The sequence below is a fragment of the Coregonus clupeaformis genome, chromosome 11, assembly GCF_020615455.1.
Source record: "Coregonus clupeaformis isolate EN_2021a chromosome 11, ASM2061545v1, whole genome shotgun sequence".
NCBI lineage: Eukaryota > Metazoa > Chordata > Actinopteri > Salmoniformes > Salmonidae > Coregonus > Coregonus clupeaformis.
In genome coordinates, this window is record NC_059202.1 from 146,950 (window position 1) to 219,038 (window position 72,089).

The following is a 72,089-nucleotide window of genomic DNA, read 5'->3' on the forward strand; positions in this document are numbered from 1 at the left end:
TACTCTTTGAAAAGCTACCATTAAAAGAACACTTTTTGCCTTCTCCTGGATAGATAGCTTTCCATCCAGGATAGAGCTGCAGACAATTTTCCTGACGTTTGCAGTGATCGCATTCGAGGTAAATGCTGCAGATGCTTGCTTAAGTGTTATTATCTTTAAAATTAAAGGGCAGTATGCTTGTCGATAATGCAACTTTGATTGAATCCAATATGGCACCCTATTCCCTACATAGGGCACTAGAGGGAACAAGGTACCATTTGGGACATTTATACATCTGATGAAATGTCTAATTGTTCTATCAGTGGTAGTATCACAGATAGAACAATGAGACAGATATGGTAGTGAGAGGAAGCCCAGTGACAGGCAGAGCGAGAAGATGGAACGAGATGGATTTTGGCTGACATTCTGCTAATTTTCTCATCGATGAAACATACAGTTTTCTGTTCCTAAAACTAGAATATGTTACGAACAGAGTGGACTACGTTTTGTAGACTTTACCCTTTGCCAAAGTTTTAAAAAATGGCGTTGTTTAGGAGTGCAAAGGCAAATAGAGATATTTCACACACCCACAGTAGGCGTTCCCTAACGGACATACGCAAATGCATGTTAGAACGCGCAAATAGTTCTAGGCCCTCTCCTCTTCTCTCTCTACACCAAGTCACTCGGCTCTGTCATTTCCTCACAGTCTCTATCATTGTTATGCAGATGACACTTAGCTACTTTTCTCCTTCCCCACCTTCTGACACCCAGGTGGCATCACGTGCCTAGCAGATATCTCAGCTTGGATGTCAGCCCACCACCTCAAGGTCAACCTGGACAAGAAAGAGCTGCTCTTCCTCCCAGGGAAGGCCTGCCCGCTCAAAGACATCTCCATCACGTTTGACAACTCCACAGTGTTGCCCTCACAGAGTGCAAAGAACCTTGGCGTGACCCTAGACAACACCCTGTCATTCTCTACTAACATCAAAGCTGTGACTCACTCCTGCAGGTTCATGCTCTACAACATCCGTAGAGTATGATCTTACTTCACACAGGAAGCGGCGCAGATCCTAACCCAGGCGTTTCTCATCTCCTGTCTGGACTACTGCAACTCGGTATCATGTTATTAACATTAAAAAATATATATTAAATGCTCTTATTACATGCTAAAACAAATAGTGTTGCGTTTTTGCTCTCCTCTGATTGGCAGGTAAGCCATCAATCAACTACAAAGTAGCAGTAGGAGTAGCAGTAGGTGGGATCTCCACTCATAACAATAGTAACAATGCAAAACAAAACGTTTTACAATAAGATTCACATGGATACATTAATTCTGCGTAACAAATCACCAAAAAAAAAGTAGAATGGTAAGGTATAAGATATTATCAAGTGTATTTCCAGAGTGAATAGAGAGAAGTTTGGTAGGAGACCTTACTGGCCGTGAGAAAACAGAAGAGTGTGAGGTCTGTGGTTGACATGACCTATAAGTACTGATGGGCAGAGCTGGCTTCCTGTCCCCAAGACACCTCTTCCTAACAACCAACACATCATTCGCTTCACAATAAAAACGTGTGAACATCTTTCTGGAGAACACTTAATATACAATAAGGAAATAGAAAAATATCACAATTAAAATCCTTTAAAATAAATGCAACAACATAATTTGACCACACTAATAGGCCTATGGCTTCTGTTCTTCCGTATGTCCCATCAGCTACACTAAAACCTGGTTGAAGGGATTGTCTAATCAAGGAGAGACTTTTAGATTTCTTCAAAACAATTAAACTTTATTATTTAATTACTGCAGTAATAGAGTTGGTCAGGAACCACCCGGGAGGTAGTCTCTGAGAACTCAAAGAGCAGAACTGGGTTACAGCTCTTTATTGAAAAGACACATCCTTCTGAATACATGACAAACAGATGTGTGGAATGGGTCAAAAGGTTAGGATTTGTATGAAAGAAATGAATAACTCACAGCAGACAGTACCTGCTGTGAAGACTGTTCTCATTGTATGGAAACTAGGGTTTAGCCCCCAAGACGAGGTTCTTCTTATCAGCTATTCATAACAGATCTCATCCTTGGTACCTTACACACACAGACACCAATTCAGTCTATGAAATGCAGGCTCAGTCAGACCGGAGACATCTCCCTGTCATACACCACTAATAATAGAATGGAATGTGGATGTTGGTTTTATCACCTAGTCATCATTTAATCAGTTGCCAGCCCAAGCTTCAGAGGCTCAACTGAGTTCACACACAGATGAAAGAGTTCCAAGAACCCTATTATATTGCATAAAACAACCATTCGATGCATAAACAGTATGACAACAATTTTGTAATTATTCTACCATAAAGGCTTCTCTCCTGTGTGTATACGTTGGTGTGTGATCAGGGATCCTGAATGATTGAAGCTCTTCCCACACTGATCACAGCTATAAGGCTTCTCTCCTGTGTGTATGCGTTGGTGTGAAATCAGGGATCCTGAATGATTGAAGCTCTTCCCACATTGATCACAGCTATAAGGCTTCTCTCCTGTGTGTATAAGTTGGTGTCTAGTCAGGTGCCCTGATTGATTGAAGCTCTTCGCACACTGATCACAGCTATAAGGCTTCTCTCCTGTGTGTATGCGTTGGTGTGTAGTCAGGTCTCCTGATTGACTGAAGCTCTTCCCACACTGATCACAGCTATAAGGTTTCTCTCCTGTGTGTATGCGCTGGTGTGTAGTCAGGTCTCCTGAATGATTGAAGCTCTTCCCACACTGATCACAGCTATACGGCTTCTCTCCTGTGTGTATGCGCTGGTGTGTAGTCAGGTTTCCGGATAGAGCAAAGCACTTCCCACACTGATCACAGCTATAAGACTTCTCTCCTGTGTGTATGCGCTGGTGTCTAGTCAGGTCTCCTGAATGATTGAAGCTCTTCCCACACTGATCACAGCTATAAGGCTTCTCTCCTGTGTGTATGCGTTGGTGTGAAATCAGGGATCCTGAATGATTGAAGCTCTTCCCACACTCATCACAGCTATAAGGCTTCTCTCCTGTGTGTATCGTTGGTGTATAATCAGGATCCTGATTGATTGAAGCTCTTCCCACACTGATCACAGCTATAAGGCTTCTCTCCTGTGTGTATGCGTTGGTGTGTACACAGGTTTCCTGATTTAATAAAGCTCTTCCCACACTGATCACAGCTATAAGGCTTCTCTCCTGTGTGGATGCGTTGGTGTGTAGTCAGGGTTCCTGAACAATTGAAGCTCTTCCCACACTGATCACAGCTATAAGGCTTCTCTCCTGTGTGTATGCGTTGGTGTGTAGTCAGGTGTCCTGATTGATTGAAGCCCTTCCCACACTGATCACAGCTATAAGGCTTCTCTCCAGTGTGTATGGGTTTGAGTTTGAATACACTGATCACAGCTATAAGGCTTCTCTCCAGTGTGAATCCGCTGGTGAATTATCAGTTCTCTCTGTTTAGCAAAATTCTTCCCACAGTCAAAGCAGCGGTGGTAAAGTTTATTTCCTATAAGTCTCTGCTGGTGTTTATTGAGACGTTCTGATCTGGAGAGACTCTTCTGGAGAATCTTCTTGTCAGCATCATGTTGTTGTTGAGGCTCCCCAGATGATAAGCCCCTCCCACTGAGATAGCAATGGTTAGGGCTGTCCCCTGTGAAACAAAGATATTGAATAGCATGGACATCTGAAATCAGGCTACCTGATGGGACTTTGATAAATGCTGAAAATTGCCAATCTAATCTAATCTAATTTTTGAGAAGCATATTTGATTCCGATTTAGGACATAGAAATAGTTTTCACATACAAACTTTGTAAGATGCATACTTTCAGTTTTTCCCGAACTCACCGCACTCGCGCAAAAGGAGGAAGCTTGCACTGCTCGTGCTAGCACATGTGCAGACAAAATATTTACGTGTCCGAAATAATTTGAAAGATTGCTCAGAAAACCAGGTGTTTTTAACAGCGTTTCTTCGATTGTCACCTTAAGCCAATTAAGATAAGCAGAGTGAGGTGTTTACATGACTAATGCCATACTCGGCCTACTGCCATAACTAGTTTAATGTCAAATTATGAGTAATGTGTTGGATTCTAGCTTGAAATAAACCCATTCATGTTACCATACTAGAACTTATTGATTACTTTCCATGTATAAGGAATGTATATGTTGGGGTCAATGGAGGGTGGATAGGAACTAAGTGTATGGAAAGTTACTGAGTGAGACAAGGGGGAGTGCAGAAAGTGTACATTCTGTCGAAACATGTTATTGTTAAATATCATGGCTCCTAAGGAGGGAGGCAAAGGGCAACAGTCTGGTTTCAGTCACTGATAAGGTAGGACAGCCGTGGGTTAGGGAGGACTGAGGAATTCATCCTGAGGTCAGGTCAGATGAAGTGAGAAGAAACAGTCATATTTCACACACATATACTTACACGCCCACAAAGGTTCTAGCATCAGGCAAGTGCATGACTACAACAGTGAGAGGAACCAATTAAGTTCCTGCCTAGCAACAGAGATGCATTGGCTGTCTAGATGTGCAAGGAGTTGACTCCGCCTAGTAGGAGGGTATAAATATACGTGCTTGTGTAATCATGTCTTTGTCTTTGCAGCTGTATTAACCAGTGGGTGAAGTAACTTGGTTTGAGCTTTTTCTAGTTGTCTGTGAGTTTTTACTCTATTTGTTCAGAACAAACAGAGTAAAAACGATCACATGCAAACATACTCATTGTAAAGCACTAGTTATTTTGTTGCTTTGACAAAGTCATTTCTGAAGATTATTATGAATGTGATTAGTAATTGATTTACGTCTGTCCCTCATTTTAAGTTAAACCCTGTTACTCTCGTTTTAATATGTTGAAACTATTCCTTAAAAAAACATGTTTCCAAAATAAATATTGAACATCTAATAGTCAAATCATACAGTAAAAGCAGGTGAGCTGGTTCTACTCTTTTTGTCAATTTACTGCTGTTTTGTGGTGGAAAACTGAGCAAGTCAACCCTTTTACCCATACATAGACATGCTAGAAATGTTTTAACAATTACATTTTTTTGTTTAGATTGCATTCAATTGCCACTCCCTGTTTCACAAAACAACCTTCCATTACTCCTGTCACAAGGGGTTTTATGGCTGATTTAAAGGACTATTTTACCCATGTAATCTGGTGGTTTTGTTGTTTACAGTCAACACTGTTACTTTATTTGGCACATAGGCACTTAGTGTAGTAATATTTTTATTAAATGTCTTGAGAAGGTAAAATATGTTTTTTTAATTACGTTTTTACAGGTATTTTCATCAATATATAATTAATCAATTAATGACTAAATTGCATAAAGATGGCAGAATTCTTATATGATGCCATTGTTTTAGCACTCTCCACTGAGTTTTGAAACTACGGTGCGCGACACTGTTCAATGTTCCAATAAAATCAACACAATCTACTTCTTTGGATTTTCACATTTCCAGTGTCTTGAAGCTAAAATTGGGATCAGGTTTACTTGCTAATGACCATACCAAAAAACAGTAAAGGAGAGCAATGTACAATACAGTGAACTTAGCAAAACAAGAATTTGTGGTAAATACATGCGGGCCGCCATCTTTATGCACCTCCACTATTGTTACAGAAGCAGACTGTAGTGTAATCTACACACCATGGTTCTTACTTAATGAAATCAAATCTCCATCTTCCTTCTCTTCTCCTCCTCCTCTCTCAGTTCCACTCTGCCCCGGTGTTTTCCTGTAGTCGACCAGACCCAGCAGTAAAGCGGTACCGGGAGGCGTTTGACCTGGGGACTCTGGGAGGGTGGAGGGGAACGGGCTAGCTTTGTCCTGTTGGCCACAATAAATATTAAACAGTTAATCATTAAACCAAATATTTGATTAATTTAGTCTACACCTCTGATTGATTTTGGTCTATCCCTAGAATATCTCATTTTTCCTGAAATGTTCAATCATTCACTACTTCCACAAATCTAATAGCATTGGGTTGGTGGAGACATGGGCTAGTCAGAGTTTCCACCATATTTCTTATACCAGTCATTTCCTTTCAAAACAGAGAGGAAGAGGCGACTTGTGGCTTATTTGATCGAAAATACATTTCGTAATGATTAGGTTGTTACGAGTGTACTGATAAAAGTAGGACATATGATATGACAGAAACTTTGAGAAAAACACTAGTGCCAGGTCGACACTAAGTTAGGCCACAGCCACAAATTCCTAAACCACACCTATTTCAACAATTTACTTTCTTAAAATGTAATATTAAACCTAACCTTAACCACACTGCTAACCTTATACCTGACCCTAACCTTAAAAAAAAAGCACATTTCTGTTACATTAATTTATATGATCTATATTTTTGACTTTGTGGCTGTGGTAACTACTGCCTTCCATTTTTCCAGCAATTGGGGTTAAGTTGCTCAAAGGCACGTTGACAGATTTTTCACCTAGTCGGCTCGGGTTACTGGCCCAACGCTCTAAACCACTAGGCTTCCTGCCGCCCCTATTCCAGGTACAGAGTAAAGTAGGGGAGGATGGTAGGAATGGACAGAAGAGAGGAGGCATCTCACAAGGCTAAGGGTGGGACACAGCCAGCTGAATAAGTCATTAGTGATGATAGGAAAGCATCCAACAGGAAGGTGTGATTACTGCCAGGAAACAGAGACAGTGAAGCATGTACTGATACAGTGTGGGCAGTATGATAGGGAAAGAGAGAGACTGAAACTGTATGAGGGACAATGGGGTACAGGAATTGAGATTGATAAGCATACTGTGTAGAACATCGTTAGATACAGTCTCAAATATTTATATTTTTTAAGAGAAACAAGGCTGTCATATAGGATTTAGTTCCTCGATCCTTGTCTCTGGCCCACACTCCATTACAGTAGGTGGCGTAATGCACCATAACTTTCGATGACAACCGCCGATACACCCCACAGAAGATGGTGTATTTTCATTGCGAGTGGCCACTTCCGAGTATCTGGTCATATAATGGATAATCTGATTTTCAAATCGGTAGAGGTGAACAAGTGCACACTTTGGGAGGAGGGAGAGATCATTAAGTACTAGACACAGATTCCTACCCATGATATAGTAGTAGGTTACCTTGCTGAAGGCAAAAAAAATCCCAACAAGTTTTACAGTCTTTTTTTTGTCCAGCCATTAACTCGAAACAGATGAATGTGGAGGATCACATTTACATTTTAGTCATTTAGCAGACGCTCTTATCCAGAGCGACTTACAGTTAGTGAGTGCATACATTTTCATACTGGCCCCCCCGTGGGAAACGAACCCACAGCCCTGGCGTTGCAAGTGCCATGCTCTACCAACTGAGCTACAGGGGACAAATATGATAAAAACTAGGCCTGTACATTTTATACAGCAGGCCTATACTGTTAAAAGGAAACCCGACCTACCGGATCCATTGGGAAAGCTATTGTTTCTTCATCAGACATTCTGGCTCACACTGGTCATGCAATAGCAAAATACACCGCTATCTCGATTTAAGAGCTCGTTGCAGAGATATTAGAGAAAGGAGGATCTAGGAATCTCATTCCGCAATGAATGGAGGAACGTATAACGCCTCCCCCAGCAGACTGTCGGACATTCGCGTTTACGTTGTCATGTTAGGTCACGCGGTTCCTAAACTAATCGTAACGCAATCCCTTCTCAGAGTCTGGGTATGAGTCCAGAAACCTGCATATTTTCCTCCACAGTAGGTCATGTCACGATTCCAAAGCTATACGATATTACAGAGAACAAGTAAATTATCCCACAAATAGAAAATGATTTGCAATGAAGAAATTCGTCTCCTTCTTCGATGAGGTTTAACGGCGGTTGGCATCCAATTTGTTGCATTACTGCCACCTAGTAGACTGGAGTACAGCTCCCTTATATTTTGTTTGAAAATTAAAATAAAGTAAAGAAATACCCTACCATCTAACACTATACTCACAAATTCAAAAATATTATTAATAATTAACACCACCCTACTCCACTAGTTACATATATTCATTCCTACCTCATGCCCTCAACCTGAAATGATAGGACATCACCACTTAACACTCCATGTTAACTCTTCTGATGTCAAGTCTCACACACCCAAATCCCTCTCTGCAGCTGCCACCACATCTCAATTTTCTGTGACTTACGTTCCATCCCTGCATTCCAACGCTATACGATATTATAGAGAACAAGTAAATTATCTCACGTATAGGAAAATATTTGCAATGACGAAATTCGTCTCCTTCTTCTTCGATGAGGTTTAACGGCGGTTGGCATCCAATTTGTTGCATTACCGCTACCTACTAGACTGGAGTACAACTCCCTTATATTCTGTTTGAAAAATGAAATGAAGTAAAGAAATACCCTACCGTCTAACACTATAATTACAAATTCAAAAATATTATTAATAATTATCACCACCCTACTCCACTATGTAAATATATTAATTCCTACCTCATGCCCTCAACCTGAAATGATGGGACATCACCACTTAACACTCCCTGTAACTCTTCTGATGTCTCGCACTCCCAAATACCTCTCTGCAGCTGCCACCACAACCTCAATTTTCTTCAATTTACGTTCCATCCCTGCAGTACAATTAATAATCATTGTTATAAATGCTAAAAATCTAATCTTACTGAAACATATAATCACTTGTTGGACTATCCCTCTGTATTGGTACATATAATAATAATAATATGCCATTTAGCAGAAGCGACTTACAGTCAGGCATGCATACATTTTTGTGTATGGGTGGTCCCAGGGATCGAACACACTACCTTGGCGTTACAAGCGCCGTGCTCTAAAGCACCGTGCTCTACCAGCTGAGCTACAGAGGACCATATCTACTGCTCACCACTCCTCCTCCTTGACCCATCTTCCTCTACTTTCTTCACTGCCTCAGCATACGACAACTTTTTCACTACTCTTACCCTGGAAACCTCAACCTGCCTCTCTCGCACGGGACATTTCTGAACCCCAACCCCATGGGCACCCCTACATTTGGCACATACCACTACTTTCCCCAATGCTCCATATTCCTTTGTCTCATGCCCTTCTGCACAATACTCACACCTTGGAACCTCCCTCCTGCATACTGCTGCCACATGCCCATAAGTTTGACACCTGTAACATTGTAATGTATTTGGCACATAAGCTCGTACAGGATAACTGATATATCCTAACTTCACTTTGTCAGGCAAAGACTCAACTTCAAAACTGAAAAGAACAGACAATGACTCTTCTGTTTCCCCACTCTCACCACCCTGTTTGCGTCGCACCAAACGACGAGCATCACAAACACCGGGAATCTTCCCCTTCAGTTGGTTCACTTTTACATTTACTGCTACCCCAGTAATCACTCCTTTCAATGGTGCCCTTTTCTTATTGTTTCCCCCATTTGTGTAAATCTGAGCGCCTTCTCCCTCTGACCAACGAAACACAAACAATTATCACTAGACCACTTCTGGTTACCCTCACCGATTCCACTATACACAAAGCTTTTTTTCACCCATCTTGAAACCACAAATGGATCAGCCAAAAGGCAAGGGTCCACTTTTTCCAAAACTTCACTCCTACTGTCATCTTTATCCTGACCCTCTGTGCAAGCCTCGGCCTCCGAGTACTTCACCACACCAACTACCTCCGATACTTCACCCTCATTCACTTCCATTTCTCCTCCTGTCTTCAGCTCACTCTGCTTACATTTTCTACCATTCTTCTTTAACAAACCTTCTCCCTTTTTTCCGCCATTTTTAACCGACTCAACCTTACAATCTTCCTCCCTCTCTCTCTTAGACCTCCTCTGCCTCTCTTTTTCCCTCCAAGTATACGTCTCCTTATGATAATACTGCACTTCTCCTGACATACATCCGTTTCTTGCTTTCTCAAGGAACGCCATTTATGAGGCTCTCCCATTTGGGCCACAACGACAAAACAAAACATCCAGATCTTCTTCTTCTTCTTCCCTCCTTCTTCAGTGGACTTTAATGGTGGTTGGCATCCAATATCTTGCATTACCGCCTCCAACTGGACTATAGTATAAATCCATTATACTTTAGGGACAAGCAGAAATGTATGCAATTACTGTATTTCCCGGGAGAGGGTCATGCTTTTTCAATTTCAGTCAGGGGGAGATTATTTTTTTAAATATTCCAGGGGAGGGTCATGCAATTTGTAAATATTGCTGCTGTGATGGCACACTGGTATTTCACCCAGTAGAAATGGGAGTTAATCAAATTTGGGTTTGTTTTCAAATTCTTTGTGGATCTGTGTAATCTGAGGGAAATATGTGCCTCTAATATGGTCATACATTTGACAGGAGGTTAGGAAGTGCAGCTCAGTTTCCACCTCATTTTGTGGGCAGTGTGCACATAGCCTGTCTTCTCTTGAGAGCCAGGTCTGCCTACGGCGGCCTTTCTCAATAGCAAGGCTATGCTCACTGAGTCTGTATGTACATAGTCAAAGCTTTCCTTAAGTTTAGGTCGTCACAGTGGTCAGGTATTCTGCCACTGTGTATTCTCTGTTTAGGGCCAAATAGCATTCTAGTTTGCCCTGTGTTTTTGTTAATTCTTTCCAATATGTCAAGTAATTATCTTTTTGTTTTTTCATGATTTGGTTGTATCTAATTGTGTTGCTGTCCTGGGGCTCTGTGGGGTCTGTTTGTGTTTGTGAACAGTGCCCCAGGACCAGCTTGCTTAGGGGACTTTTCTCCAGGTTCATCTTTCTGTAGGTGATGGGTTTGTTATGGAAGGTTTGGGAATCGCTTCCTTTTAGGTGGTTGTAGAATTTAACAGCTCTTTTCTGGATTTTGATAATTAGCGGGTAATGGCCTAATTCTGCTCTGCATGCATTATTTGGTGTTTTACATTGTAAACTGAGGATATTTTTGCAGAATTCTGCATGCAGCATCTCAATTTGGTGTTTGTCCCATATTGTGAATTATTGGTTGGTGAGCGGACCCCAGACCTCTCAACCATAAAGGGCAATGGGTTCTATAACTGATTCAAGTATTTTTTGCCAGATCCTAATTGGTATGTCGAATTTGATGTTCCTTTTGATGGCATTTGTAGCATGGTTCGTTCTGCGTTGTGTACTTTTACTTCTGATGGTTGGATCATTTTTATTCGACCTGCACATGAAGAGACAACACACAATATGTTAGCCCTTGGTGCAGTCACAGCTCTCAGGCACCTGCGTGAGCACATAGAAACTCACTCAAACACTGTCCCAAATACTCACGATTTACAATAGGTACCCTAATTAGCAAGCTCGGTGAAAGTTGTTAACATAAATCGTTTATATTGACCACATAGTAACAAAACCTATAGTTGCGTAACAGCACTTTGTGTAACTTTACCACAGTTTTATATTGACCAATTACGGAGCCAAGGACAGCATACCTTGCTAGTTGAAGGTCAGGCAAAAGAGAATAATAAGAGGGTATGTAAGTACAGATAACCCACGATGGACCAAACCAAAATATACCAAACTTTTACAATTAGGTGTATTTACAATATAGATATCAAAATAAATATTGTACACCGAAAAATAACATTAGCTATGCAGCTGTAATTAAATAAAGAAAACACATTGAATTATTATTATTACAAAATTATTAACATCCCCTCTTGATCTGGCCTACTTGAACTGGTCCTTGTGTGCAACTTGGTGCATAATCTAGGGGAACAACATCACACTACTACACATAGAAGACCCTTCTTGCCTTGTCTCTCAGAACGTTCACAGCTTTGTGGAAGTTACCTGTGGCACTGATGTTTAGGCCAAGGTATGTATCGTTTTTTTTGTGCTCTAGGGCAACGGTGTCTAGGTGGAATTTGTATTTGTGGTCCTGGAGACTGGACCTTTTTTGGAACACCATCATTTGGTCTTACTGAGATTAACTGTCAGGGCCCAGGTCTGGCACAATCTGTGCAGAAGATCGCTCTATCTCTTCCTCTCAATTAAATTTCAATTCAAGGGCTTTATTGGCATTGGAAACATGTGTTTACATTGCCAAAGCAAGTGAAATAGATAATGAACAAAAGTGAATTAAACATTAAGAAAATGAACAGTAAATATTAAAATGAGAAAAGTTCCAAAAGAATAAAGACATTTCAAATGTGATATTATGTGCAAATAGTTGTAAGTACAAAACAGAAAATAAATAAACATAAATATGGGTTTTATCTTCTGTGCATTTTATTTAGTTGTTGGCAACCAACTTTAAGGTGCAATACCGCCACCAACTGGACTGGAGTGTGGACCAGCGATAGTGAAGGTCTAAATCCTGCCCAATGTTCTTGTCTCCCTAAGGAAACGAAATACATCATTAAATACTACATCCCCTGAAGATTTCCCCAGCAGTTCACTTAATTCTTGCTCTTCAACCCCATTACTCCTTAAAATGAATAACAATCGCTCCCTTTCCCTCACATATTTCTGGCACTGTTCTACTGTCTCCAGCTCCTCCTGACAATGATCACATCTCCCAGTCTGATGTTTCCCCACCAATTTCAATGTACTATTGAGCCTTGTGTGTCCCAGTCTCAACCTTGTGACTACACTTTCCTCCCTTCTCTCTCGGCCTGAGGACCTCCCTGCCCCCACCTTTTCCTGGATCTTATAAAGGAGTCTTCCCTTTCTCTCTCTTACCATTTGTTTTTAACCACTGTTCTTATTAATCCCTTGGCTTCTGCTTTACTGATTGGCAATTCCATCTCATCATTACACACGTGCTGATTGTCTAGTCACTTTTACCCCTACCTACATGTACATATTACCAAAATTACCTACCTTGTACCCCTGCACATTGACTCGGTAAATAGCCTCGTTATTGATATTGTATTGTGTTACTATTTTCCTTTGCACATTTTTTCTTACTTTTGAACTCTGCATTGTTGGGAAAGGGCTCGGCATTTACCTGTATGTTCTTGTGATTAAACTTAAACTTAATCCACATTAATTTTTTTGAAACTATTGATCCTCTGTGGCTAAATTAAGCTCTCTGGTGTATTTTGAACATTGAGCGTGAGCTCCTGTGGTTGGATAAAAAATGTGACTGGTCAATTTTATGAGCCCCTGACTCATAAAATTGACCAGTCACATTTATTTATTTTTCTGTTTGTTTATTTTGTATTAATCAGTTACCCATCAAGGCATGGCCCCCCAGTTACCCAATCTGACAATTGCCACGTCTACTCCCGCACCCCCTCTCCGACGGTCGACGGTCTACTAACCACCGGTCCTGGCAACCCATCATTATGCACACCTGGCAACCTTCATTACGTACACCTGCGCCTCATCATTAGGCACACCTGGACTTCATCACTTCCCTGATTACTCCCTCTTTATTTAGCCCCTGTTGTCATCAGTCCTTAGGTGTTATTGGTTTTCCTCTCACGTTCAGTACACATTCCATGTTTGTACTTTTGTATCTGTTCAGTATTAAAACTCACTTTCTGCACCTGATTTCTGACTCCGGTGTATACGTTACAGAATAACACCTCCCAATATGGAAGCAGCAGAAGATTCAACCCTCTTCCAGACAGTTAACGAACAAGGTCATCTACTCCATCAACACCACGACCAGCTGGCAAGACTGGGTACGGCCATGGAGGAGGTCCTCTGCGTTCTCCACCGCCGAGGTTCTCCATACCCCTATCAGAGGTCCTCCAACCACAGGTTGTCACAGTGAGCCAGCCCCCCAGACTATCCAGCCGTCCACCCAGGTCAGCGATGCCCGACTGTCCCTTCCGGAGAAATATGCCACTACTCCATCGAAATGCTGTGGCGTCCTCCTCCAGTGCTCCCTCTATTTCGTCTATCAGATGGGAGTCCACACCACCGAGGGGTCCAAGGTTGCCACAGTCATTTCCCTGCTGACCGGAGGGGCGTTGGAGTGGGCTACTGCCGTCTGGGATAGAAGAGGAGCCGGGTTCGTATTAGAGGTTAATGTATCTGTTCAGGGCGGTCTTCGACCATCCTCCAGAGGGCAGAGAGGGAGGTGAGTGACTTTTCCAGCTCCGGCAGGGTGCCCAGACCGCTGCGGAGTACGTCCTCACCACACTGTGGCGGCCTCCAGCGGATGGAATGAGCCGGCTCTCTGCACTCTATTCCGTAGTGGTCTGCGCAAGAAGGTCCAGACGGAGTTGGCATGTCGGGATGACAACATATCCTTGGATGCTCTCATCTCGATGGCCATCTGTCTGGATAACCTTCTCTGGGAGGTTAGAAGGTTATCGCCACTCGCCTCCCTCCTTTGGCTGTCCTGAGGCAGAGCTTGAACCAATGGAGGTAGGGGCCACACACCTCTCCGCGTCGCCGGAGACAGCTGGGGCTCTGTTCCTATTGCGGCCAGGAGGGGCACCAGCTTCAGAGTTGTCCGGTGCGCCCTAACCCAGGGTCCACTAGAGCAGAGGGGCGGCCCGGTAACCTCCCGCTCCGCCTGCCCTGCCGGAAGCTGAGCCCCTGTTTGTGGGGCCATTCAAAGTCCTAAGGGGATCAATGAGGCTACTTACCGATACAGCTCCCCACTAACTGCTGTATCTCAACCTCTTTTCACATTTCCCTCCTCAGGCCGGTGGTTCCTGGTCCCCTGGCTGATGCCGTCCCCCTCTGCCTCCCCTGGACATCGAGGGAAGCCCCGCCTAAGCAGTCAGTTACCTCCTGGACTCCCGACGTCATGGGGGTTGGCTCCAGTACCTAGTGGACTGTGAGGGGTACGGTCCGGAGGAGCGGTTTGGGTTCCGGTAGACGACATTAAAGATCACAACATCATCCCAGTTCCGGACCGGCCCGCTCCTCACCCTCGGGGCCATCCTTCTGGCCGGCGTTGTCCTGTGGCTGGAGAGGGGGGGATACTGTCAAGTCTACTCCCGCTCCCCCTCTCCGACGCTGGTTGGTTTCTTTATTTTGGGATATTAAAACAACAAAAAAGTCACTGTAAAAAATGACATCACTGCACCATAATAAAACAGTAGAATATGGACTGCACAGTTTTGCATATACTTTTATTTAAAGGGATAGTTCAAGACAAATCTAAGTAATTCTAATTGAGTAATTATAGTATTTTCAAAAAGCATATTTAAAATTTGTTTTATATTACATTAAAAGCTGCAATGCCTATTACCCATGATTTGATTGAATCCAACCCAATGTCTATTGAGCAGCACTGGGGCTGTTGAATTTCACAGTAGCATATTGGAAATCCTGGTCCTGTTTCTGGGGGTGGGACGGTGGAGTACAGAGGCACTTCCTGGTTTCTGTGTTGGATGCTTGCGTAGGTAACGTCATCCTGCTCGTCTGTGATTGGTCTCTGTGCTGCAGTAGGGGCCATGGGCATGCCTGAGACGTTGTCATACACTGGATTAGAGTCTCTCTGATGGGGAGAAAGGACAGACAACATGAGGGGTGAAAACTTAAATATTACCACAGTCATTGAGTCCATCTATACACAGATCACTGTAGTTCTCAGTCAGCTGATTCCAACAGACTCACCTGTCCATTCTCTACTGTGTCTCTCCTGTCTTGTGTGTCAGACGTGGATAATGGAGGCCTTCTTCGTGTTTTGTGAATGAATTAATAAATTAATAAATTAATAAATCAATCAACAATCAATATAAATATTTTCATTGATTATAAAACAGTATGTGAAAAAGGGTAAATTCTTCTCACTCACCTTAACCACATGAACCCAAGGAGACAGATTATGAGAATTAGAACAACAACTATGATTCCTACAATTGGATTCTTCAAAGACTTTGGTTCCCCAACAAATGTAACAGGAGAACGGAGATTCTCGTAGCCTTTTACAGCACACGAGTAGCTGCCTGCATCCTCACTGCTGATTTGGTCTAGGGAGAGGTAGTTATCTTGGGTGTTTGGGTTGGTGAGACGTTGTCTGTTCTTGTACCAGATGTAGGAGGGGTTGGAGTTGTCAGTTAGCGTACAGGTGGTGCTACAGGTCAGTGTCACCTTCCCTTCCTCTGTGGCAGGAGTCTCCTTCACCTGCAAGTCTGAAAAGGGCTAAATGAAGACAAAAGAGCACAATCATCATTTCCACCAATAATATAATGATTTAGACTAGATTATATAATACTGTAATGGCAGAATTACCTGTGACATTCAGAGTTATTCCAGGGAAGCTGTATCCCCATTTTACCTCAGTTGTTGTAAATCTAAACTTGTATTCAGCAGAGTCACTCTCTCTCAGGTCTGTGATTCTCAGGGTGGAGTGTTTGTCTGTAGTTGGAAGGTACTTCACACGACCTGCATACTCTGGGTCCTGGCTTAGATCAGCAGTAACTCCAGAATCCCATTTGTTGAACCAGGATACTTCTGTGACGTTATGCCAGCTGGGATGTCTATAAGTGCAAGTAACGTCCACTGTTGACCCCTTCAAGGAACAGATACTCTGATGGGTGTAAGTCACATTCAAACAGCTCTGATCATGAACACCTGAAAAAAAAAAACGTATCTATCTGATCAATTCCTGAAACGATAATGAGACTATTTTCAAGTGTTTTAGACGTATTGGACTGGTTCATTTAAAATGAATAAAGAATATAGACACATACAATGCATTCGGAAAGTATTCAGACCCTTTGACTTTTTCCACATTTTGTTACAGCCTCATTCTAAAATGGATAAAAAAAGATATAATCATAAACGGTATAACAAAATAACATACCATCAGCCATTTTCTACCTTTTATATTATACCGTATAATTTCTACTAGTGTTACTATCCAAGAGTTCACAGATTTGTCTGTTTTTCCCCACGTTCTACTATTGGTCCACAGGCCTTAATGGTTGATACTTAAGATGATTATTATAGGTGAGTCCAGACTACACTGTAGGAGCGAGAAAATCCTCATGGTCTTTTACAGTACAGGAGAAACTGTCTGCAGAGTAACGCCAGACCACTAGAGTATTACAGGAGTATTGTTGGGAAGTACGGTCATGGAGATGTTGTCCGTTCTTGTACCAGATGTAGGTGGGGTTGGGGTTGTCGGTCAGAAGACAGGTGGTGCTACAGGTCAGTGTTCTCTACATTTCCTCTGTGGAGGAAGACACCTTCACCTGCAGGTCTGAATGATTCTAATGAATTATTACAATTAGATATTATATATTACCTGTGACAGTCAGAGTTGTTCCATGAAGCTGTAACACCATTCTGAATACTGTGTTTTAAATCTGAACTTGTAGTCAGCTGAATCGCTCTCTCTCAGGTCTGTGATTCTCAGGGTGCAGTCTTTCTCTTTAGTCCCAGGGTACTCAGCACGACCTGCATACTCTGGCACTGAGCCCAGGATTTTAGGCGCCTCATTACATTTCTTTTAGATTTACCAGTTTGATTCTGAGACTACATGATTACTTGGATGTTGATATGTGCAGGGCAGTTCCACTGTTGAGCTTTTCATAGCACAGAAACTCTGATGGGCGTAAGTCACGTTGAAACAGTTCTGACACAGAACACCTAAAACAGTAGTAAGCGCATTACTTTATTCAATTAGGTTCTTCAATTATTATTGCACTCAACAAAAATAAACGCAACATACATCAATTTCTACGATTTTACTGAGTTACAGTTCATGTAAAAAAATCAGTCAATTGAAATAAATGAATTAGGCCCTAATCTATGGATTTCACATGATTGGGAATACAGATATGCATCTGTTGGTCACAGATACCTTTAAAAAAAAGATAGTATCTGGTGTGATACAGCTCTGAACACCCCCACCCACCTCAACATACACCCCTGAATGATTTGGGTGCATCCCTAGAATATCTCATTTTTCCTCAAATGTTCAATCGTTTCATTACTTACCACAAATCTAAGAGCATTGGATTGGTGGAGGCATGGGCTAGATTCCACCATATTTCTTATACCAGTCATTTCCTTTCAAACAGCGAAGAAGAGGCGAAGCAAGAGGGTTAACTGGGCCCAAAATCAGGCTTCTGGCTTATTTTCAGAATACACATTTTATAACGATTAGCTTGATTGGAGTGTATTTGTAAAAGTAGAACACGTGACATCCCGGCAACTTTGGAAGCAAAAAAAAACACTATATGGGAGTAGTGCCTGGACGTCACAAGTTACCGCAAACGAAGTCATAAACCACGCCCATTTCTACCATTAGTCTTATTAAAATTAGATTTTAACCCTAACCACACTTCTAACTTTATGCCTAACCCTAAATAAATAAAAATACGATATAGACGTTTGACTTCGTGGCTGTGGTAACTAGTTGAAACACGCATATCTGCCCTCTCATTGGCTATAATGGTCCCACCTGATCTTGCCTCTTCCTGATTTTTTTGTGTATGGGTGGTCCCGGAGATCGAACCCACTACCTTGGCGTTACAAGCGCCGTGCTCTACCAGCTGAGCTACAGAGGACTACAAATAATGTATCATATGCTCGAAATCAGTTAAGGAATGTGAACACTTTGGGAGAAAGAATAGATAATTAGGTCATAGGCACAGATTCCTAAACATTATATAGTAGTAGGCTACTTTGCTGAAGAAAAAAAAAATCCCAACAAGTTTTACAGTCAATTTTTCTTTTGTCCAGCCGTTTAAACCGAACACAGGAATGTGGAGGTTCAAAGATGATGAAAACTAGGCCTAGACATTTTATACAACACAGCAGGCCTATACTGTTAAAAACAGACTTACCCGATCCATTGTGGAAGCCATTGTTTCTTTGTATGACATGAAATGTTGTAGGCTACAATACAGTTAGACTACATTGTTGTCGTGTTCAGATAATTACCAGGGAGTTGCCGAGAGAAAAATCGATCAAGGCTCCAACTGATGCGCCCTCAGACCAGAGCAATCAAACATCTATTTAAATATCAAAACATAATTAAGTTAGGACAAATAAACGTCTCATATAGCCTAATATTACTTCAGAAAGTTCCTGGATAACATTTTTTAATCTGTAAAAGTCGAGTAATGTCAAGAAAACGTTCAACAACACCCCATTTCACTAAGAATCCTGTTGTCTGCTATCGTCTACTTTAACCTGACAGCCACTTGGAACACATGCGCAAAACATTTAGAATCTCAACAGCCTTATCTCTTTGGGAATTACTGGTTCCGGTCTTTCGCTGCTGCTATTATGGCAGCTGTTGTAGACTACCAGCGCGGATAGGACAAAGAGCTATTTATGCAAGTCTTTGCAATGGTTGCAGAAGTAATTCTCCGGTCAAAAAATAAACGTACATCCAGTGGTGGACAAAGTACCCAATTGTCATACTTGAGTATAAGTAAAGATAATATCGTATCTGAAGATTATGTCTTTGTTAAATGTTTTGGAGGAACAAAGAATGCTGTTTTATGATCTTAGTTCAAATGTAGCGTTTGGAGGGTACCCCAGGGGAGACTGGTGATTGGCCGAGAGGGAGCCACCATCTTTTTGCATGGTTTATAAATAGGGGTAAAGATGAGAAGGCAGAACGCCATGGCAAGAGCGACACCGCTCTGTACGTGAACTCTGAATAAAAGCCTCTAACACGATGCAGCATAACGGACTCTTTGTTGACAGCAATAATGGCCACCATTCATCAGATACGACAATACCATAATAGAAAATGACGCAAGTAAAAGTGAAAGCCACCCAGTAAAATGTTACTTGGGTAAAAGTCTAAAAGTATTTGGTTTTAAATATACTTAAGTATCAAAAGTAAATGTAATTGCTCAAATATACTTAATTATTAAAAGTAAATGTATGAATAATTAAAATGTCTTTATACTAAACAAATTTACGGATAGGCAGGGGCACACTCCAACACTAAGACAGCATGCACAAACAAAACATTTGTGTTTAGTGAGTCCGCCAGATTAGAGGCAGTAGGGATGACTAGGGATATTCTCTTGATAAGTGTGTGAATTGAAACATTTTCTATCCTGCTAAGCATTCAAAATGTAACGAGTACTTTTGGGTGTCAGGGAAAATGTATGGAGTAAAAAGTAATAATAATAATAATAATATGCCATTTAGCAGACGCTTTTATCCAAAGCGACTTACAGTCATGCGTGCATACATTTTTTGTGTATGGGTGGTCCCGGGAATCGAACCCATTACCTTGGCATTACAAGCGCCGTGCTCTACCAGCTGAGCTACAGAGGACCACAAAAGTACATCATTTTATTTAGGAATGTAGTGAAGTAAAAGTAAAAGTTGTCAAATATATATAAATAGTTAAGTAAAGAACAGATACACAAAAAAAACTACTTAAATCGTACTTTAAAGTATTTTTATTTAAGTACTTTACAACACTGCGTAAGTCTTTCTTCTAAACTAAACTACAGCCAAATATACTGTATTTATAACTAACCCCCTTCTGTCTATGTATATAACTTGTATACAATAAAATATAGATGTTATTTCAAAATAACAGTAAACATAAAGCTTTATAGCTCCAATATAGCTAACGTTAGCTAGCTAATGACAAGCTCATCTCTGCTGCCTGGATGCTTTCGCCTTTCTCTCATCTGGGTTTCTTGCTGCTAGCTACCACATGGACAAGCAGTAGCCTACTGCAGTAGTCAGACTACACCAATTACCAACATTTAATTTTTACAATACACAAATATTTGAGAACAGTCAGCCCTTGATTGCTAGCCAACGAACGTTGGTTAATCGTAACATTGACACTGTCTGTGTGCTGACTACAGGTTTAACTAACGTTAGTTGATTGTAACATTGACAATGTCTGTGTGCTGACTACAGGTTTAACTAACGTTAAAATGCAAATCAATTTATAACATTTTTGAAATGGTTTTTCTGGATTTTTTTGTTGTTATTCTGTCTCTCACTGTTCAAATAAACATACCATTACAATTATAGACTGATCATTTCTTTGTCAGTGGGCAAACGTACAAAATCAGCAGGGGATCAAATACTTTTTTCCCTCACTGTATACTGTTAAAAGGAAACCAGATTTACCGGATCCATCATGGAAGCTATTGTTTCTTCAGCGTTTCTTACAAAGACAAGAAAATGTGTAGGCTACAGTACGTTTACTTTGTTTTCACAGCATTCAGATAAGGATTAGGGGGTTGCCGGGGAGAGAATTCCCAGTCTCAAGGTGCAACTGATGCACCCCTAGACCAGAGCAATCAAACATCTATTTAAATATCAAAAACTCAATTACATTATGACAACATAACATCTCACATCTCGTGTAGGCTAATCCTATTTCAGAAAGTTCCTGGATAAGATTTGACCTGATCTATAAAAGTTGAGTAAAGTCAACAAAACGTTCAACAACACCCTTTCACTAAGAATCCTTTTGTCTGCTATCTTCTACTTTTACCTGACAGCAACTTGGAACAGAGTTCTATATTAGTCCAGATGTTCTCAAGGCTATTGTTGCATCTCCCTCCCTTCAGCCTTAGAAACATAAAGATAGACAACAAACTTTATAACTGGTGAAAAACTACACCTGATACTTCAATTAAGCAGGAAACAGCACTTATTATAACAGATGTGTAGCACTGTAAGTAATGTGTTTCTCTGTTGATTGTTTTAAACCTGTTTTATTCTCAGGACCATGACTATAACATTGAGTGTTGAGACACAGGGCAACAACATATCCTGGTCTCTTCTACATAATACAACTAAACACTTAAAAATGACATATATTTAAAAATGAATATGCAATCAGCAATGTAAAACAAAACAAGAAAACATGAAACAACATTCCAGATGTATGTTTTACAATGACATTTACATGCAAGCATGCATTCGTCGTACCAAATCACCAATAAAAAAGTAGAATGGTAAGGTATAAGACATTATCAAGTGTATTTCCAAAGTGAAGAGAGAGAAGTTTGGTAGGAGACCTTACTGGCCGTGAGAAAACAGAAGAGTGTGAGGTCTGTGGTTGACATGACCTATAAGTACTGATGGGCAGAGCTGGCTTCCTGCCCCCATGATGCCTCTTCCAAACAACCAACACATAATTCGCTTCACAATAAAAATGTGTGAACATCTTTTTGGAGCACACTTAACATAAAATAATGAATGTGTAAAGATATCCCTATTAAAATACGTTAAAATAAATGCAACAACCTAATTTGACCACTCTAATAGGCTATTGGCTTCCTACTTTCGTATGTCCATCACCTACACTAAAACCTGGTGAAGGGATTTACAATAAATATGTGAACATCTTTTAGGACCAAACTAATTATACAAGAGGCCTATGCTCCTTATAAAAAATAGATATTATTATAGATTTAAAAAACAGAATTAATGTGATAATTAGCCGTTGTTGAGCAGATAATGGATTGAATTGATTGATCTATTGAATACACATAGTATTGTTGAAACATTATTCTACATTATACAATTATTTAATGGATAATAGGAGTTAATTAAATAAGATACAGCTCTGAACACCCCCACCCCACCACACCACACACACACACACACACAGCACTCCTACTAAAAGACACTTGATACAAATGGATCCAGAGCTGCATATTATGCTACACAGGTTACCATGGTAATCAGACTTAGAAAACTGTTACATTTTCTATTGAAACTTTATTTAGGGATCTGGAACCGGTGCAGGAGAGGAGGGCGATAAAAGATGACATGTTTGTGCTTTCTGGTGTTTTTTCATTGACCCTGAATGAGCAAAGATCTTTCCACATAGACAGGGGAGGTTTCTCTCCAGTGTGTGTGAGCTGGTGTGTAGTCAGTTCTCCTGAATTCCTGAAACTCTTCCCACACTGATCACAGCTATAAGGCTTCTCTCCTGTGTGTATGCGTTGGTGTGCAGTCAGGGATCCTGAATGATTGAAGCTCTTCCCACACTGAACACAGCTATAAGGCTTCTCTCCTGTGTGTATGCGTTGGTGTGTAGTCAGTTCTCCTGAACGATTGAAGCTCTTCCCACACTGATCACAGCTATAAGGCTTCTCTCCTGTGTGTATGCGTTTGTGTATAGTCAGGGCTCCTGATTGATTGAAGCTCTTCCCACACTGAACACAGCTAAGGCTTCTCTCCTGTGTGTATGCGTTGGTGTTTAATCAGGGATCCTGAATGACTGAAGCTCTTCCACACTGATCACAGCTATAAGGCTTCTCTCCTGTGTGTATGCTTGGTGTGTAGTCAGGGATCCTGAATGATTGAAGCTCTTCCACACTGATCACAGCTATAAGGCTTCTCTCCGGTGTGTATGGTTGGTGTATAGTCAGGTGTACTGATTGATTGAAACTCTTCCACACTGATCACAGTTATAAGGCTTCTCTCCTGTGTGTATGTATTGGTGTGTAGTCAGGGATCCAGAATGATTGAAGCGCTTCCCACACTGTCACAGCTATAAGGCTTCTCTCCCTGTGTGTATGCGTTTGTGTATAGTCAGGGCTCTGATTGATTGAAGCTCTTCCCACACTGATCACAGTTATATGGCTTCTCTCCTGTGTGTATGCGTTGGTGTGTAGTCAGGTACAGTGAACGATTGAAGCTCTTCCCACACTGATCCAGCTATAAGGCTTCTCTCCTGTGTGTTGCGTTGGTGTGTAGTCAGGGATAGTGAACGATTGAAGCTCTTCCCACACTGAACACAGCTATAAGGCTTCTCTCCTGTGTGTATGCGTTGGTGTGCAGTCAGGGATCCTGAATGTTTGAAGCTCTTCCCACACTGATCACAGCTATAAGGCTTCTCTCCTGTGTGTATGCGTTGGTGTGTAGTCAGGTCTCCTGAACGATTGAAGCTCTTCCCACACTGATCACAGCTATAAGGCTTCTCTCCTGTATGTATGCGCTGGTGTACAGTCAGGTTTCCTGATTTCCTGAAGCCCTTCCCACACTGATCACAGCTATAAGGCTTCTCTCCTGTGTGAATGAGTTGGTGTGTAGTCAGGGATCCTGATTGAGTGAAGCTCTTCCCACACTGATCACAGCTATAAGGCTTCTCTTCTGGGTGTATGCGTTGGTGTGTAATCAGGGATCCTGAATGGTTGAAGCTCTTCCCACACTGATCACAGCTATAAGGCTTCTCTCCTGTGTGTATGCGCTGGTGTGTAATCAGGATCCTGATTGATTGAAGCTCTTCCCACACTGATCACAGCTATAAGGCTTTTCTCCTGTGTGTATGCGCTGGTGTTTAATCAGGGATCCTGAATAATTGAAGCTCTTCCCACACTGATCACAGCTATAAGGCTTCTCTCCTGTGTGTATGCGTTGTGGTGTGTAATCAGGGATCCCTGAATGATTGAAGCTCTTCCACACTGATCACAGCTATAAGGCTTCTCTCCTGTGTGTATGCGTCTGTGTGTAATCAGGGATCCTGAATTATTGAAGTGCTTCCCACACTGATCACAGCTATAAGGCTTCTCTCCTGTGTGTATGCGTCGGTGTGTAATCAGGGATCCTGAATGATTGAGAAGCTCTTCCCACACTGATCACAGATATAAGGCTTCTCTCCTGTGTGTATGTGTTGGTGTGTAATCAGGTATCCTAAATGATTGAAAGTCTTCCCACACTGATCACAGCTATAAGGCTTCTCTCCTGTGTGTATCTTGTGTGTGTTCTCAGGGCTCCTGATTGATTGAAGCTCTTCTCACACTGATCACAGCTATAAGGCTTCTCTCCTGTGTGTATGCGTTGGTGTGTTCTCAGGTCTCCTGATTGACTGAAGCTCTTCCCACACTGATCACAGCTATAAGGCTTCTCTCCTGTGTGTATGCGTTGGTGTATAGTCAGGTGTGCTGCCTGATTGAAGCTCTTCCCACACTGATCACAGCTATAAGGTTTCTCTCCAGTGTGAATCCGCTCGTGAATAATCAATTCCGTCTGTTTAGAAAAACTCTTCCCACAGCCAGAGCAGCGGTGGGGAGGTTTCTTCCCTATAAGTCTCTGCTGGTGTTTACTGAGATGTTCTGATCTGGAGTGACTCTTCTGGAGAGACGTCTTGTCAGAATCGTGTTGTTGTTGAGCCTCCCCAGATGATAAGCCCTTCCCACTGAGAGAGCAATGGTTAGGGCTGTCCCCTGAGAAACAAAGATATTGAATAGCATGGACATCTGAAATCAGGCTACCTGATGAGACTTTGATAAATGCTGAAAATTGCCAATCAAAATAAACATACTACTACAGCGACCACATTATTTCTGAGAAGCATATTTGTTTCGAATTGGACATGTAAACTATTTATAAGATGCATACTTTCACTTTTTACAAACTCACTGCACTCTGCAAAGAAGGAAGTTTGCGCTTGCTCGTGATAGCACATGCACAGATTAAATATGCCTACATTAATCTAATTAAGGCGTTTACGTGTCCTAATAATTATAAAGATTGCTCAGAAAACCAGGTGTTTTAACAGCGTTACTTCGTATTGTCACCTTAAGCCAATTAAGATAAGCAGAGTAAGTGTTTACATGACTAATGCCATACTCAGCCTACTGACATAACTGGTTTAATGTCAAATTATGAGTGTGCATGTAAACACTCATTGTAAAGCCCTAGTTAGATTTTAGATTTTAGTCATTTAGTAGACGCTCTTATCCAGAGCGACTTACAGTTAGTGCATACTTTCTTTTTCATACTGGTCCCCCGTGGGAACGAACCACAACCCTGGCGTTGCAAACGCCATGTTCTATCAACTGAGCTACACAGGACTATTCCTGGAAACTATTCCTTAAAAAAATATGTTTGCAAAAGAAACATTGATCATCTAATAATTCGTCAAATCATAGAGTAAAAGCAGGTGAGCTGGTCCTAATCTTTGTAAATGTTATGCTATTTTGTTGTGGAAAACTGTGCAAGTAAAACCCTTTCACCCATACATAGACATGCTAGAAATCTTTTAACAAGTAAATTTTTTTGTGAAGATTGCATTCAAAACAACCTTCCATTCCCTCTGTCACAAGCGGTTTTATGGCTGATTTAAAGGACTATTTCACCCATGTAATGCAAATCGGCTTTGTTGTTTTCATCAGTCCCCTGTTACATTCAACCATGTCAAGTTATTTGGCAAATAGCACTTAGAATATTAATATTTTATTCAATGTCTTGAGATTGGAAAACATGTTTATGAAGTTGAACATGTGTACTTCTTTACTGACCAAATGATAAATTAGGTGATTTTTAAAATTTATTTTAAATACCATATTACATTTTAAAAATGCGGTGGAACTACCCAGATTTTCTCATCAATATATGATTAATCAATTAATGACTAAAGTGCATAAAGATGGCAGACTTCTGATATGTCATTGAAAATTGGGAAGATGTTTTACTGTGCTAATGACCAGTACCAAAAAAAAAGTAAAGGAGAGCAATGTACAATACAGTGAATTTAGCAAACAAGGAATTTGTGGTAAGTACATGCGGGTCGCCATCTTTATGCAATCCTCCACTATTGTTACAGAAGCAGACTGAGTAATCACCACACCATGGTTCTTACTTAATGAAATCAAATCTCCATCTTCCTTCTCTTCTCCTCCTCCTCTCTCAGTTCCACTCTGCCCCGGTGTTTTCCTGCAGTCGACCAGACCCCGCAGTAAAGCTGGTACCGGGAGGCGTTGACCTGGGACTCTGGGAGGGTGGAGGGGAACGGCGCTAGCTTGTCCTGTTGGCTAAGCAATAAATATTAAACAGTTCATCCATTAAACCAAACATTTGATTAATTTAGTCTACAACTCTGATTGATTTGGGTCCCTAGAATATCTAATTTTTTCCTAAAATGTTCAATCATTCACTACTTCCACAAATCTAATAGCATTGGGTTGGTGGAGGCATGGGCTAGTCAGAGTTTCCACCATATTTCTTATTACCAGTCATTTCCTTTCAAAACAGAGAGGAAGAGGCGACTTGTGGCTTATTTGATCAAAAATACATTTCATAATGATTAGGTTGTTACGAAAGTGTACTGATAAAAGTAGGTCACGTGACATGCTGGAAACTTACCCCCCTCCCACCCCAAAAAAAAATAATAATGTCATTTGTAAACCTAATCTTAACCACACTTCTAACCTTATGCCGACCCTAACCCAAAATGAAAAAAGCATCGCCATTTTTGTTTTCATGAATATCTATGATATACATTTTTGACTTTGTGTTTGTGGTAACTAGTGAAACCGTTGTGCCTGTTGTTCACATGCGTATCTGCCCTCTCATTGGCTAGAATGGTCCCACCTGATCGACTTTGCCTCCTCCCGACTGCCTTTCATTTTTTAAGACATATCTTTCATTGCCGTTACAGTATTAGAAGGCAATTAATTATTGAACATGGGTTGTCTCACCCCACAAAAGGGGTTCTACAGAAAAGTTGGGAGCATGAACATGGACAGAATAAAACCTTTGGATGGGTGGGTGATAACCAGGAGAGGCAGATGGGATTGTATGGCAGGTGGGACTTTAGCCCCACGGTACCTATCCTCTGTGAGTCCACCATGGCTATTCCCACCTCCAGTAGTTGATTTACAAGTGTTGGAGAGAGTACGGAAAGACAGGGGAGGGGGTTGATTCATCTGTTATTATTTAATAGGCGACTGAAACTGTAAATCTGTATTTTTGCCCATATATACAGACGGACCAAAAGACCCATGGACAGGTAAGACTGGATCAGCCTTCGTTGAACAGGAAAGTGAGGAGTGGCTGTCAGGAGACGTGTAACAGACCACCTGGCTGTGTACATGGCAGAGCTGATGGCCGTACTGTTGGCCTTGCTGTGGGTTGAGGAAGTCAAGCCAAACAGAGTAGTTATATGTTCTGACTCATGTGCTGTGTTGATGAGTCTGCAATCAGTTAGCTCACATAGCAGACAATGACTGCTAAATGAGGGAATTCAAATTCATGCCCGGCTGAGACAGATGGGTTTCCATATAAGCTTTGCTTGGGTCCCGGCCCATGTGGGGGTGGAAGGGAATGAGGAAGTAGATATGCTAGCTAAACAGGCCCTTAGGAGACAGGAGGTAGAGGTGCCAATGAGCAAGGCAAAGGCTAAGGGAATGATATGGGCAGTGGTGGTGCAGAGATGGCAGGAACAGTGGAATAGTGACACTAAGTGCATGCATCTATTGATTGTTTACATTTTAGTCATTTAGCAGAAACTCTTATCTAGAGTGACTTACAGGAGAAATTAGGGATAAGTTGCTCAAAGGCACAATGACAGATTGTTCACCTAGTCGGCTCGGGTTACTGGCCCAACGCTCTAAACCACTAGGCTACCTGCCGCCCCTATTCCAGGTACAGAGTAAAGTAGGGGAGGATGGTAGGAATGGACAGAAGAGAGGAGGCCATCCTTACAAGGCTAAGGGTGGGACACAGCCAGCTGAATAAGTCATTAAATGTGATAGGAAAGCATCCAACAGGAAGGTGTGATTACTGCCAGGAAACAGAGACAGTGGAGCATGTACTGATACAGTGTGGGCAGTATAATAGGGAAAGAGAGAGACTGATACAGTATGAGGGAGAAGGGGGTACAGGGATTGAGTATGATTAGTGGTTAAGAGCGTTGTGCCAGTAACCTAAAGGTCACTGGTTCTAATCCCCGAGTCGACTAGGTGAAAAATCTGTCGATGTGCCCTTGAGCAAGGCACTTAACCCTGATTGCTCCTGTAAGTCGCTCTGGATAAGAGCGTCTGCTAAAATGACTGAAATGTAAATGTAAATAAGCATACTGAGTAGAACATTAGATACAGTAGCAAATATTTTATATTTTTAAAGAGAAACGAGGCTGGCAGGTGGGATTTAGTTCCTCGATCCTTGTCTCTGGCCCACACTCCAGTACAATAGGTGGTATAATGCACCATAACGTTGCATAACAACTGACGATAAACCCCACAGAAGAGGTATTTTCATCGTGAGTTGCCACTTGAGTATATGGTCATACAGTGGCTTGAGAAAGTATTCACCCCCCTTGGCATTTTTCCTATTTTGTTGCCTTACATCCTGGAATTAAAATGGATTGTCTGGGGGTTTGCATGATGTGATTTACACACTTTGAAGATGCAAAATATTTTTTCTTGTGAAACAAACAACAAATAAGACAAAAAAACATATTTTACATTTACATTTTAGTCATTTAGCAAACGCTCTTATCCAGAGCGACTTACAGGAGCAATTAGGGTTAAGTGCCTTGCTTAAGGGCACATCGACAGATTTTTCACCTAGTCGGCTCGGGGATTAGAACCAGTGACCTTTCGGTTACTGGCACAACGCTCTTACCCACTAAGCTACCTGCCGCCCCATAAAACGTGAGCGTGCATAACTATTCAACCCCCCAAAGTCAATACTTTGTAGAGCCACCTATTGCAGCAATTACAGCTGTAAGTCCCTTGGGGTATGTCTCTATAAGCTTGGCATATCTAGCCATGGGATTTTTCCCATTCTTCAAGGCAAAACTGCTCCAGCTCCTAAAAAAAGTTGGATGGGTTCCACTGGTGTACAGCAATCTTTCAGTCATACCACAGATTCTCAATTGGATTGAGGTCTGGGCTTTGACTAGGCCATTCCAAGACATTTAAATGTCTTCCCATTAAAACACTCAAGTGTTGCTTTAGCAGTATGCTTAGGGTCATTGTCCTGCTGGAAGGGTGGAAAACCGGTCCCAGTCTCAAATCTCTGGAAGAATGAAACAGGTTTCCCTCAAGAATGTCCCTGTATTTAGCACCATCCAGCATTCCTTCAAATTCTGACCAGTTTCCCAGTCCCTGCCGATTAAAAACATTCCCACAGCATGATGCTGCCACCACCATGCTTCACTGTGGGGATGGTGGTCTCGGGGTGATGAGAGGTGTTGGGTTTTGCGCCAGACATAGCGTTTTCCTTGATGGCCAAAAAAGCTGGGGAGTCTCCCACATGCCTTTGGCTAACACCAAACGTGCTTGCTTATTTTTTTCTGAAAGCAATGGCTTTTTTTCTGGCCACTCTTCCGTAAAATCCAGCTCTGTGAGTGTACGGCTTAAAGTTGTCCTATGGACAGATACTCCAATCTCAGCTGTGGAGCTTTGCAGCTCCTTCAAGGTTATGTTTGGTCTCTTTGTTGCCTCTCTGATGAATGCCCTCCTTACCTGGTCGTGAGTTTTGGTGGGACGGCCCTCTCTGCAGGATTGTTGTGTTGCATATTCTTTCAATTTTTTAATAATGGATTTAATGGTGCTCTGTGGGATGTTCAAATTTTTCAGATACTTTTTTTATAACCCAACCCTGATCTGTACTTCTCCAAAACTTTGTCCCTTACCTGTTTGGAGAGCTCCCTTGTTCTTCATATGCCCGCTTGATTAGTGGTGTTTCAGACACTGGGGCCTTTCAGAACAGGTGTATATACAGTGAGGGAAAAAAGTATTTGATCCCTGCTGATTTTGTACGTTTGCCCACTGACAAAGAAATGATCAGTCTATAATTTTAATGGTAGGTTTATTTGAACAGTGAGAGACAGAATAACAACAAAACAATCCAGAAAACGCATGTCAAAATGTTATAAATTGATTTGCATTTTAATGAGGGAAATAAGTATTTGACCCCTCTCAATCAGAAAGATTTCTGGCTCCCAGGTGTCTTTTATACAGGTTAACGAGCTGTGATTAGGAACGCACACTCTTAAAGGGAGTGCTCCTAATCTCAGCTTGTTACTTGTATAAAAGACACCTGTCCACAGAAGCAATCAATCAATCAATCAGATTCCAAACTCTCCACCATGGCCAAGACCAAAGAGCTCTCCAAGGATGTCAGGGACAAGATTGTAGACCTACACAAGGCTGGAATGAGCTACAAGACCATCGCCAAGCAGCTTGGTGAGAAGGTGACAACAGTTGGTGTGATTATTCGCAAATGGAAGAAACAGCAAAATAACTGTCAATCTCCCTCGGCCTGGGGCTCCATGCCAAGATCTCTCCTCATGGAGTTGCAATGATCATGTGAACGGTGAGGAATCAGCCCAGAACTACACGGGATGATCTTGTCAATGATCTCAAAGCAGCTGGGACCATAGTCACCAAGAAAACAATTGGTAACACACTACGCCGTGAAGGACTGAAATCCTGCAGTGCCCGCAAGGTCCCCTGCTCAAGAAAGCCCATATACATGCCCGTCTGACGTTTGCCAATGAACATCTGAATGATTCAGGAGGAGAACTGGTGAAAGTGTTGTGGTCAGATGAGACCAAAATTGAGCTGTTTGGCATCAACTCAACTCGCCGTGTTTGGGGGGGAGGAGGAATGCTTTGCCTATGACCCCAAGAACACCATCCCCACCGTCAAACATGGAGGTGGAAACATTATGCTTTGGGGGTGTTTTTCTGCTAAGGGGACAGGACAACTTCACTGCATCAAATGGAAAATGGAGGGGCCATGTACCGTCAAATCTTGGGTGAGAACCTCCTTCCCTCAGCCAGGGCATTGAAAATGGGTCGTGGATGGGTTTTCCAGCATGACAATGACCCAAAACACACGGCCAAGGTAACAAAGGAGTGGCTCAAGAAGAGGCACATTAAGGTCCTGGAGTGGCCTGCAGTCTCCAGACCTTAATCCCATAGGGAAAATCTGTGGAGGGAGCTGAAGGTTCGAGTTGCCCAAACGTCAGCCTCGGAAACCTTAATGACTTGGAGAAGATCTGCAAAAGAGGAGTGGGACGAAAATCCCTCCTGAGATGTGCTGCAAACCTGGTGGCCAACTACAAGAAACATCTGACCTCTGTGATTGCCAACAAGGGTTTTGCCACCAAGTACTAAGTCATGTTTTGCAGAGGGGTCAAATACTTATTTCCCTCATTAAAATGCAAATCAATTTATAACATTTTTGACATGCCTTTTTCTGGATTTTTATTGTTGTTATTCTGTCTCTCACTGTTCAAATAAACCACCATTAAAATTATAGACTGATCATGTCTGTCAGTGGGAGCAAACGTACAAAATCAGCAGGGATCAAATACTTTTTTCCCTCACATATATATATATATACAGGTGGGGAGAACAAGTATTTGATACACTGCCGATTTTGAAGGTTTTCCTACTTACAAAGCATGTAGAGGTCTGTAATTTTTATCATAGGTACACTTCAAAAATCCAGAAAATCACATTGTATGATTTTTAAGTAATTAATTTGCATTTTATTGCATGACATGAGTATTTGATACATCAGAAAACCAGAACTTAATATTTGGTAAAGAAACCTTTGTTTGCAATTACAGAGATCATAAGTTTCCTGTAGGTCTTGACCAGGTTTGCACACACTGCAGCAGGGATTTTAGCCCACTCCTCCTAGACCTTCTCCAGATCCTTCAGGTTTCGGGGGCTGTCACTGGGCAATACGGACTTTCAGCTCCCTCCAAAGCATTTTCTATTGGGTTCAGGTCTGGAGACTGGCTAGCCCACTCCAGGACCTTGAGATGCTTTACGGAGCCACTCCCTTAGTTGCCCTGGCTGTGTGCATCTTCAAGCTCTTACTGAGGAAAGGAGGTTGTGGCCCCATCCATCCTCCCCTCAATACGGTGCAGTCGTCCTGTCCCCCTTCTGGCAGGAAAGCATCCCCAAAGAATGATGTTTCCACCTCCATGCTTCACGGTTGGGATAGTGTTCTTGGGGTTGTACTCATCCTTCTTCTTCCTCCAAACTCGGCGAGTGGAGTTTAGACCAAAAAGCTCTATTTTTGTCTCATCAGACCACATGACCTTCTCCCATTCCTCCTCTGGATCATCCAGATGGTCATTGGCAAACTTCAGACAGGCCTGGACATGCGCTGGCTTGAGCAGGGGGACCTTGCGTGCGCTGGGCATGATTTTAATCCATACGGCGTAGTGTGTTACTAGATGGTTTTCTTTGAGACTGTGGTCCCAGCTCTCTTCAGGTCATTGACCAGGTCCTGCCGTGTAGTTCTGGGCTGATCCCTCACCTTCCTCATGATCATTGATGCCCCACGAGGTGAGATCTTGCATGGAGCCCCCAGACCGAGGGTGATTGACTGTCATCTTGAACTTCTTCCATTTTCTAATAATTGCGCCCAACAGTTTTGTTGCCTTCTCACCAAAGCTGCTTGCCCATTGTCCTGTAGCCCATCCCAGCCTTGTGTAGGTCTACAATTTTATCCCTGATGTCCTTACACAGCTCTCTGGTCTTGGCCATTGTGGAGAGGTTGGAGTCTGTTTGATTGAGTGTGTGGACAGGTGTCTTTATACAGGTAACGAGTTCAAACAGGTGCAGTTAATACAGGTAATGAGTGGAAGGAACAGGAGGGCTTATTAAAGAAAAACTAACAGGTCTGTGAGAGCCGGAATTCTTACTGTTGGTAGGTGATAAAATACTTATGTCATGCAATAAAATGCAAATTAATTACTTAAAAATCATTACAATGTGATTTTCTGGATTTTTGTTTTAGATTCAAGGCATCTCACAGTTGAAGTGTAACCTATGATAAAAAATTACAGACCTCTACATGCTTTCTAGAGTAGGAAAACCTGCAAAATCGGCAGTGTATCAACTACTTGTTCTCCCACTGTGTGTGTGTATATATATATATATATATATATATATATATATATATATATATACACACACACACACAACTCTCTGAAGTTAATATAATGCCATTGTTAAGTGAAAACGAACCACTCTGGAAAAAGGGCGGGACAGCTGCTCGGATGTGAAACATATGAAAAATATATTAAATTCACTTTCTAATGAGTAGGAAGAACCATTTCAAAGTAGAGAAGTGTAGGCAGGAGAACTAATAAATATTATGTCATTGTTGATGGAATCTGTCTGATATACAAAAAAGCTTGGGGGAAAGAATACACGAGAATGTACAACTCATTGACAAAGACACGATGGTCTTTAACTGTAGAATCAGCTGAAGTCAGACAACGAGATCAGAAAGTCCTTTGTGATACTCATGATAGGACATTGCAGAGAGATAAAGAGAGTTTGAGGCTCTTGGTGAACAGATAAAAACATTAAAAGAGGAAATTCAACAATTGCAGGAGGCATGTGTGCTAAAGGAAGACTTGGCCCCACATGTGGGCTCTCTGTTACCCTCATGCTGAGTTGTGCAAGGCAGATCGGGTTTTCAAGCATCTGGTCAGCACTGCCTAAGCTTTGAGTCAACTGATTCTGACAGCGGTGACAAACGATGTCTTAGGCCAATCAGAACACAGGCTGTTAAATGGAGTAAAGACAAACCCCCGTGACAGTAATCGCACATAAATCAGCAGCTCCCAAAACTTGGAGTGAATGGTCAAAGACTTTAAGCATCCACGAGACGTGGGTATGAAGACGTGGAACCATTTAAAGTGATTTAAAAAACTCTACATCCATATGATGGGTTACAGTTGTTAGGCTGTTTTGAACACCCGTGAACATGGTGTACTTGAAGAAAACGTGTATAGCGCTGTGGGCGATGAAATGTATTTATGTCACTGATGGGTGCCAGAAAGTCTGGGTGCCAGGAATTCTGGGGGGCTACGCTGTTAATTTAGGAATGAAGTACGTGATGGAATGTCCTGACACGGGGTGCAAACTGATACCATCGAGGTTGGGAGCGACACCCAATGATGGTTGGCAAACGTTGGTTAGAACTTGTTTACACTCAAGTATAAACTCGAGAGATCTCTGGGTCTATCATTTGGACTAACAAGAGGCAACTTAGTTGTATCTTGTTGTGTGTTGAATCTGGTACCATATTATTCAATACCTTGTATCAAATCAAAAAGTGTTTAGTTATATTAGTGCATCCTGAATTCCTAATACCACGGAAACTCATCATATCAACCTTAAAATGAGGGACAGACGTAAATGAATTACTAATAACATTCGATAATAATGCTCAGAAATGACTTTCAAAGCAACAAAATAACTAGTGCTTTACAATGAGTATGTTTACATGCACACTCATAATTTGACATTAAACTAGTTATGGCAGTAGGGCCGAGTATGGCATTAGTCATGTAACAAACACCTTACTCTGCTTATCTTAATTGGCTTAAGGTGGCAATCCAAGAAATGCGCGCTGTTAAAAAACACCTGGTTTTCTGAGCAATCTTTAGAATTATTAAGACATGTAAAAACACTTTAATTAGAGATATAGCGGTGTATTTATTATGTGCATGTGTGCTAGCACAAGCAGCAAGCTAACTTATTTTGATCGGTGCAGTGAGTTCAGAAAAACTGAAAGTATGCAGCTAGAAATAGTTCTCACATAAAAACTTTATATGTCCGAATTCTGAATGAAGTATGCTTCTCAAAAATAACATGGTCCCTGCGGTAATGCGTTTATTTTGATTGTCAATTTTCTGCATTCATTAAAGTCCCATCAGTGGGAGGGGCTTATCATCTGGGGAGCCTCAACAACAACATGATGCTGACAAGACAGAGAAGAGTCTCTCCAGATTAGAACACCTCAAGAAACACCAGAGCAGAGATGTATAGAGAAGAAATCTCACCACTGCTGCTTTGACAGTGGGAAGATATTTGCTAAACAGAAGGAATTGATCATTCACCAGGGATTTGACACCGGAGGGAAACGTACTGCTGCTTCTCAGTGTGGGAACCTTTAAATCTCAGAGAATTCATACAGGGGAGAAGCCTTACCCCCCTGCTTTGATTGTGGGAAGAGCTTCAATCAAATCAGGAGCCCTTACTGCACACCAACACACAGGAGAGAAGCCTTATAGCTCCGGGATCAGTGTGGGAAGAGCTTCAGGAGGTCAGGACACCTGACTACACACCAACATACACAGGAGAGAAGGCTTTTAGCTGCGAGTCAGTGTGTGGGGAAGAGCTTTAGGAAGTCAGGACACCTGACTAACACCAACTTATACACAGGCGCAATCCCTTATAGCTGTGATCAGTGGTGGTCCCTGACTTCCTGAAGAGTTTAAATCAATCAGCAGCCCTGAGCAGAAACACTAATGCATACACACAGGAGAGAAGCCTTATAAATGTCTATGTGGAAAGAGCTTTGCTCGTTCAGGGTCACTGATAAAAAAACACCAGAAAGTGCAAACCTGTATTCTTTCATCTCCCCCTCTCCAGCACCGGTTCCAGATCCCTAAATAAAGTTTCAATAGAAAACATTTTGTAAAGATTAATCTATCTCCCATTCTCTAACAGTTTACTAAGTCCCTGATTACCATGGTAACCTGTGTAGCATAATATGCAGCTCTGGATCCATATGTATCAAGCGTCTTGGAGTAGGGAGTGCTGTGTGTGTGGTGGTAGGTGGGGATGTTCAGAGCTGTATCTTATTTAATTAACTCCTATTATCCATTAAATAATCGTATAATGTTTCAATAATACTAGGTGTGTATTCAACAGATCAATAAATCTAATCCATTATCTGCTCAACAACATCTGCTTATCATATTATGTTTTTTTAATCTATAATAATAATCTATTTTTTATAAGGAGCATAGGCCTCTTGTATAATTAGTTTGGTCCTAAAAGATGTTCACATATTTATTGTAAAACCCTTCACCAGGTTTTAGTGTAGCTGATGGGACATACGGAGTACAGAGGCCATAGGCCTATTAGTGTGGTCAAATTATGTTGTTGTATTTGTTTTAAAAATATTTTAATAAGGGATATCTTTCAACTTTCGTCATTGTATATTAACTTTTGCTCCAACAAGATGTTCACACATTTTCATTGTATGCTAAGCGAATTATGTGTTAGTTGTTAGAAGAGGCATCATGGGGCAAGGAAGCCAGCCTGCCCATCAGTACTATAGGTAATGTCAACTACAGACTCTCACACTCTTCTGTTTCTCACGACTACTAAGGTCTCCCTACCAAACTCTCTCTCTTCACTCTCGGAAATACACTTGATAATATCTTTATACCTTACCAATTTCTACTTTTTAGTGGGGATTTGTTACAGAGGAACGAATGCTTGCATGTAAAATGTCATTGTAAAACATACATCTGGGAATGTGGTTGCATGTTTTTCTTGTTTTATTTTACATTGCTGATTACATATTCATTAGTTGTATTATGTAGAAGAGACCAGGATTTGATATGAATTAATGTATCCAGTGTGAATCATATTGTAAAACGTTGTTTTGCATTATTTAGCTATTGTTAGTGAGTGGAGATCCACACCTACTGCTACTTTGTAGTTGATTGATGGATTACCTGACAATCAGATAAGAGCAAAAACTCAATACTATATTTGTTTTGTTCTAAGTTGTAATAAGAACATTTACTATATATTTTTAATGTTAATAACATGATACTGAGTTGCAGAAGTCCAGACAGGAGATGAGAAATGCCTGGATTAGGATCTGCTCCGCTTCCTGTGTGAAGTTTGATCGATACTTGTTATAGAGTTTCTCTGGTATAAATTTCAGGATGTAAGAGAATAGTTGAACACTTTAGATGGGAGTTGATTCATGTTTATTTGATTGTTACAGTACTGGATTCAATGACAAAGCTTTAGGGCGTAGCCTCTTGTCATCTGAATGACTTCCATAGAAAATCCCTCAGTTTATGATGCTCTCAATCTACTTCTGTCAACAGTTGCCAACCATTATTGAGTGTCCGACATACAACAGGATCCCCCTACATGGTATTATGCTTTTGGCACCCTGCAGGCCATTCCATCACGTCCTCTAATATTAGCGAAGAGTGGCCCAATCTATCTTGGCACACTGACCTTCTGGCCCCCATCCGTGATCGGTAGCACAACACACGGTGTGTCATTGTCCTGTCACTCACATACAGCTCATGATTTTGCAGACATTAAGAAATCCTCTATCAAAAGTCGTTATATCAGTACTCTACGGATGTCGTAGAGCAAAAACATGCAGGAGCGAGTCACTGTTGAATTATTTGTTGTTGTTGTACTTTTTACTCCACAATGACCACACTGCTAACCTTATGCCTGACCCTAACCTTAACATAAAAAAAATCACATTTATGTTTTGACTTTGTGATAATGACTGCCTTCCATTTTTTAGACATTTATTTTAATTGCCATTACATATTAGAAGGCAATTGCTGGCAATGAATTATTGGGTTAACTTACAGGAACATGGGGTGTGTCCCCCAGCAATGTAAGGTTCTAAGAGTTGGGGAGCATGAACATGGACAGAATAAAACCTTTGGATGGGGTGGGTAAAAAGCAGGGCAGATGGGATTGTATGGTAGGGACTTTACCCACGGTACCTATCCTGTGAGTCCACCACGAGCTATTCCCACCTCCAGTAGTTGATTTACAAGTGTTGGAGAGAGTACGGAAAGACAGGGGAGGTTGATCATGTGAGTTCTTTAAAAGCGACTGGAAACGGTAAATCTGTTTTTTGACATATATACAGATGGATCAAAAGACCCATGGACAGGTCGGACTGGATCAGCCTTGTTAAACAGGAAAGTGGGTTGGCTGTCAGGAGACGTATTACATTCCACCTGGCTGTGAACAAGGAAGAGCTGATGGCCGTACTGTTGGCCTTTGCTGTGGGTGGAGAAGTCAAGTCGCAGAGTAGTTATAGGTGTTCTCACTACAATGTGCTGTGTTGATAACCTGCAATATTTAGCCCTAACATAGCGGACAAGGCCTGCTATATGAGGAATTCAAATTCATGCCCGGATGAGACAGCTGCGGTGTCATTAAAGCTTTGCTTGGGTCCTGGCCCATGTGGGGGTGGAAGGGGAATGAGGAAGTAGATATGCTAGCTAAAGGAACAGGCCCTTAGGAGACAGGAGGTAGGAAGGTGCCAATGAGCAAGGCAGAGACTAAGAGGAATGATATGGGCAGTGGTGGTGCAGAGATGTGCAGGAACAGTGAAACAGTGACACTTAAGGGCAGGCATCTATTCATTGTTTACATTTAGTCATTTAGCAGGCAATGTCATCTAGAGCGACTTACAGGAGAAATTACGGTTGGTTGCCAATGGCACTGACAGATTTTTCACCTAGTCGCTGATTACTGGCCAACGCTCTAAATCGAGCTCTGACCATTCCAGGTACAGAGTAAAGTAGGGGAGGATGGTAGAAATGGACAGAAGAGAGGAGTCCATCCTTACAAGGCTAAGGGTGGGACACAGCCAGCTGAATAAGTCATTAAATGTGTAGGAAGCATCCAAGCAGGAAGGTGTGGATACTGGAAACAGAGACAGTGGGGAGCATGTACTGATACAGTGTGGGTATAGATAGGGAAAGAGAGAGACTAAACTGTTGAGGGATATTGGGTACAGGAATTGAGTTTGATAACATACTAAGTAGAACATCGTTTGATACAGTCTCAAATATGTATATTTTTAAAGAGAAACAAGGCTGTCATATAGATTTAGTTCCTCGATCGCTGTCGCTGGCCCCACACTCCATTACAGTAGGTGTCAAAATGTACCGTAACTTTGGATGACAACCGCTGATAAACCCCACAGAAGAAGACGTATTTTCATTGTGAGTGCTGCCACTTCCGAGTATCTGGTCATATAATGGATAATCAGATTTTCAAATCAGTGGAGGTGAACAAGTGCACACTTTGGGAGGAAGGAGAGATCATTAAGTACTAGACACAGATTCCTACACATGATAAAGTAGTAGGGTTACCTTGCTAGAAGGAAAACAAATCCCAACAAGTTTGTCTTTTTTTCTTCCAGCCATTAAAACACGGGAACAGAGGAATGTGGAGGATCAAATATTATAAAAACTAGGCCATAGACATTTTATACAGCATGCCTATACTGTTAAAAGGAAAGCAGACTTACCGGATCCATTGGGGAAGCCAAATTTCCTTCAGCGTTTCTTCATCAGACATTCCGGTTCATACTGGCCATGCAGTAGCAAAATACACAGCTATCTCGGATTTAAGAGCTCAGTGGCAGAGATATTAGAGAGAAAGGAGGATCTAGGAATCCCATTCGGCAATGAATGGAGGAACGTATAACGGCTCACCCAGCAGACTGTCGGACATTCACGTTCACCTTGTCATGCTGGGTCACGCAATCCATTCTCAAAGTCAGGGTATGAGTCCAGAAACCTGCATATTTTCCTCCACACTAGATACAATGTCACGATTCCAAAGCTATACGATATTACAGAGAATAAGTAAATTATTTCATATATCGGTAAAGATTTGCAACGACAAATTCGTCTCATTCTTCTTCTTCTTCAGTGGGCTTTAATGGTGGTTGGCATCGCAATATCTTGCCCAGCTGGGACCAGGACTCGGTCAGAACTTGGTTGAGTGAAGGCATGAACGGCTGAGAGTCAGCGTCGGGTGTCGTCATCTGGACTCAACACCATGCCGACCTTCATGGTGTCACAAAGGGTTTGTGTTCAGGGATAAAAGCTCGGGCAGATCAAGGCAACTTCAAGGCGAGTTGATGGAAAAAATTATTTATCTACATTAACATTGCTATCAATTGTATTGGGTTGCACAAAAACAGTCTGCGGGATGCCAGAAGTTAAATAAAATTCCAATTTAAACGTAATGTGTCAGTGGGTAGGAAGGTTGGTCATTATGAAGGGAGGAATTTGGAACAAAATCTAAAATAAGTCATGCACATGCACCATATGTGGACAAAACCAAAAAAATTGTGGGGACTTTTATTTTGACATGATGTAAGCAGGTAGCAACGTTTGGAAAGTCTGTTTAATAATACGATGCGATTACTTCCAAATAAAATTCTGGGGTCATTAGCCAACAGTGGAAGTAGATTAATACTCCTTTAAAAGTGCGTTCCCAGAAAAACAATCTTGAATCCTTCCTCTGTTGTCTCTGTTCTGCAGATGCCAAGATCAATGCTCAGACAGAGGAGAAAGCGCTAGGGGGCCAATAACGGCTTGACCTGAATACATGCTGTCTGCAGGTGAGCAAACCTCACCCTAACATGACAGCCTCTCAGTTTGGCTCTCAAACCTAACTCTATTTGATATTCTCAATTCATACATTATTTAAATTAACTTGGCTATCACCAACAATTGTGTGCATCCCCATCCTATTTTGTGTGAAATACTTGCATACTCTGGATTGACTAGACCAGGCCTATTGGAAAAGCAGCAGTGAGCCACCCTTCTGGCTGATGTTCCTCTTGGCATCTCCCATTGCAGCTCTACCCCAACCTAGACCCCAACATGGTACCTCTCGCCCAGTGCAGCTCAGCACTCACCTTATTGTCAGTGCAGGAGGGAGATGTGGGGTGTGTTGTGGAGGGGGCTTTGGACCCTGATTGATGAAGGATGGAAGTGGTAGATATGGTGAGTATTAGACCCTGCACAAAGAGAATGAAGTAGCACTCTGGAACGTCATGTGGTCCACTAAGCCAATACTGTTCTACTGTTACAGTCACCGCTGTGAGTTCCAATCATTTATCCTGTAGTGTACACTCGTTCACTACTTTCCACAAATCTAAAGCATTGGATTGGTGGATGCATGGCCTAGTGGGAGTTTCCACCATATTTCTTAATCCAGTCATTTCCTTTCAAATCAGTGAAGGGGAAGTGAACAAGTGAACACTCTTTGGAGGAAGGAGAGAGAATTGGGACAGACTGTAAGTTGTGGTGTTTTGAGTCAGGTGTAGGAAAACCACTAGTGGATTAATAGACTGTAGTTGTGGTGTTCTGAGTCAGGTGTAGGGAGACCACTAGTAGATTAATAGACTGTAGTTGTGGTGTTTTGAGTCAGGTGTAGGAAGACCACTAGTGAATTAAGACTGTAGTTGTGATGTTTTGAGTTAGGTGTAGGGAGACCACTAATGGATTAATACTGTAGTTGTGGTGTTTTGAGTCAGGTGTAGGGAGACCACTAGTGGATTAATAGACTGTAGTTGTGGTGTTTTGAATAAGGTGTAGGAGACCACTAGTGGATTAATAGACTGTAGTTGTGGAGTTTTGAGTTAGGTGTAGGGAGACCCACTAGAGGATTAATGGATACTGTAGTTGTGGTGTTTTTGAGTCAGGTGTAAGGAGACCACTAGTGGATTAATAGACTGTAGTTGTGGTGTTTTGAGTCAGGTGTAGGGAGACCACTTGTGGATTAATAGACTATAGTTGTGGTGTTTTGAGTCAGGTGTAGGGAGACCACTATAGGATTAATTGTCACGGTTGGCCGAGAGCCTCCCCTCCTTGTTCGGCAGGTTTCGCCGAGTCGTCGTCTCCGGAGTACTAGCTGCCACCGCTCTATGTTTCTGTTTGATTAGTTTTGTCTGTTAGCCACACCTGTCTTGTGTTATGTCTAATTAGCACCTATTTAGTTTCCTTGTTGTTAGTGTAGTGTTGTGTGTAATTGTTTCGTGTTAGGTGTGGCGACCTGTGTTTGGTACGCCACTACTATTTTGTTTACCTGTTGAGAGGAGTTTTGGCGCGCCTGTTTATGCGTGCGCTTGTGTTTTCACGCTGTGTGCGTTTTGCCTCTGGCTGGTGGATTATTGCCTCGTATTTTCCAGTAAAGATTATTGGCCTATCTATCTGCTTCTGCACTTGATTCCACACCACACCATTTCTACACGACCCTGACATTAATATACTGTAGTTGTGGTGTTTTGAGTCAGGTGTAGGGAGACCACTAGTGGATTAATACTGTAGTTGTGGTGTTTTGAGACAGGTGTAGGGAGACCACTAGTGGATTAATAGACTGTAGTTGTGGTGTTTTGAGTCAGGTGTAGAGAGAACACTAGTGGATTAATAGACTGTAGTTGTGGTGTTTTGAGTCAGGTGTAGGGAGACCACTAGAGGATTAATAGACTGTAGTTGTGGTGTTTTGAGTCAGGTGTAGGGGAGACCACTAGAGGATTAATAGACTGTAGTTGTGGTGTTTTGAGTCAGGTGTAGGGAGACCACTAGTGGATTAATAGACTGTAGTTGTGGTGTTTTGAGTCAGGTGTAGGAGACCACTAGTGGATTAATAGACTGTAGTTGTGGTGTTTTGAGTCAGGTGTAAGGAAACCACTAGTGGATTAATAGACTGTACTTGTGGTGTTTTGAGTCAGGTGTAGAGAGACCACCAGTGGATTATTAGAATGTAGTTGTGGTGTTTTGAGTCAGGTGTAGGGAGACCACAAGTGGATTAATAGACTGTAGTTGTGGTGTTTTGAGTCAGGTGTAGGGAGACCACTAGTGGATTATTAGAGTGTAGTTGTGGTGTTTTGAGTCAGGTGTGGAGAGACAACTAGTGGATTAATACTGTAGTTGTGGGGTTTTGTGTCAGATGTAGGGAGACCACTAGTGGATTAATAGACTGTAGTTGTGGTGTTTTGAGTCAGGTGTAGGGAGACCACTAGTGGATTAATGGACTGTAGTTGTGGTGTTTTGAGTCAGGTGTAGGGAGATCATTAGTGGAGTTAAATACTGTAGTTGTGGTGTTTTGAGTCAGGTGTAGGGAGACCACTAGTGGATTAATAGACTGTAGTTTTGGTGTTTTGAGTCAGGTGTAGAGAGACCACTAGTGGATTAATAGACTGTAAGTTGTGGTGTTTTGAGTCAGGTGTAGGGAGACCACTTGTGGATTAATAGACTGTAGTTGTGGTGTTTTGAGTCAGGTGTAAGGGAGACCACTAGTGGATTAATAGACTGTGAGTTGTGGTGTTTTGAGTCAGGTGTAGGAGACCACTAGTGGATTAATAGACTGTAGTTGTGGTGTTTTGAGTCAGGTGTGGAGAGAGAACTAGTTGATTAATACTGTAGTTGTGGTGTTTTGAGTCAGATGTAGGGAGACCACTAGTGGATTAATAGACTGTAGTTGTGGTGTTTTGAGTCAGGTGTAGAGAGACAACCAGTGGATTATTAGAATGTAGTTGTGATGTTTTGAGTCAGATGTAGAGAGCCCACTAGTGGATTAATATACTGTAGTTGTGGTGTTTTGAGTGAGGTGTAGGGAGACCACTTGTGGATTAATAGACTGTAGTTGTGGTGTTTTGAGTCAGGTGTAGGGAGACCACAAGTGGATTAATAGACTGTAGTTGTGGTGTTTTGAGTCAGGTGTAGGGAGAGCACTAGTGGATTAATAGACTGTAGTTGTGGTGTTTTGAGTCAGGTGTGGAGAGAGAACTAGTTGATTAATACTGTAGTTGTGGTGTTTTGAGTCAGATGTAGGGAGACCACTAGTGGATTAATAGACTGTAGTTGTGGTGTTTTGAGTCAGGTGTAGGGAGACCACTAGTGGATTAATGGACTGTAGTTGTGATGTTTTGAGTCAGGTGTAGGGAGATCACAAGTGGATAATAAGACTGTAGTTGTGGTATTTTGAGTAAGGTATAGAAAGACCACTAGTGGATTAATATACTTTAATTGTTGTGTTTTGAGTTAAGTGTAGTGAGACCACTAGTGGATTAATAGACTGTAGTTGTGGTGTTTTGAGTCAGGTGTAGAGAGACCACTAGTGGATTAATATCAATCAATCAATCAATTTGATTTTATATAGCCCTTCGTACATCAGCTAATGTCTCGAAGTGCTGTACAGAAACCCAGCCTAAAACCCCAAACAGCTAGTAATGCAGGTGTAGAAGCACGGTGGCTAGGAAAAACTTCCTAGAAAGGCCAAAACCTAGGAAGAAACCTAGAGAGGAACCAGGCTATGAGGGGTGGCCAGTCCTCTTCTGGCTGTGCCGGGTGGAGATTATAACAGAACCATGCCAAGATGTTCAAAAATGTTCATAAGTGACAAGCATGGTCAAATAATAATCAGGAATAAATCTCAGTTGGCTTTTCATAGCCGATCATTAAGAGTTGAAAACAGCAGGTCTGGGACAGGTAGGGGTTCCATAACCGTGAGGCAGAACAGTTGAAACTGGAATAGCAGGCAAGGCCAGGCGGACTGGGGACAGCAAGGAGTCACCACGGCCGGTAGTCCCGACGTATGGTCCTAGGGCTCAGGTCTCTCAGTTGGCTTTTCATAGCCGATCATTAAGAGTTGAAAACAGCAGGTCTGGGACAGGTAGGGGTCTCGTAACCGCAGGCAGAACAGTTGAAACTGGAATAGCAGCAACGCCAGGCGGACTGGGGACAGCAAGGTGTCAGCATGCCCGGTAGTCCTGACGTATGGTCCTAGGGCTCAGGTTCTCAGAGAGAAAGAGAGAACGAGAGAATTAGAGAGAGCATACTTAAATTCACACAGGACACTGGATAAGACAGGAGAAGTACTCCAGGTATAACCAACTAACTAGCCCCCGACACATAAACTACTACAGCATAAATACTGGGAGGCTGAGACAGGAGCGGTCCGAGACACTGTGGCCCCATCCGAAGAAACCCCGGACAGGGCCAAACAGGAAGGATATAACCCACACCCACTCTGCCAAAGCACAGCCCCGCACCACTAGAGGGATATCCTCAACCACCAACCCACAATCCTGAGACAAGGCCGAGTATAGCCCACAGAGGTCTCCACCACAGCACAAACCAAGGGGGGCGCCAACCCAGAGCAGGAAGATCACGTCAGTAACTCAACCCACTCAAGTGACGCACCCTCCCAGGGACGGCATGAAAAGAGCACCAGCAAGCCAGTGACTCAGCCCCTGTAACAGGGTTAGAGGCAGAGAACCCCAGTGGAGAGAGGGAACTGGCCTGGCAGAGACAGCAAGGGCTGTTCGTTGCTCCAGAGCCTTTCCGTTCACCTTCACACTCCTGGGCCAGACTACACCCAATCATATGACCTACTGAAGAGATAAGTCTTCAGTAAAGACTTAAAGGTTGAGACCGAGTCTGCGTCTCTCACATGGGTAGGCAGACTGTTCCATAAAAATGGAGATCTATAGGAGAAAGCCCCTCTTTTTTTTTGTGGTGTTTTGAGTCAGGTGTAGGGAGACCACTTGTGGATTAATAGACTGTAGTTGTGGTGTTTTGAGTCAGGTGTAGGGAGATCATTAGTGGAGTAATAGGCTGTAGTTGTGGTGTTTTGAGTCAGGTGTAGGGAGACCACTTGTGGATTAATAGACTGTAGTTGTGGTGTTTTGAGTCAGGTATAGAAAGACAACTAGTGGATTAATATACTTTAATTGTTGTGTTTTGAGTTAGTATAAAATATATATATATATATATATATATATATATATATATATATATATATATATATATATGCATTTAGCAGACGCTTTTATCCAAAGCGACTTACAGTCATGCGTGCATACATTTTTTGTGTATGGGTGGTCCCGGGGATCGAACCCACTACCTTGGCGTTACAAGCGCCGTGCTCTACCAGCTGAGCTACAGAGGACCATAATGAGACCACTAGTGGATTAATAGACTGTAGTTGTGGTGTTTTGAGTCAGGTGTACGGAGACCAGTAGTAGATAAATAGACTGTAGTTGTGGTGTTTTGAGTCAGGTGTAGGGAGATCATTAGTGGATAATAGACTGTAGTTGTGGTGTTTTGAGTCAGGTGTACAGAGACAACTAGTGGATTAATACTGTAGTTGTGGTGTTTTGAGTCAGGTGTAGGTAGACCACTAGTGAATTAATAGACTGTAGTTGTGGTGTTTTGAGTGAGGTGTAGGGAGACCACTTGTGGATTAATAGACTGTAGTTGTGGTGTTTTGAGTCAGGTGTAGGGAGACCACTTGTGGATTAATAGACTGTAGTTGTGGTGTTTTGAGTCAGGTGTAAGGAGACCACTAGTGGATTAATAGACTGTACTTGTGGTGTTTTGAGTCAGGTGTAGAGAGACCACCAGTGGATTATTAGAATGTAGTTGTGATGTTTTGAGTCAGATGTAGAGAGCCCACTAGTGGATTAATAGACTGTAGTTGTGGTGTTTTGAGTGAGGTGTAGGGAGACCACTTGTGTATTAATAGACTGTAGTTGTGGTGTTTTGAGTCAGGTGTAGGGAGACCACAAGTGGATTAATAGACTGTAGTTGTGGTGTTTTGAGTCAGATGTAGGGAGACCACTAGTGGATTAATAGACTGTAGGTGTGGTGTTTTGAGTCAGGTGTAGGGAGACCACTAGTGGATTAATGGACTGTAGTTGTGATGTTTTGAGTCAGGTGTAGGGAGATCACAAGTGGATAATAAGACTGTAGTTGTGGTATTTTGAGTAAGGTATAGAAAGACCACTAGTGGATTAATATACTTTAATTGTTGTGTTTTGAGTTAAGTGTAGTGAGACCACTAGTGGATTAATAGACTGTAGTTGTGGTGTTTTGAGTCAGGTGTAGAGAGACCACTAGTGGATTAATAGACTGTAGTTGTGGTGTTTTGAGTCAGGTGTGGGGAGACCACTTGTGGATTAATAGACTGTAGTTGTGGTGTTTTGAGTCAGGTGTAGGGAGATCATTAGTGGAGTAATAGGCTGTAGTTGTGGTGTTTTGAGTCAGGTGTAGGGAGACCACTTGTGGATTAATAGACTGTAGTTGTGGTGTTTTGAGTCAGGTGTAGGGAGACCACTAGTGGATTAATAGACTGTAGTTGTGGTGTTTTTAGTCAGGTGTACGGAGACCACTAGTTGATTAATAGACTGTAGTTGTGGTGTTTTGAGTCAGGTGTAGGGAGACCACTATAGGATTAATATACTGTAGTTGTGGTGTTTTGAGTCAGGTGTAGGGAGACCACTAGTGGATTAATACTGTAGTTGTGGTGTTTTGAGTCAGGTGTAGGGAGACCACTAGTGGATTAATAGACTGTAGTTGTGGTGTTTTGAGTCAGGTGTAGAGAGAACACTAGTGGATTAATAGACTGTAGTTGTGGTGTTTTGAGTCAGGTGTAGGGAGACCACTAGAGGATTAATAGACTGTAGTTGTGGTGTTTTGAGTCAGGTGTAGGTAGACCACTAGTGAATTAATAGACTGTAGTTGTGGTGTTTTGAGTGAGGTGTAGGGAGACCACTTGTGGATTAATAGACTGTAGTTGTGGTGTTTTGAGTCAGGTGTAGGGAGACCTTAAGTGGATTAATAGACTGTAGTTGTGGTGTTTTGAGTCAGGTATAGAAAACCACTAGTGGATTAATATACTTTAATTGTTGTGTTTTGAGTTAAGTGTAGTGAGACCACTAGTGGATTAATAGACTGTAGTTGTGGTGTTTTGAGTCAGGTGTACGGAGACCACTAGTGGATTAATAGACTGTAGTTGTTGTGTTTTGAGTCAGGTGTAGAGAGACCACTAGTGGATAAATAGACTGTAGTTGTGGTGTTTTGAGTCAGGTGTAGGGAGATCATTAGTGGAGTAATAGACTGTAGTTGTGGTGTTTTGAGTCAGGTGTACGGAGACCACTAGTGGATTAATAGACTGTAGTTGTTGTGTTTTGAGTCAGGTGTAGGGAGACCACTTGTGGAATAGTAGACTGTAGTTGTGGTGTTTTGAGTCAGATGTAGGGAGACCATTAGTGGATTAATAGACTGTAGTTGTGGTGTTTTGAGTCAGGTGTAGTGAGACCATTGGTGGATTAATAGACTGTAGTTGTGATGTTTTGAGTCAGGTGTAGGGAGATCACAAGTGGATTAATAGACTGTAGTTGTGGTGTTTTGAGTAAGGTATAGAAAGACCACTAGTGGATTAATATACTTTAATTGTTGTGTTTTTAGTTAAGTGTAGTGAAACCACTAGTGGATTAATGGACTGTAGTTGTGGTGTTTTGAGTCAGATATAGAGAGTCCACTAGTAGATTAATAGACTGTAGTTGTGGTGTTTTGATTCTGATGTAGAGAGACCACTAGTGGATTAATAGACTGTAGTTGTGGTGTTTTGAGTCAGGTGTAGGGAGACCACTAGTGGATTAATAGACTGTAGTCTCCTGAGTGGCGCAGTGGTCTAAGGCACTCCATCACAGTGCTAGCTGTGCCGCTAGAGATCCTGGTTTTCGAATCCAGGCTCTGTCATACTGTCACGACCGGGAGACCCATGGGGCGATGCACAATTGGTCCAGGGATGTAGCTCAGTTGGTAGAGCATGGCGTTTGCAACGCCAGGGTTGTGGGTTCGATTCCCATGGGGGGCCAATATGAAAAAAAAATAATAATGTATGCACTCTGGATAAGAGCGTCTGCTAAATGACTAAAATGTAGTTGTGTAGTTGTGGTGTTTTGAGTCAGATATAGAGAGTCCACTAGTAGATTAATAGACTGTAGTTGTGGTGTTTTGATTCAGATGTAGAGAGACCACTAGTGGATTAATAGACTGTAGTTGTGATGTTTTGAGTCAGGTGTAGGGAGATCACAAGTGGATTAATAGACTGTAGTTGTGGTGTTTTGAGTAAGGTATAGAAAGACCACTAGTGGATTAATATACTTTAATTGTTGTGTTTTGAGTTAAGTGTAGTGAAACCACTAGTGGATTAATGGACTGTAGTTGTGGTGTTTTGAGTCAGATATAGAGAGTCCACTAGTAGATTAATAGACTGTAGTTGTGGTGTTTTGATTCAGATGTAGAGAGACCACTAGTGGATTAATAGACTGTAGTTGTGGTGTTTTGAGTCAGGTGTAGGGAGACCACTAGTGGATTAATAGACTGTAGTCTCCTGAGTGGCGCAGTGGTCTAAGGCACTCTATCACAGTGCTAGCTGTGCCGCTAGAGATCCTGGTTTCGAATCCAGGCTCTGTCATAGCCGGCCGCGACCGGGAGACCCATGGGGCGATGCACAATTGGTCCAGGGATGTAGCTCAGTTGGTAGAGCATGGCGTTTGCAACGCCAGGGTTGTGGGTTCGATTCCCATGGGGGGCCAATATGAAGAAAAAAAAAAAATGTATGCACTCTGGATAAGAGCGTCTGCTAAATGACTAAAATGTAGTTGTGTAGTTGTGGTGTTTTGAGTCAGATATAGAGAGTCCACTAGTAGATTAATAGACTGTAGTTGTGGTGTTTTGATTCAGATGTAGAGAGACCACTAGTGGATTAATAGACTGTAGTTGTGGTGTTTTTAGTCAGGTGTAGGGGGTCCACTGGTGGATTAATAGAAGAACTGCAGGATGAAAACAAGCCAACCAGATGACCTTTTCAGTTTTACTGAGTAACCCAGTGTGAATCATATGTGTGTCTGTGTGTGTGCGTGCGTGTATGTTTGCGTTTGAGTAAACTATGTTTCCATGTGTGTACTCTGTGTGTGTTAGGTTAAAGCTATGATAACTCACACACCTCTTCTTTCAAGTGTTCCGACTGAAAATGTTGTGATGATGATGACGACGATGCTGGTTGCCGTGGTGTTGCAATGGTGTGAGTGTGAAGCATTGCCATGGTAGCTCGCTCTCTCTCTCTCTGTGATTCTCCAGTGCAGAAGTCCGAGTGACCCAGCTCAAGCTTGTGATGTCATTTTCTATCTAAGGACAAGCCATGCTGAAACCAATGAAGTGAGATACTGATCCTTCTCTCTCAGGGTGTTAGGGTACAGGAGGATCCCTCCGGCTGTAGGGAGGCTGGTTGACGTGGTATTAGAGATCAACAACATCACCACAGACCACAAACTGGCCAAGACCTTCTTCAACTCCCCCGGTCTGTCTATCATTCTATCCCTCCATCACTCTCTCACACTCACCCCATCTCCCTCTCTTTTACTTCTCTTTCTTTGCCAACACTCTCCATTATTAGATGTTTCACATCTCTGTTTTCTCTAGTGGGGAATATGAAAAGTCCCAAGGTACTCAGCACGACCTAAATACTCTGGCACCGAGCTCAGGATTTTAGGCGCCTCATTACATTTCTCTTGGATATACCAGTTTGGTTCTGAGACAACATGATAACTTGGATGTTGATATGTGCAGGGCAGATCCACTGTTGAGCCCTTCATAGCACAGATATTTGGATGGGTGTAAGTCACGTTGAAACAGTTCTGACTCAGAACACCTAAAACAGTAGTAGGCCCATTCATTTATTCATTAGTTTCTTCAATTATTCTTCCACTCAACAAAAATATAAACGCAACATGCAACCATTTCTAAGATTTTACTGAGTTACAGTTCATCGTCCAGGGTAGGGGAGGGAATGGCCGGCAGGAATGTAGCTCAGTTGGTAGAGCATGGCGTTTGCAACGCCAGGGTTGTGGGTTCGATTCCCACGGGGGGGGGGGGCGCAGTATGAAAAAATATATATAATAATAATGTATGCACTCACTAACTGTAAGTCGCTCTGGATAAGAGCGTCTGCTAAATGACTAAAATGTAATATAAAAAAATCTGTCATTTGAAATAAATGAATTCGGCTCTAATCTATGGATTTTACATGATTGGGAATACAAATACGCATATGTTGGTCACATATACCTTTAAAAAAAGGTAGTCAGTATCTGGTGTGACCATCCTTTGCCTCATGCAGTGTGACACATCTCCTTCACGTAAGATAATGGATATAATTTATTTTTGTATTGAATACGTGTCGTGGAAATTACCACCAGGGAATCAAAGCCAAAATTAAATGAATATTTATTTATTCTCAGCAAGCTGGAGAGGTTCCAACAAACTTAATGCACCATAGTACACGTTGGTCGGGAGCGCTTTCGGGGCAGTCCCGTTAGTTCTCTTATATACTGCTTACACAGACATATTATATTTGCATGATTTACATGATTCATTATTCATAATTAGTTCATAATTAACAGTTGGTTCCTGCATATGACTGGCACTGTCTCCTATCTTAACTTATAGAACATATTCTGGGCGTTCTGCCAAAAGTTCTGAGGGGGACATGACCGTCTCCCCCTCAAATTTTTACCCAGCACCTACAGGAACAAATGATTGTATGAGACAAGATGTACAATTCAAGGCTATTTCCCTCACACATTAATATACACCTACTATTATTTAAATATTATTCTACATTATTTAATGGATAATAGAAGTTAATGAAATAAGATACAGCTTTGAAAACCCCCACCAACCTCAACACCCCCACCCCACAACACAACACTCCAAGACGCTTGATACATTTGGATCCAGAGCTGCATATTATGCTTCACAAGTTACCATGGTAATCAGACTCAGTAAACTGTTAGAGAATGGAAGATAGTAAACATATTGTAAAGAGTCATGTATTAAAACTTTATTTAGGGATCTGGAACCGGTGCCGGAGAGGAGGGAGTTAAATCACAGCACATTTGTGCTTTCTGGTGTTTTTTCAGTGAACCAGAATGAGCAAAGCTCTTTCCACATAGACAGGAGTAAGGCTTCTCTCCTGTGTGTATGCGTTGGTGTGTAGTCAGGTGTCCTGAATGATTGAAGCTCTTCCCACACTGATCACAGCTATAAGGCTTCTCTCCTGTGTGAATGCGTTGGTGTGCAGTCAGGTGTCCTGAACGATTGAAGCTCTGCCCACACTGATCACAGCTATAAAGGCTTCTCTCCCTGTGTGTATGCGCTGGTGTGCAGTCAGGGTGAATCTGAGCAAAACCCTTCCCACACTGATCCCACAGCTATAAGGTTTATCTCCTGTGTGTATGTGTTGGTGTTTAGTCAGGTGTCCTGAATGATTGAAGCTCTTCCCACACTGATCACAGCTATAAGGCTTCTCTCCTGTGTGTATGCGCTGGTGTGTAGTCAGGTTACCTGACTGATTGAAGATCTTCCCACACTGATCACAGCCTATAAGGCTTCTCTCCTGTGTGTATGCTTGGTGTTTAGTCAGGGCTCCTGATTGACTGAAGCTCTTCCCACAATCAAGACAGGGGTAAGGCCTCTCCCCTGTATGAATTCTCTGAGATTTTAAGGTTTTAGATGCAGCGAAACACTTCCCACACTGAGAGAAGCGGTACGGTTTCTTTCCAGTGTGAATCCGCTGGTAAATGAAAAATTCCCTCTGTTTAGCAAAACCCTTCCCACAGTCAAAGCAGCAGTGGTGAGGTTTCTTCCCTATACATTTCTGCTGGTGTTTCTTGAGGTGTTCTGTTCTGGAGAGACTCTTCTCTGTCTTGTCAGCATCATGATGTTGTTGAAGCTCCCCAGATGATAAGCCCCTCCCACTGACAGAGCAAAGATTAGGGCTGTCCCCTGCGAAACAAAGACATTGAATAGTAAGGTTTTGCAAATATGTGTCCATAAATAGATGGGTCGTTCCATGAATGTAATGGCTTTTGCATCCCTTTGATATCTTTCCAGTAGAAATTGTGCACCAATATTCAATATTCAATATCTGTTATATTAAATAAAGTGCCCTTTAATACAGAACACATGGAGAATACAATTCATCAGATTTTTTATATGAATAAAAACTTGCTAAAGTGACAAAATTCAGCATTTTGACAAGTCCCTCATTCAATCCTGTGTAACATCTAAAAAAGTGTTTACCCAATCATTTCTCCAAGTTTTACCTTCAGTGAGTACGGTTACATGCGCAGAATAATATGATTATTGTGAATAGTCAATTAGTATAGGAGTTTGATTTAAACGTTGACATGCTTTGAATGAATTACAATTTTCCTAATAATCCTGTTTACATGAACACATCTGAAATCAGGCTACCTGATGAGACTTTGATGAATTCAGAAAATTGCCAATCAAAATAAACGTTCTATCACAGCTACCATATTATTTTTTTAAAGCATATTTGATTCTGAGTTTGGACAAAGAAAGTTTGTATGTGAAAACTATTTTGAAGCTGCCTATTTTCAGTTTTTCCAAACTCTATGCGCTCAATCAAAATAAGTTAGCTTGCAACGCTTGTGCTAGCACATGTACAGATTAAATACACCACTATAACTCTGATTAAATAGTTTACGTGTCCTAATAATTCTAAAGATTGCTCAGAAAACCAGGTGTTTTTAAAGGCGTATGCTTACTTTGGTTATGACCTCACACCAATTAAGATAAGCAGAGTAAGGTGTTTACATGACTAATGCTATACTCGGCCTACTGCCATAATCAGTTTAATAGGAAATGACTAGTGTGCATGTAAAGCCCTAGTTATTTGGTTACTTTGAAAGTCATTTCTGAACATTATTTATTTTATGTGAAAATTATTAATTTACGCCTGTCCCTCATTTTAAGGTCAACCCTGTTTCATGAACTGAACACTTGTTTTAAACTGTTCCTTAATTTTTTGTAGCAAAATGCTTTTTTATGAAGGTCAACATGTGGTCTTTATGACAATATGTTAAAATTCGGTGAAATCCAACGTTAAAAAAATAAAAAAATAAAAATCACGTTACACGTCTCAACATTGGGTGGAACGACCAGATATTTTCATCAATATATAATTAATCAATGAATTGCTACAGAAGCAGACTGTATTCTAATCCATACATCATGGTTCTTACTTAATGAAATCAAATCTCCATCTTCCTTCTCTTCTCCTCCTCCTCTCTCAGTTCCACTCTGCCCCGGTGTTTTCCTGCAGTCGAGCAGTAAAGTACCGGGAGGCGGTCGACCTGGGGTCTCCTGGAGGGTGGAGGGGGACGGGCTAGCTTTGTCCTGTTGGCCGCAAGAAGTATTCTACATAGATTAATACTAAACCAAATATTTTATTAATTCAGTCTAAACCTCTGATTTGAGTATATCCCTCGAATATCTAATTTTTCCTGAAATGTTCACTCCTTCACTACAAGCCACAAATCTAATAGCATTGGATTGGTGGAGGCATGGGCTAGTCAGAGTTTCCACCATATTTCTTATATCAGTCCTTTCCTTTCAAACAGCGAGGAAGAGGCGAAGCGAGAGGGATAACTGGGCCCAAAATCTGGTTTATGCCTTATTTGATCGAATATAAATTTAGTAACGATTGGGTTGTTAGAAGTTTATTGGTAAAAGTAGAACACGTGACATCCCGGCAACTTTGAGGAAAAAAACACTTATATGGGAGTAGTGCCTGGTCGTCACTAGTTACCACAAGCAAAGTCATAAACCACGCCCATTACTACAATGAATCTTATTAAAATTAGATTTGAACCCTAACCTTAACCACACTTCTAACTTTATGCCTAACCCTAAATAAATAAAAATACCATTTGGACGTTTGACTTCGTGGCTGTGGTAAGTAGTTGAAACACGCATATCTGCCCTCTCATTGGCTATAATGGTCCACCTAATCTTGCCTCTTCCCGGTTGCCTTCCATTAATGAAGACATGTATTTTCTTTGTTAGAGTGGCCACTTGTATCTCGGTCAAATAATGGATAATGTGTTCGGAAATCAGTGAAGGAATGTGAACACTTTGGGAGAAAGGTGAGATAATAAGGTCAAGAGTCACAGATTCCTAAACATGACATAGTGGTAGGCTACTTTGTTGAAGGAAAAAAATCCCAACAAATTTTACCGTGAGGGTTTTTTTGTCCATCCATTTAAACCGAACACAAAAATGTGGATTATCAAAGATTACTGGAAAACCAGGCCTAGACATTTTATACAACACAGCAGGCCTATACTGTTAAAACCAGACTTACCCGATCCATTGTGGAAGCTACCGTTTCTTTGTATGACATGAAATGTTGTAGGCTACAGTACAGTTAGACTACTTTGTTGTAGTGTTCAGATAATGACTAGGTAGTTGCCGAGAGAAAATGACATTCTCAAGGCTGCAACGGATGCGCCCCTAGACTAGAGCAATCAAACATCTATGTAAATATCAAAACTGAATTAAGTTAGGACAAATAAACGTCTCATGTAGCCTAATCTTACTTCAGAAAGTTCCTGGATAACATTTTACGTGATCTATAAAAGTCGAGTAAGGTCAAGAAAACGTTCAATAACACCCCCTTTCACTAAGAATCCTGTTGTCTGCTATCGTCTACTTTAACCTGACAGCCACTTGGAACACATGCGCAAAGAGAGAGTATCAAGATTCTTATTTTATTTCACCAGGGGCCTGTTGCACAAAACTAGGATAAGGGATTAAGCCAGGATATCTTGGTGATCCTGGCTCAATTGATCCGTAATCCGGTTGCACTAAAGATGGATAGGGGGCAGGAGGATATTGTTTCTGTATGATAAGTTGGATTAAGGAATAAAGACAGACACCAATGTTCAGTTCAATAGCCTTGTTCAGCCTTGTACAAATGCCTACGCCTGGAGTCTGGGAACAGTCCAACTAGTCGGGAATTACCTATCAACTAGACTCTCCGTAACATCATCCTTTCAATAGAAAGTGCAAACATAACGGCATAACATTGCGTTCTTAACAGTCAAGTCATAACAATTGAAAAGCATGACATTTTCTTTTACTTCAGCTGTCATCTTCCTTTTTTTTTTTTTTTTTTTTTTAATTTTTTTCAATATTTTTTTTTAATTAACAGACAACAAGTTAAGTCTCTTGCACAGAGTAAGCCTGTCCGGTGGCTTGCACAGCCCGACCCACCCGGTGAGTAAGTATTGGCTCTGACAGGGGTAGGATTAGGGCCACGAGCTGGAGAGTTTGGTGGGGTAGAAGCTTCACCTTCAGTTGGCTCATGTCTCAATTCTGCACCCCCTACCCTTAGGCCTGGACTGTGATCCAGCTCATCTAAGTGAGTGTATGGCATGTTCTGGTTTGTCTGCTCTTGCTACGCGCAGATCCACCCGATTACGACGATAGAGGGAGCCACCAACATCCACCAGGTAAGAATGTGGTGCAACTCTCTGTAGGCATGTGCCCAGCCTCCAAAGTCCGTGTGGTCTCCCGGCAGCGGTTTCATCCTTATAGTTTCATCCACCTCCAGCTCTGGTAGGTCTCGAGCAGTCCGGTCGTAGAAGCACTTAGCGAGCTGCTTTCTGTGACGGGTTTGTCCGTGACGCCAACCATGACGCAGGGCTCAAGTAGCTGTTAGCTACGGGGATAGTAGTCTTCAGACGTCTGGATAGAAGGCGTTGTGCTGGGCTGCTGTCCATGTTTTACGGTGGTGTGTTCTCCACTGTAAGATCGCTTTCCATGGGTCGTTGCTGTCGCAAGGCCCTGCTTAACAGGTTTTTGCAATCTTGACAGCTGATTCTGCCTTGCCATTTGCTTTTGGGTGTCTTGGAGAGGAGGTCACGTGGTCAAACTCCCATTCTGAGGCTAAACGCTTGAACTGTGCAGTGAATTGTGGGCCATTGTCCGTGATTACCTTGTCAGGCTGACCTTGCCTTGCAAACTGCGCCTTGCAGCGCTTTATGACCGTCTCTGCGGACAAGTCAGGGAGCAGTTCAATTTCCCAAAAGTCAGAGTAATGATCAACGAGAGAAGATAGTCCCTTTTTGTCTGTGGCTGAATAAGTCCATGCTGATGATTTGCCAGGCCCTTGTGGGCAGTTCGTGTGACATCATGGTTTCCTTTTGCTGTTCATGAGCGTACTCGTTGCATGTGGTACAGTTGCTGACAAAGTCTTTAATTTCTGCTTGCATGTTTGGCCAGTATAATGTTTCACGAGCCTGACGGTAGGATGCGTCACCTCCAACGTGACTGGAGGTGTATGCGGGTAAGCATCTCTGGACGTAGTGATTTGGGAATAATGACCTTCTGACCTCTGAACAAGATGCCATTTTGCACACTGATCTCATCTCCGAAAGGTCCAGTATTCTCTCACTGTGAAAGGTGTCTCCTCTTTCAGATATGGCCAACCTGCAGAGCCATGGACTTCAGTGACTGTAGGTGTTCGTCTCTTGTCAGTATGTTGCCTGATCTGGGCTAGGAAGTGATCTGTACGTTTAAGTAGTCTGCCTGATTGATCTGTTGAACATCTTGTTGTTCCTGCTGTAGTCTTGAACAGATGGCCTGCCGCTGATAGGCAGTGCCTCTACCTGTACATTGTGCTGTTGCCCTGCTCAGTGTGTCGCTGATGTACATCTCAGGTCCTGGCTTGTAAATGACCTTCAGGCTGTAGTTTTGCAGAGTCAGGAGCATACTTGAAGCCTCTTGGGCGCGTTGAGGAGGGTTTACTGAATATGGCAATGAGTGGTTTGTGGTCAGTTTCCAGCGGTGACCAGCTCTCGACCATATAAGTAGTGATGGAATCGCTGGCAGGAGAGACGATGCTGAGGCACTCTTTCTCAATTTGTGCATAGTTTTGTTCGGTGGGGGGTGAGCGCTCTCGAGGCAAACGCAACGGCTGGCCTTCCAGCATAAGGCAGCATCCAAGTCCCCCTTTGGCTAGAGTCGCTCTGGATTGTGACAGGCTTCGTGACGTCGTAGTAGCGCGAACACTGGCATGGATGAAGCCAGAGATTTCATCTCCTGCACTGCGGCCTCGTGCTTGGGTAGCCAGTGCCATGGTGTGTCTTTGTCCAGCAACCGGCGCAGAGGCTCACAGACTGCTGATAGGTGTGGCATGAACTTTGCAAGATAGTTTGCAAGCCGATGAGACGCTGCACTCCTTTTGCATCAGACGGGTTTGGCATGTCGAGGATCGCTTGGACCTTGTCTGGGTCCGGCTTCAGGCCTTTTGCCAAGAGAATGTGGCCGTGAAGTGGGCGTCTTTCACCTTGAACTGCAGCTTCTTCAGGCCAAGGCGAAGCTTAACTGATCGGCAGCGCCCATCAGTGCCAGGAGCTTCACATCGTGGTCGCGTTCTGCTTCGTCTGTTTCACCACAGCCTACGATCAGGATATCATCGCGATGGGTTCAATGCCCTTGAGCCCAGCCAGTAACTCGTGCTGCTTGCGTTGGTATACCTCCAGGCGCCACTGAGACACCAAACGGGAGCTTGAGCCAGCGTTTCCGACCCCAGGGGGTCCAGAAGGTAGTCATGAAGCTGCTTTCTTCGTCCAGCTTGCATTGAAGGAATGCTCTCGGGCATCCACCAAGGTAGAAAATCCTGGCCTTGGGAAGCTTATAGAGGACATCCTCTAGTGTCGGCATGATGTGTGGGATCGCTTTCAGTGCTTGGTTCAGATGCTTTGGGTCGATGCAGACCCTCAGCTTCTCTGGTTTCACTATGACCATATTGCTGATCCAGTCAGTTGGTTTCAGTCACAGATGTCATGTGGCCATCGGCCTCATACTTGTCCCGAGCTGGGCCCTTCACAGCCACTTTCATTGCAATGGGCACATTGCGAGGAGCACACTGGACTGGAGTAATGCTCTCATCCACTTCCAAAGAGAATTCCTCAGGCACTGATTCAACGGGCATGTTGAATACATCGTCATATCTGCTGAGTAGTTGTTCTTTGGACAGGGGTCCATGCTGGACATGATCCACAATGTGCAGGTCATTTGGTACAGTGAACTGCATCAGTCCCAGGCGTTCGCATGTGGAGCCTGAGAGGAGAGGATTTTGACTGGTTTTCACAATCTCGAACTCCAGCTTGTGGTTTGCGTCCCCCGAATAACACATTCGGTCTCAAAGGTGCCCATAGAGCCTCATTAGTTCTCCTGAGTACAGCTTTAGTCTAAGTATCGCTGGGAACTAGAGTGTGTCAGGTGCCAGATTGATTTTGTCTTTGTAGCTCATTACGTTGCATGCGCTGGCACCGAATCCAGTTGACATTGTTGTTGCTTGTTGTGTAAATCGTAGTGTCACAAACCATTTCTTCCCTCTTGAGTGTACAGCCCCAATGGATTCATGCATGTAAATGTCACTTTCACTGGTTCAGCTCTGAACATTGAGTAACATCATCAACACAGTGAATCTTGCCCCACTCACCCTTCTTTTGCTTTTGAGACACACTTTTGCAAAGTGATTATTAGTTCACAAGCTCTGCATGGTTTTCCATAGGCGGGCAGTGCTCTTTGCCACGGTGTGTGTATTCCCACAGTAATGCCACGGGGCTCTCTGTGTTCTGACCGCTCGTTGGTGAATTACTCTGCCTCGATTGGTTTTGTCTGAATGTCTGCCTAGCAACAGCGTGAACAGTATCAACGTGGAGCGTGTTTCCGTTTCCATTGCTCTCATTCTCTACATGTCAGGACTTGCCAGCAGTGCGGCACATTTCGATGGCAGTTACTAATGTTAAGCCTCTCTCTCTCAGTAGACGCCAGGCAGCGTATTCTCATTTGCAATTCCCAGTACTATTTTGTCACGAATCGAGTTCATCTCTTTCAATCCCCGTATTCAAGTGCCGGATTTCTCTCTCAAACGGGTTACAAAGTTGTGTACTGACTCACCCTCTTCCTGTTTGCAGCTTCCGAAAACGAACCGCTCGTAAATTACGTTTCTGGCGGGTTTGAAGTAATTCTCCAATGCATCCAAGGTATAGCCTTTGCATCACACTGTTGTCGTGCCGTGAGGGTGAGATTGCCGGTAGATATGTCCGCATTCGCTGCCCATTAAATCTCAGAGTTGCCGCTTGTACACCTCGTTGGGTTTCTCATGTAGACCCGTCGCCAGCGCATAGTCCTCGAATTCATCCCCTGAAGTTGTCCCAATTAGTATTCCAGTCCCCTGTGAGAACCACTGTGATTTGGTGGCAGAATGTTCGCTGCTATAGTAATGGAATAGGAGATTTCTTTGTCTTCAGTCATGGAGGTAGGTAGTGATGCTAGCTAGCCAGCTAACACGAAAGTTGATCAGTGTTGTGAGTAGAAACGGCTTGTGTTCGAGATATGGAACAGAATCTGCGCCCTATACTGTACTTAGCTACAAAAATAACAAACGTGTGTTTTCCGAGCCACTTCTGATACCATGTTTCTGTATGATAAGTTGGATTAAGGAATAAAGATGACACCGAATGTTCAGTTCAATAGCCTTGTTCAGCCTTGTACAAATGCCTACGCCTGGAGTCTGGGGAACAGTCCAACTAGTCGATTACCTATCAACTAGGAATCCGTGAACAGATATGTTATGGTATAAATTACCATGGAGATTCATTCTGTGTGGAGCTAGCCTGCTCCAGACCAGGCTAAATTCCAGGATCTATTTAATCTCATCCCAGTCAGTCAGCAGTCACCACAAATGGAAACCAATAGTTATTTCACTGCTCACTATACATTGTAAGTATCACAACTATAACTAGACCACTGTCATTATTTAAACGTTTGTGATCATTAATTTCAATGATTTTGGATAAAAATGATTTTTTAGATGATGTTTGCTATCATTAGATAATTTACAGTTTCCATAGACTATAAGGCTATATATAAAATGATAGAATATTAGGGCCACAGAGGGGAAAAAAACACAAGTCATAATATTGTAACCAGTTATTTTAAAGGAGGACAGTTGTTAAAATGACAGATGTGGGGCATTTGGTGAAATTGTACTTCAGTATGGTTTCATGAAACAAAGACATGCTGATGTGCCAGAATATTAAGTATCCACATTGTCATAAGTATCAAAACTGTAAAAACAATATGTAAGCTTTTCTGCAGAAAGAACCAGCCTCATAAATTTATGACTTTATCCTTTTTTCTTCAGTGTGGTCCCTAGTACTCTGTCATATAAACAAATACATTCCATATGAATATAAAAACACAATGTGTAACATTATGTTCCTTTATTGAATAAGGACAAAACAAAGCAGGTAAACCATCACCCGAAACTGAGTAAGTGACTCTCTCACAAGATGGAAAGAAGCAGAATCCAAGAAAAAAAATGATGGATAACAAAAGGTATAGAACACAAGTGACACAATAAATGAGGAAAATAAAATAAGAAAGAAAATGAATGGATGAGTAGGTTGAGGTTTTAACACAGTATAGCATAAACATCATAAGAGGCAAAAGTAAAAAACGAACCCAAAATTCTAGCACGCAGGACATATTTAACCAAAATTGAAAGAACATAAACTAAAATAATTCAACATATTGGTCCTCAGCAGCGACACCGTGTATCAGGGTAGATTGAGGATTGTCCCAGTCCATGGCTGGTGGAGGGGGGCTTCTCAGGCAGGCCACATTGTGGGGACAATGAAGTAATATCACATGCCCTAACAGGGCTGACCTTAATTTGTGAAGGAGTGAAAGGTGCTAGGAGGCGGCCAAAGGTCAATCTGGCCCTGGTTGGCATGGGAGCGGCTGTAGGCTGCGTGTTCTGGGGGCCTGTGGAAGGTGTCAGGAGAAAAGGCTGGCAGCCATACCCGTCCAGCAAGAAACAGAGAATTCACCTACAACACAAAACTATATACCTCATAAAAAGATATTCTTGAACAGCATGATGGTTATAAATAGGGGTTGTGTGGCTTACATAGGGATAGGCACTGATAGATTTCAGAGGCCCGAAAGATTCTGGAGTCATGGACTGAGTCAGGCTATTTTGGCTACAACATTGTTGATCACACAGTAGCATTGAGACATCGAAATCATAAGATGAGGAATATTACACCAACCATGACATCACTGGCAATGCAGAGGTTGTGAATGGATAATATCAAAAAGTTATGTTTACCTGAACATTAATGCCGGGAAAGGATTTTATTCACAAAATCGGCCATGGGCACCTGAGGAAGGGTTTATCTTATGTGAGTCACTGCAATCAATGACATTTGGGGAAAACCTGTCACAAAAGAATGAGTATCTGTTAACAGTGTCTGAATTGTAGATCCACTGCAACTCCATAGAACTCCCTTTGATGTCACAGAGTCTTCTGTGGACAGGGAAGGAGATGAACAGACATCTGAAGCTTTGATAGCCAGGACACACACTCTATTGCGCGAAATTGTGGTTGTCAGCTGTTCTGATGCCCCACTGAGTACAGGAAGGCTCACTAGCAAAAAAGCGCAAGGCATACATAAACCAGTCACACTATGCATGGCTCCGTGCAGGCGCGGTGCTAATTGGGACATAGTTGCATAGATAGATGCATTAGAGAAAACTATTTCGAAGATGGTATAGGGAAGCAGTGGTAAGGAAGACCACGCCGAAGGCCCTCAGCAAAGGTTCTTCATCCACCACATTCGAAAGGAGTTGTCAGAGTAGAAAGGGAACGACAATTGGGGCTATATAGAGTGGAGCACCTGGTGTGGGGTGGGCAAAGAGGGCGAGTGCCTTATAACGATAGACTTGGTTGTATGATTGCTGGGAAAATAAAAAACCTTAGAAAGATGCCACCGGCCCTGGACACAAAGACAAGTATGGCTCACATGATTTAGAGAATATAAAATTTTTATTTTGAGCTGTGCCTACCTCCTTGGAGCTGGGGGAGGAAAGAGAAAATAATGATTAATAATTTGTGTTACAGTTAGCATACAGTGTACATTGAAGGCATATTACCTTCCTAAGTTTTTTTATTTCAAGGTCAGTTTCTAATTGTCCTCTTTTTTATTTGGATAGTGCAAGATTTTCATTGTTATGAATGTTATGTATTTATTTGGGGGAGGTGGTTCAAAACTGAATGGTGATGAACACAATAAATAAGAGGAATTTGGAATGTGGTGTTTTATTAATAGCACTATGTGCTACTGGTTTCCCACGATAGCATCTGGGTTTAAAGAAATTAGATTTTTTGATTTTGATGAGGATCTCACATTGTAGAGTAAATAGTATTTCGACAGTCTTAACATTGATACCTCATGCCTTGAATCAGAGAGATGGCATATCTCATCATGTGCGTTGCGCTGCAGTGTACCTATAAGCATTTAATTCTGATTTATATTGAAGCTAGGAGACAAGATATGCCAGGCCTACAGTATGCCTTTGATGGAGTACTCACTGATCAGCATCGACAGGTGCTTGTGCTGGTGGTTCTAACAGGAATACAGCGCTGGGAGACACTGAAGCAATAGGTAAACGAAAGTAGACAGTAAATTGATTAATATGAATGTGGTTGTATATGTAGAGATGGGAAGGAATACCGAATGAAGGGGGATCTTGGGAGGAACTATGCCGGCTTTCCCCCTGGGATCCCCTAAGAGGTGTATTTAGTCAAGGATGTTCGGCGGGGTAAAGTGGGTGACCCACCACCAGGGCTTGTCTGTGGATTACTGAAAAATAAGACAATGTGTGAGCAGGAACTTCTGGGTAAAATATGCGAATATTAGTAGGGACATAACATTCTGGTGAATGTTCGGGTATTTGATTTTGACTGCTGCAGTCGATAGGCTATGTTGAAATTAAAAAACAAAAACACATTTAATGGAGCACACTGCGAAAAATAGGTATTTGTTTGTCAGTAAAAATATAAAAAAATAAAGTATACAGTGGATGGAGTTATTTAACAATTTCATCATATCTGCATGATTCAATAAAAAAAAGTCATAATTAATACAATTGTATTTTTGGAGATTGAATTAAATATTTGAATTGTAATTGTGATGTTTAGGAGGATGAGGGTAATGTGCACTATTAGATTAGGGGTTGAATAAGTTGCTTTTATCACTGTATGTGTTTAATTAACTTACCCGATCAAGGATTTAACGAAAATAGTTAGTGCATGGAAAAGTCGGATTGTGGGGGTTATTTGAGTGAGTGAGCACGCACCTATCCAGGATTGGTTTCACTCCCGGCTTAATTGAATCGTGTCTGCTCATCCTGGCTTGGTCTTTGTGCAACCAAAAAGCCCGACGACATGTTTTGGTATGACTGATAGCTGAGCCATTGATCCGGGATGTTTAATTCTTCTTTTAGAGGCAAGAGGTCTTCAGGTGAGCCAGTTGAGTAACAAGTTCTTATTTACAATCTGCGACTGGCCAAGATAAAGCAAAGCAGAGGAATTAAAATAACATAGAGTTAAGGGAAAAGTAATATGGGGTAAAAAAAAAAAAGAAATAAGTAGTAAGAGTAAGATGAGAGAATAAAAAATAGGATAGTGGTAAAATAGATATAATTTTGTAATTAACACTGAATGATAAATGTGCAAAGATGATGTGAAAGATGGGGTGCAAATGAGCAAAAAAATAAAAAGGGGATGAGATGGGGGACTAATTACAGATGGATGGTGGGCAGAGGTGCAGATGAGAGTATAGAGTGCTTGACAATGATGCTAAAAGTGTGAGGGAGATAAGAGTCTCCAGCTTTAGAGATTTTTGCAGTTAGTTTAGTATTAGCAGCAGAAAACTGAAGGAATGATGACAAAGAGTGTGTTGGTTATGAAGTGAGATATACCTTGATATTGGAGTATTTTGTTAAGTCAAGGATGGTAGGATAGTGAAGTTTAGAAGGCATGTGTGGCAGATGAGTGAAGAGGCTTGTTGCGAAATAGGGAACATGGGTGATGATTAAGATTAAGGGTAATAATATATGAATATATATATAAAATATGAAGGGGAAGAAACGCTAGAGAGGAGAGCACAGGAAAGAAATGTATAATTTAAGTAAAGACGTATCAGAGCGACTTACAGTTAGTGGAAAAGATTTTTCATATGGGCCCTGGGAAACGAACGACAAACAATGATCTACAACTGGAGCTAAGGGGAATATTAACAATATGAGGGAACCAAAAGGGGTTTAGCATGGAGATTTTTAGAAGTAAAGAATTTAAAAAGAAGGTGAAGACTAGAAATTCAACGGGAAAAGAAATTGAGAAATACATAGGTTGATTTAATCAGGTGGAGTAGAGTCGGAATCACAAGAGTGAATATAAGGACATTTGGAGTTCTGGTATTATTTGGTTTGGCTTCTAACTGTTAGAGCGGATAGTTGCATCAAATGTGTTCAACATTATATAGAGAGCAGGATGAGATATTGTAGGATTTAGACGGTGAATGGATGTGATGTTTAAATCACTGAGTAATGTATTGCTAGGCCTACTAAATAAAGTGATTATATTGTGTTATTTAATACATGGAGCTGCACTTGTGGAAACTCAAGCTCAGCATATACTTTGATTTTGGGGTGAAAATACTTTTTAAATAATTCATGATAAATATGTATTTTAAAAAAATTTGACAAAAAAAAAGTAATAATGTGTATGGAGGTCAGATTCAGACCTGAGATATAAATAATGTAGCAATAAATTAAAACTTGGATAAAAATTAGTTGAATATGGTTGATTGATCAACATGGGGGGGTATAGTTTAAATTAATGAAGTTAAAAATACTGTTTGTTGACACTCTTACAACATTAAGCGGCAACAGTTCCTGTGAAATATACTCAAAGAGAAATGACTCAGTTTGGTATATTATCTTGTTTTATTGAGATATGTTATAAAGCAAAGCTTTTAGGCACAGCCTGTCTGGCTAGAGATCAACCTATGAGAAATGTTAAGCTCAAGTATATAGCACTGCTCAAAAAGGGAACAGACTGAAACAACACAATGTAACTCCAAGTAATCACACTTCTGTGAAATCAAAACTGTCCACTTAGGAAACAACACTGATTGACAATACATTTCACATGCTAGCAAATAGAATAGACAACAGGGGAAATTATAGGAATAGGAAACCCAATAAAGGACTGGTTTTGCAGGTGGTGACACAGACCACTTCTCAGTTCTATGCTTCCTGGTTGTTTTGGACACTTTTGAATGCATGCAAGGACAGTGGTAGCATGAGGACGGAGTCTGGCAACTCCACACAAGTGGTTTGTGGGTAGTGCAGCCCTTATCCAGGATGGCACATCAATGCGAGCTGAGGCAAGAAGGTTTATGTGCCTCAGTAGAAAGTAGGAGCATGGAGGCGCTACCAGGAAACAGGCCAGTACATCAGGAGACGGGAGGAGGCCGAGGAGGAACAACCCAGAGCAGGGACGCTACTCCGCCTTTGTGCAAGGAGGAGCAGTGAGAGCACTGCCAGAGCTCTGCAAAATGACCTCCAGTTAGGATAAATGTGCAATTGTGTCTGCTTCGAACGGAAAGAAACAGACTCATGGGAGGGTGGTATGAGTGGGGAAAGTGTAAGCCAACAGGAACGCTTGGCATTTGCCAGAGAAACCAAGATTGGCAAACCCACTGGAACCCTGTGCCTTTCACAGGATGAAAGCAGGTTACGACGGAGCACATGCAGACAGATGTGACAGAGTCTGGAGACGCTGCGGGAGAACGTTTCTGCTGCCTGCAACATCCTCCAGCATGACCGCGGTAGGGGTGGGCTGGGGCCATGTGAGGTGGCATTTGTGGGGGCCGCACAGCCTCCATGTGTCTCAGAGGTGGCTGACTGCCATTAGGTACTTCGTAGATGAGATTTCAGACCCCTTTGTGAGACCATATGCTGGCAAGGGGGGTCGGGTTTCCTAATGCAAGACAATGCTAGACCTCATGTGGCTGGAGGTGTCAGTAGTTCCTGAAGATGAAGGCATTGGATGCTATGGACTGGTCCCTCGTTCCCAGACCTGAATCGAATTGAGACAGGGATATCATGTCTGTCATCACTAACGCAGGCACAGACGTGTAGGGGTGGCTAGGAGCATGCCTCCAGGGTTGTAGGGAGGTCGAAGGACGGGAGGCTACACACATTACTGATATTGACTTTGTTTTAAGGAATTAATAAAGTGGATAGCCTGCAGGGGTTTCACTTCTGATTCTGAGGGTGACTCTAAATCCAGACCTCAGGGGTTGATAATTTATTATTGATACATTTGTGATTGGGAGAGAAACTATGGAATCTTGAATGCTGTACGACTGGACAGAGACATCAATCAACATAATAAAACTGTACTTAGAAGTGAAATAACAACATTATGTCCGCAGAAGAGAAACCTGGTGTATGTAATTAGGAGTTTGGTCACTGGCAAAAAGAATGTGGAAAAGAAAAGGAGAAGCACAGGAGAAGCATCTAGTGGAATATGGAAACAGGACAACATCTTAAGACACAATGCTGATGCAGAAATGTAAGAAGCTACGGCTCAGCAGCAGATTTGGGTGGACGCTGTGGATGGAAACTCACAGACCCTTAGCTAGTGTAATACTAAAATGGATGGAATATAGAACATGATGGTAAAATTTCAGTATTTTAGTAGATACAGGTGTAAGTCAATGTATTGCCCATGTCTTATGCAAAAAAAAATGTCCTCAAAGTACACACAGGCAAGAAGATGAGAAAGCAACAGGAGGGGGGTGAAGATAGATATGAAGTAGAAAAATTAGAACTTTATTGGTCAATGAAGATGCAGGGGATAGGCTCCTTTGAACAACTTCCGATTTAGGCCTTGATGTATATGCAACCTGACTTACACTGAACATCTGGAAGGAAAGGGACCGTAAATTAGATACAACTGCAGGAATTTATAAAGTTAGAACCAGCATATTTGGATATGGAAGAAAATGTGTGGGAACTTTGATATGGGAAACCAGTGTTTTGAGATAGGTGAAAAGGTTCTCACCCAGACAAAATAATAATGTTATCAAGAAAGTTTATTGAAGCTACTAAAGTAGTGATTAAAGATTATGGGATTGGGTGTTGAGGCAAATAACATTCTGCCTTAATAGCCCAGTATGAGCCAGGGGGAAAAAGTGATATGGGATTAGGTGAAGGGATACAGGAAGATGTGCTGGTTGTTGTTGATCGGAGAGGGGTGAAGACTCACAAGAAAGGAACGTGACAACACACACGCTAAAATTTGATTCAAGAAATTGTAGACAGACAAGTAAAAGAGGCGTGGGGAATAACCGAGGGGGGGACATAGAGCAGAACAGTAGATAATGGTGAAAAATAGTAATAGAGACATTTAGTAAAATGGTAAGGTTTATCAAGTTTTACCCATAACAAGGTAGCATTGATTATCATCTGGGGAGCCTGACAACATCATGATGCTGACAAGACAGAGAAGAATCTCTCCAGATCAGAACACCTCTAAGAAACAAGAAGAGATGTAAGGGAAGAAATCTCACCACTGCTGCTTTGACTGTGGGAAGAGATTTATAAAAGAAGGAAGGATATTCACAGCTGGATTCATACCGGAGAGAAACTTACCATTGCTCTGTGGGGAACGTTTGTGCACCTAAAACCTTAAATCTCATTGACTTCATACAGGGAGAAGCCTTTACACCTGCTTTGATTGTGGGTGAAGTAGTAATCAGGAGACCTGACTAAACACCAATTATACACAGGAGAGAAAGCCTGTAACGGACTATAAATAAATATAAACAGTTTTTTTAGATATATTTAATAATACTAGTTATATTGAATAGATATTAAATGTAATTATTATCTGCTCAACAACATCTGTTATCAATTAGTTATGTTTTTTAAAATCTATAATAATAATAATCTATTTTTTTATAAGGATCGTGAGAGTGTATAATTAGTTGGTTAAAGATAAGTTACATATTTTTGTAAATCCCTTCACTCAGGTTTTTTAGAGTGATGGACATACAGTAGTGAGAAGCTATAGGTTATTAGGGTAAATTATGTGTTGATTTATTTTGAAAGGATTTTAATAAGATATCTTTCAACTTTCCTCATTAGATGTTAAATGCTCAGAAAATTCACACATTTTTATTGAATGTGTTTGTTGTTAGGAAGAGGATCATGGGGGCAGTGAGGGCAGAAGTGCACTGTATCTCAGTGCTTGAGGCGGTCACTTGCTTGAAGCGACTACGGTGGTCCTCCAGGCTGTGTATCACAACCGGGGAAGTCATAGGGGGAGCACAATAGGGCTACAATGGGCTCCAGCTGTCATCTGGGCTTTTAGTGGGGTGTAGGCTGTCATTGTAAATAAGAACCGTGTTCTTAACTGACTTGCCTAGTTAAATAAAGGTAAAATAAAATGGGGGACAGGGAAGCCATTGCCCATCAGTGCGGAGGAAATAGATGTAGCCACAGACTTTCACACTCTTCTGTTTTCTCACGACTACTAAGGTATCCTACCAAACTCCTCTCTCTTCACTCTGGAAATACACTTGATAATATCTTATACCTTACCATTCTACTTTTTATTGGTGATTTGTTACATGGAATCTAATGTTTGCATGTAAATGTCATTGTAAACCACATCTGGAATGTGGTTTATGTTTCTTGTTTGGTTTTACATTGCTGATTGCATATTCATTAGTTGTATGTAGAAGAGACCAGGATTTGATATGAATTAATGTATCCATGTGGAATTTTATTGCAAAATGTTTTGATTTGTAATAATATTATTGTTATGAGTGGAGATCCCACCTACTGCTACATGTGGAAGTTGATTGATGATTATCACAATCAGATGAGAGCAAAACTCAACACTATATTTGTTTTGTTCTAGCATGTACAAGAACATTTAATATATATAATTTTTATGTTAATGACCTTATTACTGAGGCTGTAGTCCAGACGAGGATGTAGAGAAACGCCTGGATTAGGATCTGTTCTGCTTCCTGTGTGAAGTAGATCAAACTGCAGATGTAGTAGAGCATGAATTTGCAGGAGCTAGTCCTGTTTCATTTTGTTTGTACATTTTACTCCCCAATGACCACACTGCTAACATTATGCCTGACCCTAACCTTTAAAATCTAAAAGCACATTTCTGTTTACATGAATTTCACGATGTATATTTTTGACTTTGTGGTTGTGGTAATGTATGCCTTCCATTTTTTAAGATATTTATTTTCATTGCCATTACATATTAGAGGCAATCGCTGGGTACGAATGTTGGGTTAACTTACAGAACATAGTGTGTACCCCACAAAAAGGGCTCCAGAAAAAGTTATATGAATAATGGACAGAATAAAACCTTTGTGGTGGGGTGATAACCAGGCGAGGCAGATGGATTGTATGGCAGGATTAGCCCACGGTACTCCTATCCCTGTGAGTCATCACGGTTCAACTACCCCATGATTTACAAGTGTTGGAGAGAGTACAGAAAGACAGAGAGGGGTTGATCCATGCTAGTTTTTTAAAAGACACCTAAAATGGTGCAAATCTGTATTGTTTGGACATACAGTGGGGAGAAAATGTTATTTGATAACTGCCGATTTTGCAGGTTTTCTCACTTACAAAGCATGTAGAGGTTGTAAATTTTATCATAGGTACACTTCAACTGTGAGAGACGGAATCTAAAACAAAAATCAGAAAATCACATTGTAGATTTTTTGGGCAATTAATTTGCGTTTTATTGCATGATAGGTATTTGATAATAGAAAAGCAAAATAGAATTTTCATGGCAGAAACGTTTGTTTGCAATTACAGTGATACACGTTTTCTGTAGGTTGACCAGGTTTCACACACTGCAGCAGGGATTATAACTCCATACAGACTCTTCTCCAGATCCTTCAGGTTTTGGGGCTGTGGGCTGGGGTAAAGGATTTAGCTTCCTCCAAAGATGTTCAATTGGGTTCAGGTCTTCGAGACTGGCTAGGCCACTCCAAGACTTGAGATGCTTCTATGGAGCCACTCCTAGTTGCCCTGGCTGTGTGTTTCAGGTATTGCGCTGGAAGACTCAGCCACGACCCATCTTCAATAAATTCTTACTGAGGGAAGGAGGTTGTTGGCAAGATCCGAATGGCCCCCTCCATCCTCCCCCCAATAGAGTATCTCCCCTTTTGCAGAAAAGCATCCCCAAAGAACAACGAATTTTTCCACCTTCATGCTTCACTTTGTTGGATGGTGTTTTGGGGTTGTATTATCCTTCTTCTTCCTCCAAACACGGCGAGATTTAGACCAAAAGTTTCTAAATTTGCCTCTATCAGACTACATGACCTCTCCCATTCCTCCTGATCATCCAGATGGCCGGGTTGGCAAACTTTATCGTGACATGCGCTGGTTTGAGCAGGGGACCTTGCGTGCGCCTGCAGATTTAATCATGACGGCGTAGTGTGTTGCTACTAATGGTTTTGTTGAGACCGTGGTCCAGCACTCTTCAGGTACGGATCAAACCCTCCCTTAAGCTCTGGGCCGATTCCTCACCTTCCTCATGACTGCTGATGCCCCCACGAGGTGAGATCATGCACATTTCCAGATGAGGTTGATTGGATCAGTCATCTTGAACTTCTTCCATTTTCTAATAATTGCGCCTAACAGGATTTGCTCTCTGCTCAAGCTGCTTGCTCATTGTCCTGTAGGCCATTCCAGCCTGGTGGAATTATAAAATTTTAACCCCTGATGTCCTTAAACAGCTACTTCTGGTTTGGCATCAGAGAGTGTTGGAGTCTGTTTGATTGAGTGTGTGGACAGCAGGTCTTTTTATACAGGTAACGAGTTAAACAGGTGCAGTTACTACAGGTAATGAGGGAGAAACAGGAGGGTTTATTAAAGAAAAACCCACAGGTCGTGAGAGCCTGAATGTTTACACATTGGTAGGTGATCAACAATTATGTCATGGTAAAAAGTGCAAATGATCAATGTGGTTAAAAATCATACAATGCATTTTTCTTGATTTTTGGTTTTAGATTACGTTCCACAGTTGAAGTGTACCTATGATAAAAATTGCAGACCTCATGCAGTAAGTAGGGAAGATGAGTGTATAAATTATCGTTTCTCTATTGTGTGTATATATATATGTGGAATAGAAGTTTCCTAAGAAGAACTCATAATCAAGATAATTTTGGGATAGGGTGTGAGATTATGGATGAAGAAATGTTTAAGTGGAACTGAAAGAATGTTATTTTGTAAGGTATGTACAAATAGAAGTGTGGTAGACAGGAGACTGGAGATCTGGGCCAGAAGAGGGAGCCATCCATCTTTTTGCATTGT

The 72,089-nt window shown here is 41.9% G+C and overlaps 1 protein-coding gene and 1 pseudogene across 3 annotated transcripts; both read right to left on the bottom strand.

Annotated features, from left to right (window-relative positions):
• Nucleotides 1-14,567: 14,567 nt before the first annotated feature.
• LOC123491958 lies at nucleotides 14,568-39,737 on the bottom strand. 3 transcript variants are annotated; one of them, XM_045223388.1, is made up of 6 exons: nucleotides 39,650-39,737; nucleotides 16,101-16,442; nucleotides 15,664-16,010; nucleotides 15,483-15,543; nucleotides 15,115-15,363; nucleotides 14,568-14,890 (listed from the first exon to the last, which is right to left on the bottom strand). In XM_045223388.1, exons 2-6 carry the CDS (start codon nucleotides 16,107-16,109, stop codon nucleotides 14,855-14,857), a joined length of 702 nt encoding a protein of 233 aa, XP_045079323.1. In that variant the 5' UTR covers nucleotides 16,110-16,442; nucleotides 39,650-39,737; the 3' UTR covers nucleotides 14,568-14,854. The 3 variants fall into 3 exon arrangements, with proteins under 3 accessions (XP_045079323.1, XP_045079325.1, XP_045079326.1); XM_045223390.1 differs by lacking the exon at nucleotides 39,650-39,737 and adding an exon at nucleotides 26,416-26,495; XM_045223391.1 differs by lacking the exon at nucleotides 39,650-39,737 and adding an exon at nucleotides 18,665-18,777.
• On the bottom strand, nucleotides 24,150-30,223 carry LOC123491991 (annotated as a pseudogene).
• Nucleotides 39,738-72,089: the final 32,352 nt, after the last annotated feature.

Coding starts and splice junctions, on each gene's coding strand:
- LOC123491958 (XM_045223388.1), bottom strand. Junction 15,544..15,663: donor CTTGGGTTCATGTGGTTAAG/GTGAGTGAGAAG, acceptor CAAAACACGAAG/AAGGCCTCCATTATCCACGT. Junction 15,364..15,482: donor ACACAGTAGAGAATGGACAG/GTGAGTCTGTTG, acceptor TCTCCCCATCAG/AGAGACTCTAATCCAGTGTA.